Source organism: Diadema antillarum, unplaced genomic scaffold, assembly GCF_040938485.1.
Source record: "Diadema antillarum isolate AM-2024a unplaced genomic scaffold, OU_Dant_1.0 seq00001638_RagTag, whole genome shotgun sequence".
Classification (NCBI taxonomy): Eukaryota; Metazoa; Echinodermata; class Echinoidea; order Diadematoida; family Diadematidae; genus Diadema; species Diadema antillarum.
The window spans coordinates 47965-120053 of record NW_027272344.1 but is presented as its reverse complement, the minus strand read 5'-3'; the positions used below and the strand labels follow the sequence as shown (position 1 = coordinate 120053).

Here is a 72089-nt window from a genome sequence, read left to right as displayed (position 1 = left end):
CAATGTGCACGTAATGATTTTGGCACTTCATCACTCATTTTTTCCCAGTTCGCCTTGAGCACATTAGTCATGTGGCATTGGCGCATTAAGTAGGCCCTACCCTGCACTAAAACGATAAGTCTAAACATTCACTACGGTATACTGGACCTGTATTGTGGTATGATTTGAATGTGAATTATATTCTTATTCTACAATTCAATAATATTTATTGAAAAAAAACAGTTTGAAAAGTATCTTCTGAGTTCATACTGATGTTCTGTACGAAAGCATTGGTTTTAAATTTTATGTTATATACATGTCGGCATTTTTTTTTCGTTTCAGATTTGTCTTATAACTACAAGCCATATAAAAGCTTTCTTATGTACATTTCATTTTTCATTACATGTATTGTGAATTTTGTGCTGATTTGTATAGTGCATTTTATACTTTGTGTCCACGTTGTTTTGATTTATAAGTTATGTGTTTTTTATCCTTGAATGATGGGAATAAATAGAATGAAATGAAATGAAATGAAATGAAATTATTGTGATTAAGCACCAGTGAGAGAGATAGGCCTATACAATATGCATTCAACAATATTGCCTATAAATATAGTATAGTGATCGTCCGTACCCAATAGTTGCAGTTCTGTCGTAGTAGTTGAGCAGTCTTTTCACATTGGCTATATTATACCTAATGTTTTCTTCCATATCTTGTATAGCATATTGTTTATCGAGCCCCATTATTTTTTTTCTTTTTATGATTGTTATTCCTCTCAATAAGCTGTGTGCTGCGAACCCTTAACAATTGGTGATTGTACCCGATACTTAAAATTGAAGTTCTGTGTTACTTAAGTTGGTAGGCTTTTCACAATGTCTTGACACTTGATAAATGCCCCGGATTCCTTGATTGTTTCCAGATTGTATAGCACATTATTTGTTAGGTCCCATTATATTTTCTTTTTATTACTAGCATTCCTCTCAACAAACTGCATGCTGTGAACCTTTATATTGCTAAGGACATGAGGTTGTCGTGTATAGTGCTCAGCATTTGTATGCATGTTACTGATACTATAGAGTCACACCTTGTGGACTATGGTTCACAATAGCATATCCTATTAAAAAAATAAATAAAGATCATCTGTATATTTGTATCCACGCCTTCCCCCCATGGAGGTGGAAAGCATCTCATTCCATGATCCTGCTATACTACATTATCAACTTCCAAACTCACAACCAGCGATCTCTGCTTGATTACCTTTATTTTGCTGAACACAAAATGCACATAATTATTATAGACTGTATGCCATGAACACAAAAATACATATTACGCCTTCATTGATTTATGATACAAGAGCCAAAGAAAATATCAAATAGCAAAATCATTCACGTGCACAATGTATTGAACATCTACATGTCTAGTTGCACTACTGATAATCCCCATTCACTCTGCTACATATTCGAGACTTCACCCCCCTCCCCCTGTCTGAGTAATAAATATTCATAAGATAATCCTCGCCTGCCTACGAAAAAAAAAAGGCGGGATCCGTGCATGCGTATACGTAGCCTCTTGATATACCAGGGCACGTGATCGGAAGCAATGCAACTCGGGTATGACATATATATATATATATATATATATATATATATATATATATATATATTTACTGTTTAAAAGATTGTGAGTTCTAAATCATCTTTGACTTGCACAAATCTGAATGAGTAGTGGATTTCAATTTATCATATTTAATCAGTTCTTCAGGATCAGGGTAAAAAAAAAATCCCATTGCCCATCTGTTTGTATTGAAGGATAAAAAACTGGAAACATAAACCTTTTTTTTAATTTGTCTATTAAATGAAGATGAAATCGTTCAGTGTGTATAGGATTGTCAAAAAATTTAATCTGGACATCAAAAGAGAAGTTTTAGAAAAAGAAAAGACAGATTCTGAATAAAAGGTCTGGATTGGACACTGATGGCTGTCCCAGATTTTTTTCTCTGCTCTTCTTACGGTTATCCTAAAACAAAGTGGTCACAAAATGTTGATTTAGAAAGTCACTTGTAAAGTGAAGAATTCAAGTTTTACATACTAAGTATGGGAGTATATTTCAGCAACAGGTCTATGTATTAGCTAACTGAACATTAGCATAAAATAAAAGATAGGAAACGGCCATGCATGAGAAAAGATAAAGTTATTTATGTTGTAGTCAGGATCTCTTTTGGAGATTTTTGGGCAGTGAAAAATGTGAGCGGCAAACTCTATGTCAAATACCAAGGAGAGTTTATATCAAAGTCACCTAAAGCTTTCAAATTTCTTCAAATATTATTGAAAAATAGTAATTTGGGGGCTGTCCACAATTGTGCATTAGATATCTCGATTGAAATAACTTTGGGACAATTTCACATACAAAGCACATGGCTGAAGAGCAAGTCTCAGATTTATTGAAACCTAAAGCGACATGGGTGCCTCGTACCAAATTTTGATGAGATCTGTAGGGAGAGAGAAAAATACAAATGGGATAAGAACGCTTTTCTGAACACAAGTGTACTTCTTTTATATAGCTTTTAGCTGTAGCGTATTCAAAGAGAGGCAGATAAATTTTTATATGTCCCTGTTGCGTATTCAAAGGGAGGCAGAATTCACTCCATCGCGTGACGTTTCATGCAGCATTTTGCATACTAAAATGGCTGCCGTAAAGCTCGCGCAACTATTGGTAGGCAGGCCACTTGGAACCTAATCCGCAGCGCGGGACTATTCTGACAGTCACTGGATGACGAAGACCACGGTGCATGCGGCAGGAAAATAAGCAACGCTAACGTACATGTATACCAGTATACCAGTATACCAGTATACCAGTATACCAGTATACCAGTATACCAGTATACCAGTATACCAGTATACAAAATCCGCCGCTGTACAGTATCTGCCGTAACTTATCGCGGCAGATTTTAGCCCACGTCGGAACGATAATCGCGGATTGAAACGATAACCGCCGGTGGATACTGTTTTAGAGCAAAAAACGCCGCGGAACGCTATCTGCCGCTACACCGGCCGGCCTTTCTTCCCTTGTGCATGCATAACATGTGTCGCGTACGATACTCTACTCTTATACGTACACTTTGTACAGTACAGTAGACCAAGCGTTGTGGGACCGGACGCGTACATGGAGTCACTTTGAAGGGCAAATCCAACGATTTAGCAGGTTAATTCTCACGCCGTTTTTAGAGTATGTTGTCTAGTAGGCCTATATGAGGAGTCTATATCAAGTCTTTAAGGTAAAGGGTGCATATTCTATGTACAATAAGTAAGTTTTCATGCGGGAACTTAAGTGTCCGGAAACCCAACCCCCATCATACTTACTGTATGTGCGGGATTTCCGAGTGCGACGTGCGTAAATGTTTGGGACGAACATCTTCGGACGTCTTGACCCACAAAGGTACGTGAAAAACGCTGAAAAATGCTGTTAGTTTTCGAATTTTCGACCCATTTTATAAAACAAATGATGCACAGGATTATTTCGTGGCGTTAGTGGAGGCGTATAGCTCACTCTCGGGTATTTACAATGTAGTGCAACATGCACTCGGCTTCGCCTCGTGCATGTTTCACAATTGTAAATACCCTCGTGTGCACTATACGCCTTCACTAACGCACTCTATCCTGTGCATCATTTGTGGGTATTTACAATGTAGTGCAACATGCACTCGGCTTCGCCTCGTGCATGTTTCACAATTGTAAATACCCTCGAGTGCACTATACGCCTTCACTAACGCACTCTATCCTGTGCATCATTTGTATACTAGTACTAGTAGTAGTAGTAGTACCTGTGTATGTGTGTGTGTGTGTGTGCGTGTTGTGCATGTACATTGATTACGTTCGAGCGTAAACATGTCACTGCACTCACGTGGTTCCTGCGATCAATGAACGACATGCAGGAAAATAACTCGCTTGCGATAGCTCTACAACACACATCACATTGCACACATACACTGTATATCACCTTGTACGTCTGATACAATCACGCCGAGTCGCTCGCCGACATAGGACATAATTAATTATCACCTACTTCTAATTAACTAATCAGTTTGAAAACACAAAACTGGACTCTACTGAAGTTCGGTCTACTATTATTGCATGTTTACATAATAATATGTGGATTTGTAATGATCTGACATTTCACGTGAACTACGCATGTACCTGCTCTCACTATCCACGCTGGCTGCCCTGGCTGACAATCACGATGCTCTCGGCTAGCTGCCCGCATATTTCCAGCGGGGTTACGGGTTCTCATGAACTGCGAATCGAATGTAAACTGAATAGCGAACACGTACGTACGCACGCGATCATGTATGTAAATAATGTACGAGTATGCGAGTCCGTTCATCCTGTACAAATAAATTGGCCAAGCCATAGAAGCCATAGAAATTTGAAAAGTCCACGCGCTTGCGCACTTCAAAATTTCAGCTAAACTTATGAATAATTTCATGTCCTGTAACGTTTCCATGTACGGAAAAAATATTCGCGGCCCGGCCAGGGGGGCGTTTCATCAACGAGTTCGTCGGAGTTTTCACCGACGAATTTGCTATCAGCCAATCAGACCAAGGATTTCATTAGCTTTTAACAGTTGTCAGTGTAAATCCTTGCGTCTGATTGGCTGATAGCAAATTCGTCGGTGAAAACCCCCGACGAACTCGTTGATGAAACGCCCCCCAGGATGGCCCCCAGTTATGGCGTCACCTTAAGAGGGCGCACTTTTATGAACAGTCGCTCGAATCGGTCTATACGAGGAAATCACCGGGGAATCCGCAGTGGACCTGACGTTCTTCTCTCTTTCATTAATAGCAACTCTTACTTTTCATCTTCAGGAGAGAACAACGAGGGGTCCTCGAACATAATACGGGTAACTGTTTAGCAGATTGCTTTTGCAGCCTCCGCGAGCGTTCGTAACATATATTTTCACATCACCTTTTTGGTAGAATGTAATATTCAAATGATCGTACACCTATCACATTGTAATATTTAAGCGCATATTGATTGGACCTTAAGCACTGCGTGTTCTGAAGAAACTACCGTTCATTGGCCCATAATATTATATTGGCACATCGAGTCAAACAGATACATTTCTAGTATCACATGAAAAAAAAACTTCTCGAAAAATAAGTGGAAAACTTTTATGTACTTCATGATTGCTCATTGACACATGACAGCATGTAATTTTGTTATCCTTTTAGAAGTATTGACAGCTTTAGTATATAAGCAACCAAAATACATCGCATTGTCTAGCAAGACTCGACGTTAGCGGTGACCCGGTAAAGTCCGGGACCACTAGAAACAGATGTCGGGCCACCACTTTTAAAGGAAAGATTATTTTGGTGGCCAGATCGGGTCACCAAATTCATTGTCGGGCCACCAAAAGAAAAAAAAAAAGAATGTGTCGAGCCTTACTTGAACCGATCAAGCTCTTATTAGCGGTGACCCCCGTGGCCCAAAGATTCTGAAAATTTATATTGGGACACCAAATGCCCAAGAAAGTTATCTTTTGGTGGCCTATCGGGCAACTAAGACTCAAAATGGATTGTTATGTTTCCTTTTATTTCGGGAGAATACTTTTTTCCCCTCTCGGGACACCGAAATTTGAAATCGAAAGATATCATAGGCCCGAAGAGGTCACCAGAGGAGAAAAAAAAAATTATCGTCGAGACTTGGTTAGTACCGGTATCCTTAGCTGGCTACCAGTGTAGATTTCTTCGGTTACGCATTTTGCTATCCAAAGAGGTTGTTGACCCTGTCACAGAATTGCAAGATAAGTAAGATGTCTGTTTACGTGACTGGTGTGTATTCACGTTTGAGGAAATGGGGTCCAATGCACTACAGTGTACTATAGAATGATGGAATAAAATCCTGGCCAAAATCAAATTAATGATTGCTTGAGAGCGAGGAGGCATTCATTCTGCCTATTAAGGAATTTTGCTTATTGCTTATATAAACATATAATTATGATGACATGTCATTAGTACTTTCACGTTGCGATGGTGTCATCGTTTTATTTATCACGAAGGTTCTACCCTATGGCCCGAATTCACGAAGGTGGTACAATTGAAATCATGGTTTAAACCATGGACAATTTGTATGGAGCGCCAAGTGTTGCATGGCCTATTTCGCTATGAAATCAGTCATTAATTTCCTCGATGTTAATTTTGTTAACGAAATTACAAAATTTCGCCGGCTTGATTGATGTCTGCATTCTCTATAATTTTTTTTTAATTTTTTTTTTTAGTGTTGCTTTATTTTCATCGTTCACTTTCATTATTCATGATTATGGCAATATTTCCTCACGTACTTTCTGCCCGGACAAAACGTAGGGAGCTTCTACTTCTTCTTTTTCTGCTTATATGCCCTGTACTGATTCTGCTGAATTTCGTTTGCAGACCTTGCTATTTTGTGTGTATGCTTTCTACTTGAGTTGTTTATGTATTCTATGTTCCTTGACTACACGTAAAAAATGTCGCTTAAATTCTATGTTTATGTGCATTTGCCTACTCGCTGTATCCCCGAACCCGGAATTGTTTGTGCCTCATCTACGTTCAAATATTTCATTCTTTCGTAACCTCGTCAGTTGACATGCCTTAATATATTTTATGTTCTGCGTTATCATTATGGCTAATCGACTCAAAGCAGCATTTGACTCCCTCGATGAACTCTTTGATTTGTTTAGACGCTCCCCTACATAATCAAGTCGGATCAATTCACACTATTCTGCATTTTTTGATAATTCATTGCCACTAATGTTAGTTCTTCTTCCAATGATTTGTTTGATGATTTTAATTTTGAAGATGATTTCACCTTACTTTCTTCTAAATATGTTACAGTTGATCAATTTAAAGATTTTGTGAAAGGTTTTTCAGAAAGTACTTTTTCTATATGGTACATTTGAATATAAGGAGTGTAAGTCAGCATTTTGATGAAATAAAGATATTGTTAGATAATCCATAAACAACATATATCTGTAATAGGTTTAACAAAAACATGGTTATCATCTGATATTAATCTACAGTATGCATTAAATGGTTATGATTTGATTTTTGATATTAGGGAGCTTTAGAGTTTCGCGACGGGAACTTTCAGAAGAAAAAACATGTTCTGAGCATGCGCAGAATCGTGCGTCAAGTCAATCTATTTTTAGCTTGCGTCGCCTGAGTTTTTCACTACGCGTACAGGGCTATTTTTACGTCCGCACAGTTTGCAACGTATAAGCCGGGTTCACACGTACACCAATTAGCGGGATACAAATCTCGAGATTCGCATCGCGATCGTCATCCCGAGTTTTTTGCACGTGTGGACAGAAAAAACCCGAAAATTAGCGGGATAAGCATCGCGATGCTAATCCCAAGAAATCTTGCACTGGTTCATCAATTAGCGGGATAATTGGCCCCGCGCTGGTACGTGTGAACGGTCGGGATTAGAATCTCGAGTTTTTACATCCCATCATGCAATGCGCACATCACAACGGCGAGGCCTCTGTGAAGAGGTCCTTCACCTCTTTGGAGCACAACAACAACAGCGCGCGAACCACAATCATAATTATGATTTTTTTTTTATTGCTGATCCACTTTCTCACATTTTTAATAAATTCATAATCCATGGTGTTTTTCCTGATTGTAAGAAAACTGCTAAGGTTTTCCCTTCATTTAAAAAAGGAGACAGTTTTGAAATAAGTAATTATAGACCCATTTCTTTACTTTCATCCCTATCTAAAGTTTAGGAAAAATTGCTATTCACAAGAAAAATTGAATTTCTTAATTATTGTAATTTTTTACAAATCCCCAATTTGGGTTTCGTCAGAAACACAGCCCCATTCACGCTCTTTTGAAGTTTATTGATAACGCCGCACACACTATAGTTTAGCATTCTCATCTTGTTGGTATCTTCCTGGAATTCTCCTTCGATACAATTAATCATGAAATTTTACTTCATAAATTGTCTCAATATGGCTTACGAGGGAAGGCCTTGGAGTGGTTCAGGAGTTACCTGCTAAACCGAAAACAATACGTACCTTTAAACGAGAACAACTCTAGTCTTGAAGTCATTAAATGTGGCGTGGTATTATTAGGACCTTTACTTTTCTTTATTTATATTAATGAATTTTTTGCAGATCATCTGACATACTCTCTTTTATATTTTTTGCTGATGATTCAAATATTTTCTTCTCCCACCAAAATGCAATTACTCTTGTCCACACTGTTAACTCTGAATATATAAAAAAAAAAAATGACCCAGTGGATAAGAGCCAATAAATTGATTCTTTATTGGTTGCAAAGAAGTGTAAAATCCAACCTTATATTCTATTGGAATTACAGCTAAGCGGCTCCATCGATCCACTACCTCTCGTGTCCTTCTATTTTTTTTGTCTCTTATCTTCACACCACGCATTAAGCTGCTTTCTCCCCCCCTCTCTCTCATACACACACACACACACTCACACACACACACACACACACACATACTATTTTGTTTCTCTCCTCTCTTTTCCGGCATGACAGCGACTTAGTGTAGTGTAGGGATTTGTTCAGGGTTTTTGTTTCGGATAAGTTAGGTTATAGGTCTTTTTGTCTTAGTTTCTTTGTTTCATCTATTTTCAATGCTTATCAGTCTATCGATCATATAATTTCTTGTATTACGTGTGGGGGGAATGCAGCCTACAAGCTCAGCTTTTTAGCATTCCTCCCCATTTCCAACATTTTCCTATACCTACAAGTTTTCTGTAAATTTATCCTTTACTTTGTATGATGAAATTTATGCACTGTATTCAATTTTTGTAATATATTTATATGTTTTTGTTGGAAATGAAAAATAAATGAATGAATGAATGAATGAAATTATCACTTAAAGGGATGGTACAGTATTGGTGGAGATGAGAATTGGGCTTTTAACTTTTTGCGAGATACCAAGAAATCACTTATGATATAGTACAGAGCATACCGTTTTAAGAGGAATTCAGAGTTTATTAAAGATAACAATCGGGTTTGGAATGACTGAAACATCCAAAAACAAAGTAAAACAAAGCGATCGTAATAAAGTGTTGGTCCCACACTTTATTAGAATCGCTCTTTTTTGGATATCTCAGCCATTTCAAAACAAATTTTCATCACATAAACGTTGAATTCCTCATAGAATTACAGGCTCTTTCATATTTCATAAGAGGTTTCTCATTATCTCACCAAAAAATGTTAGAAACCTCAAATTAGGTCTCAACCAGAATTATACAATCCCTTTAATCTTCAGAAATCTAAGTATATGTTTTTAAGTAAGTCTTTAGAAGTTTTACGCACAGATATCATTTTTGATGACGTTCATTTAGAACGTGTATCTCACGTAAAATTTCTCGGTATTACAGTAGACGATAAACTTTTGTGGAAGCTTCATATTATCAATATAAGTAAAAAAAATCGCGTAATATTGGAATCATTAATGGACTTAAATTTCATATCCCATCGTCTTCCTTCTGGACGTGTGCTGCTTCCGTTCTACTCACGTTCTAGTTTACGAGCAAGTTGCACGGGAGTTGCCTGCGAGGTGCTGCCGCTACGGTCCTTGCACTTGTGTTCTGCGTGGACCTCTCCGGGCAATCCCTGCGGCTCACCCCGAAAAAGGTATTGAGCATGCTCAAGGGCCCGTCACACTTTTCCGGGCAAGCTTGCTTGTGACCAAAGGCCCTGTCACACCTTTCCGGGCAAGACTTGCGTGCAACCTGAGAAGAACAATTTTTTGCGACCCGAAGGTCCTCGCAGACCCGCATATGACAATACCTTGCAAGTATCTCGCTCGTAGCTGCAAGGAATTGCGCACGCAAGTCCTATTTGCCCGCATCCAAGTTGAGGCCCTGTCACACCTTTCCGGGCATGGGTGGCGAGTGAGGGCTGACAACTCGGTTAATGGTTAAGGAATCCCTGTGAAAGAATTTGAAGGAATGTCATAGCTTGGCCGCAGCCGACTCTCAACTAACCAGCAGAAAGGCAGTAACTGACCCTCAGTATGCACGCAATTTACTTGTATAGCTCGCTCCACGACCGCAGAACTGATCAGCTAGACGGATATTGGCAGTATCGACACCGTTCATATAGCCAGTAAAACACCCATATTATGCTCGTAAATGCCCGCAGATGACACGCGCGCTTCCGGCACATCGGCATAATGTAGTAGATCCACGGGCAACCTACGTACTTCAAACGGGTCAACTGCCTGTGGCTTGCGGCAGCTACGTGCCTACTACTGGTGGACCTCTGCGGCAATTCCCGCGACTCACCCGGAAAAAAGTTTTGGTCATGCTCAAAACTTGTCTGCTGGCAAACCGGACTTACATGCGCCCCTCCGGACATTTACGGGCAAGATACGTGCTAGGTATACTGTCAGGTGCGGACCAACTGCAGGGAAGTAGCAAAAACATTTCAAGTCAAACCGCAAGGTTTCCCCAACACGGTGTGACAAGGCTTTGAACATGCTCAAAACTTGTTCCGGGTGAGTCACGGGGGGTTGCCCGCAGAGGTACACGCAGAAAACCAGTAGGAGGCCCTTAGCGGCAGCACCGCAACTCCCACCCATTTACTTAGCAGTCCCCGTATGTCGTTCGTAACTGAAAATAGATCGGTTTCGAAGCTCTCAAGCAGATCACACGGAATACACGCAAGTAGCAGGTAAGTAGCGCGCGTCTAGCACGTAAGACGCAAGTGCGAAACTCACCAACATTCTTGTCCGCCTGTAGAAAATTCCCCTGCGTGCTGGAAAATCTTCATTCGCGACAAGCCTTCGTAGCTTGCCCGGAAAGGTGTGACGGGTCCATTAACGGGGAACAATTTTTGCTACCCGGAGGTCCCAGCACATATCCTTCGCAGTGACAGTATCTCGCATATAAATTAATATCCCTTTCCCGCTGCCCCTCTCGGTGAACCACCGTTGAATTCCCCGGCGAATTCACTGGGGAACCTCTCCAGTCTCGGTGAAATTTTCACTGCCGTCGTTTCACACCTACGACAATGCTCTCGGTGAATTTTGTTTTGTAACTTTCCCCAAGATGTGTTTTCTGCTCGCACCGCGGCCGATCCCAGTTGACGGGGGAGGGTATGGGAGGGATTTTGCATTTTCAGAGTTGAAATTCAGCAATCTGGTGCACACTTAGGGTGAAATATTTGGACAGTTTTCTATAAAAAAAGAAGCAAGACAACCTTCTCATCTCGGGAATTGTTGGGGCAAAATGATACCCCCCCCCCCCCAAAAAAAAAAAAAAAAAAAAAAAATCTCCATGGGGGGACCCTCGAAGGTTGGTTAGTGAGAAAATGAAATAAGGTTCGATGCTAGCTTATTACGGCATACGTGATGAGCCCTCAGGGCTATAGTCGTTCAGGACTGACCTTCAAAACAGAAAACATTTCAAGCCTGAAAAATATTTCTTGTGGCAGTCCACAGGATCGTCTGTTAGATCCTGGAATTCTTATTAAAGGGTGTGTACAGTTCTGGTCGAGGTGAAGATTTAGCTTTTAACGTTTTGTGAGATATTCAGAAACCACTCTATGAGATATCAAAGAGCATGAGGTTCTACGGGGTATCAAAAGTTTATTCGGTGAAAATCGGTTTTGAAATGGCTGAGATATCCAAAAACAAGCTGAAACAAAAAGATACTAATAAAGTCGGGGCATGTCGCCTTTTATTATTAGCACTTTTTTGGATATCTCAGCCATTTGAAAACCAATTTTCATCAAATAAACGTTGAATCCTTCTTAAAATTACATGCTCGTTCATATTTCATTAGAGGCTTTTCATTATCTCACTTAGGAATGTTCAAAACATGAATCCCTATCTCAACCAGTACTGTACAGTCCCTTTAAGCATAGAAATGACTTTTTACAAATCTCCAAGTATTATTATTTGCACTCCTTGCAAATGTTATTCGAATGTTACTTTTCTCTTTAGAACAAAATCCCAAGCTTACTTTTGTGCCGACAGTCATTGCTATGTATATACAAGTTACTCACACATAAGAGTGAGTACAGATTGTCACTCAGTCTTAAGAAGACGAGGAACGTTTTTTGTCCCCGCCGAACGAGTTCGAGCAGGGGACTATGAAACGGGCTCCGTACGTGTGTGTGTTTGTGTGTCCGTCCGTCCGTCCGTCTGTGCGTCCGTGTGTGATCAAAATGTTCAATTTGCTACTTCTCTGTCATTTATGAGCCAATTTTGATTCTGTTTGCTTTATATGATAGCACTACATGGGATCTTTGAAACTTCTACACAGAATTTCAGTTGTGACCTTTGACCTTGACCTTTGACCTATATTGTACATTTTGCTTCAAAATGCTACTCCGCCATTTCTAACCCGATTTTGATTCTGTTTGCTTTATATGATAGCACTACATGGGATCTTTGAAACTTCTACACAGAATTTCAGTTGTGACCTTTGACCTTGACCTTTGACCTATATTGTACATTTTGCTTCAAAATGCTACTCCTTCGCCATTTCTAACCCGATTTTGATTCCGTTTGCTTTATGTGATGGCACTAGGTGAGGGCTTCAAAACTTCTACACAGAATTTTGACCTTTGACTTCTTTGACCTTTGACCTTGATCTTTTGACCTATATTGTACATTTTGCTACTAAATGCTACTTCCGGGGACATATATTACGCACCGCGTAATTTCTACTTTTCCTTGTTTTATCAATGATTATAGAAGCATTAGCAACAGACATCGTATATTGGTATCATTCTATTAAAGATATATGCGAAATAAGATTATGTAGTTGTTACTGTCGACAATTTGTGCTCTTCGCATGTACTTGGTGGGTGACATTTGTTGTTCAGAAGATCCTTCATTCCGAAACACACTAATTCCCTATAGGGAGTACCTACATGTTCGTTTATCTGAAAATGAAATGAAATGAAATGAAATGAAATTCATTTACCAAACAAGTATCGTCAACATTGTCAAAACTGTGAATAGTTAAAGTACAGTTTTGGCAAAAAAAAAAAAAAGAACCGGCAATATGAAATAACAAAAAAAAAAACACAAACAAACATGAAATAACAACAACAACACAAACAAACAAACAAACAACAACAACAACCAATACACCAGTACGTATCATTCCGAGAAACAAATCGTTTCATGATTATCATTGTAGGAGGTCTAATGACTTTCGTTTACCCCTCTCGAGAGCTGTATTAACCGAGAACACACTCATATAGACAGCGGCCGTAAGTTTTGGAATTCTTTAGATTGCTAAATGAGAAATAACTTTCTCACTGAAATTTCAAAGTTCAATAGAAAAATCTATCAGTTCAAATTGAAACATTTTCTTGTTGAGTTCTACCTAGATTAGTGTTTATTCTAGCTGATCACCAGCTATTTAGAATGTTATCATTTCAGGATAATAAAAAGCATACCTCTTTTTATTAGCACTTTTTTTTTCAGCTGGGAGAAAGCACTTGCCATTTCGAGCCACTTTCTTCTTCATCATCTTTTCTATTCCTCCTCACCTGCTTGTGTAGGTAGCCTATCTATAATCTTAGTCATGTCTCGTGGTTGAGCATTTTGTGTTTGTTTTTATGGTTCTTTTGTTCTGTTTATCATATCTTGAATTAATTCATATTTCATTATTGTTATCGAGAAAGTCTTTTTTTATGCCTCCGCCACGAAGTGGTGCCGGAGGCATTATGTTTTCGGGTTGTCCGTCCGTCCGTCCTTCCGTCCTTCCGTCCGTCCGTAATGAATTTTGTGGACAGGGTAACTATCAAAATCTTTTGTGGTATCCTAATGAAACTTGGCATGTATGTGTATTAGGGGGTGAAGTTATGCCTATCAACTTTTGGGTGCACATGCTCAAGGGCAAAGGTCAAAAAGTCAAGGTCAAATGCTTAAAATTTCACTTTTTCACCCATATTTATGCAATGCCTGAAGATATTTTCTTGAAATTCAGTGTATACATGTATTACCCAATTAAGATTCTCTGGTGAAAGTTTGGGGTTATGAGGTCAAAAGGTCAAAGGTCAAAGGTCAAGTAAAATATTAAAATTTTACTTTTTTCTCTGTATCTTGGAAATTGTTCAAGGTATCTTTATGGAACAAAGTATATATGCATGGACTGACTGGCAGTGGTTATCTAGGGAATTTGGGGTTCATGGGGTCAAAGGTCCAGGGTCAAAGGTCAAGGGCAATACTTCAAAATTTTACTATTTTCCTTATATTTATGCAATGCCAGCAGGATTATTTTTTTTTTGACTTGATGTATGCATGTATAACCCACTAGAGATTCTCTGGGATTTTTTTTTTTGCCAAGAAGGTCAAAGGTCAAAAGGTCAAAGATCAAGTGAAAGTGCTGAACTTGAACTTTCTTCATATCTCGGAAGTGGCTGAAGTTATCTTTAAACTTAGTACATGTTTATGCATGTTCTACCCGACAGTGCTTCTCTTATGAATCAAAGGCCAGATGAAAATGATAACAATTTATTGTTCAATACAGAAATTGCACTTTTTCCCCATACCTCGAAAATTACTCAAGTGCGTAAACTTATGAAAGGGTCAAAGTCAAAGTTAAAGTTCTTAAATCCCCAAATACATGCTCTCCTATTCATCCAATTGAACATAGGTCAAGGAAGGTGAACATTCGATACATTTGTAGCAAACATTTCATTTTAATATTTTGCCAATTTTGTGAAAATGTAATCACACATTGTCCACATGTACTATAGACCTATTAGGAGAATCATGCATTATTGCGGAGGCATACCAGTCGCCATAGCGACATTTCTAGTCTTTTTTATTTTTGCATTGATTGCTTGAGCTGTCCACAATATACAAGTACAACATGTACTGGTTTTTTTAGTCGACCCTTCATTTTTTTTTTTCGCAGAACGTAGATAATGTAATAGGCTGGTTCGAAACTTTGTATCCCTGCATACTTTTCATATTTTTTATTACCACTAATTTTCATCTTGCATGTAACCAGTATAACTAATATATAATAATATTTTACGCTTCAACAGGCTACGGGAACATCACACCGACAACAACGCTCGGAAGATTGCTCTGTGTGGTCTACGCGAGTTTTGGCATACCACTCATGTTGCTTTTTGTCTCGGACGTAGGTAAGTTATTTTGTTATTCAAAATGTTTTTGCCACCTCATAATTTCTTCTCGATGGTCCGCCGGTATGTAGGATCTAGGTATGTAGGTATACATGCATATATATATATATCATTTATATATATCAATTTTGTTTGTTTTAGCAAAGTAGAAATATAAATGAATTCCAAAACACTCTTTTCATTTACTGGGTGAGTATACCAAAAGTCAACGAAGCTTCAATTGATCTGGTGATTTCATTTAGATCTATTCATGAAATTACACCATTAACATGGATGGCATTTTACGCAAGACTATTATACAAATAATTCATTAGGTTATTAAATGCCATACTTTCCGGCTTTACTTTTTAACCCACTGTCTCTTCCTTCCTCATTCTGCATTTGATAGGAACGATTACCTCTCGTTGGTTGAAGCGCTGTGCCGTGCTCTTTCGAAGATACAGACTGCGTACAATGCCATCACGCAAACGACGAAGGCAATCTGCAGCGACGGAACTTTTCGGTCGAATGCAGTTCGAGCCTGGCTATGGACCCTACACACTGAGTGATGGACAGGCTCGGGACGCTAGCCCACCACCTGTGACAGGAAATCCTTCTGTTTCCAAAAGCATAAAAATCACCCAAAGTTCCAAGGAGGGTGTACAGAGGATGGACAAAGTTGAAGAAGAAGACGTAGGAATGGTAGGCATGGACGGCGCGTCAAGCGACACGTCCAACTCTGATGGCTCAGACGTGGAAGAGATTGTGGGCGAGATCTTGGAGAGAGATCAAGATTTGCTCGACGGCGACGACGACGATTGGCCGGAAGACGACGCGATGAGTCATATCGAGTCTGACGCCGAGCACGGACTCGACGAGATTCAAAACCTCACGGACGGGAAAACAGCACGTCCATCGACATGTCAGCGTGATTTGCTTGTGAATAAGTCGTTATGCTTGGATGCGAAGGACCATAGCGGGCTTGATGGAAGTGGACAGGACCTCTCTAACTGTAGTGAAGGGCAGAGGATGCCCGAAGGTAGGGACCGATATGCCGTACCGGCTCAGCAGAAGGCCCTGAAAAAGCCCAGTACCAGTCTAAGAAAGGAAACGAAAGTGACAGTATTGGATGAAGCTGCTCTAGACGAGGAAAAGAAGAGCTTTACAGCCAACATCCAAAGCTTAGACCAGTTTTCAAGGGATTTAAGCAAGAATGGTAAGGAAAACGATCGAATGTCGAGAAACGGGACGATACCGAATAAATCTGCTCAGCCTATCAACTTTGAAGAAAATGAACATCACCGGCATAAGGCGACAGATCAAAAAGTGTATTTACAGGCGACAATAGATGGCGCTGAGCCCCAGTCAGGCAAGAGAACTCACAGAGAGAATGGAGAAACGTTCCACGTTCAACCACAGAAAGATACCAAGCAGTTGCAGAAAAACTTGAACAAGAGACATACCTCCAGTTCAACAAGCAAGGAAAACGCCGTCGACAAGGAAATTGACAGTTTTTCATTCCCCTGGTGGATGGCGTTTTTCCTTCTCATAACCTACCTTGTTCTCGGTATGCTGATGTTTTCATATTCCATGCATTGGAGTTTTGTCGACTCGTTCTACTACTCATTTGTATCGCTGAGCACCATTGGCTTCGGGGACCTATACTATCAGCCCAGTGCAGTTTCGAGCTCGATATACTACACTTTTACCTACTGCTTTGTAGGTTTCTGCTACACGTCCATGTGCATGAACCTAAGCTCGCGAGAGATTGTGGCTATTGCACGTCGCGCAGCCTGGCGGATAGGTTATTACAGGAGCAGGCAATATAAGCGTAATTTTCGCGCCTTTTGGAAGGCTAGAAGACTCAAGGACCCCAGGCACAGTGGCAGATGGACGCTAAGGCGACGGAAAACAATCCGAGCAAAGCGTTCCACTTCCGTAGTGTCAGAATCGTTTGTCCAATAACACTTTTAAAAGATCACAGGTGTTTAATGCACTGTTGCAGTTAGAACCTGGTAATTTTGGACATCAACAACAGTGCAAGTTGTTGCAGCTTCTCCTATCTTTTGTTTGAAATCATTATTCATTAGTTATTCTCATGTCACATCCAAAACAGAAGCTGCTCTGTTGCTGTTGTAATATCTGAATTCCAGAAATTTTTCTCACGTACAGGGATATTTCTGTTTTGGATACGATATGAAAACCTCTAATTCAGTATTTCAATCATGTGGATGAAATTTAACCAAATCAAATCAACCTCTTGCTTAAAATAGTTAGGTGTTACCTTTATTTTGCAATTGTAAATCTGTTTTGGACGCTAAGTCCTTCAATTTCATAATGTGATTTCATTATGTCATTGTAAGTATACTGTACATGAAATTACGTCATGGAAATGTCGCCGCACTTAATTGGCTCTCACGTAATCATGTAACTGACCATGACCTGGCATACAAAGCTGTTCATCTGTTCCTGAGTGAGAAGACATTTTGTCATACCTTGCTGATCAGGGATCCAGGTGATATAACTTTGTGTTCACCTTAGGTGGAAGCGCACAGACCTCTCCTTTCCTATTCCCTTTCTTCTATATACTATCTCTATATGCACATCATCCCTCCATTCTATTTGTTCCATATGTATCATGTATGAGAGTCGCAAGCAAATCAAACTACGCTTAAGCTGAAGCCCCTCTGTATCATTAATTGTATCGCTGATAATGTTTATGTTACATATTGTAAAGACAAAACTACTATGTTAACAGCTTATGTTGACGTGGATGTACAGTATGTGGTATGGCACCAGCAATGTTTGCACACATGTACGTACATGACAATTGTGTAATGTGCATGTACAATGATAATGCACGAACCAATAAATCAAATCAAATCAAATCAAATCAAATCAAATCAAATCAATCCAAACCAAACCAGTCCAAACCAAATCATGTGCCAAACGTATTATTCAGTTTATCATCTTTGATCGCAGAAGCTAGAGGTTATGAAGTATTATGGCAAACATGTGTTTGATTGCAAACTCTAAATTGTTACTCTAGTGTAGCAGTAGATGTAGGCCTACCTGAAAATTATACGGCCTGGTGCATTTTTCCGATGGAGCCAACTTTACCCAAACCATCGAAGATAATATTATGGTTTGTGTTTTATTTGGTCATGCTAATGAAATACTTAGTGACAATGAGCAAGCCACCAAGGAACCGAGAGCTTTAAGTTACCTCCGAGGAAAGTGCCTTACCAAGGGGCGCGATTGCCGCTGCCCTAAGGATCAATCCAAGGACCTCATCACCGAAAGCCCTATTATTGATTACATTCATAATTATTCTCTCACAAGTAACGACACAAATTATTAGCTGCTTCCTGTGTTTCAGAAGTCAAGATGTGGGAGTGTTTAACAGATCTTACAGAGGTATTCTAGTCCAGTTAAAGAAAGAGTAAAATCTTACGAGTATATAAGATTAAAAAAAAAATGATCAAAATCGGATTAAACTTAGAGAAGTCATGAAATTGCTAAGTTTTGCTAATTTCTGCAGAACAGTTCTCGTACAGTTGATATGAATATGCAAATGAGTGAGCTGATGATGTCATCACCTCACAATTTTGCAGTGATTATGTACAAAAATGACTAAAATGCAAGGTTTCTGTTATAAAAGTGTAAAACATGATGCTTTTTGCTAGAATGAATAAAGGTCAGTTAGATATCATCATGATTTGATACTGGGGTGTAACTGCGTTTGACCAAAACGCTGGAAATTTCAACTTTTTACAGTATGTTCAAACGACATATAGCAAGTTGTGAGAGGGTATGACATGATCACTTCACTATTTACATATTAAATTATTTAATTATTATTATCATTTATATTCATTATTTATTATTCATATTATTATCTATTTTTATATTTATTTATATATTCGTATTAACTGTTCAAGATCTGTTTCCTAACAAAAAAAAGTAAAAATTCAGAAATTTGAACTTCTTTGTTTTTCATCCGATTTTGATCAAAGGTTCACGGTTTTGCCTAAAAAAAGAATTAATCCTTCTTTTCAGACTAACTTTCAACTTCACTGGAATTCCTCTTTACCAGTATTTGAAGGCAACGCGGGCAAGTACCAGAGTATGAAGTTGTTGCACAACTTTTGCGCACACAAAATACAACCTACACGTTTGTGTCTCAGTGGATATAAGCACAGATTTTTAATCGTAAGGATTCTGCTTCGAATCCTTTGACAGCGGTATAGTTCTTGCTGTAGGTAAGAGATATTTTATCCTCACTGCCGAGTCCTTTGGAGGGACTTAAAACCGTTGGTAAGATTGATAGCTTCTCATAAATATTCTGTTACTTTCTTAGTATACACGTCAAAAGATTCTCAACACACAAACACACACACACATACATGTACACAGACACTCGAGCCAGACGCCCCAAATTAATACCAAACCAGAGCAACTTATTTAGTGCCATTCGTCACTCTCTTAATGACAGCTAATTACGTTTCAAAATGCATTTATGCAAGTTTCATGCAGCATGCAAATTATATATAGAAAAAAAAATGTTGGTCTGATTTTTTTTTTCTTGTTTGTAAATTATCAATATTGGTTGCTACCGGGAATTCAAAAGGCAAAGTAAACTTATTGGTTAAGACGTAATTTCAGGTTTCTAACATTTTTTGGTGAGATAATGAGAAACCTCTTATGAAATATGAAAGAGCATGTAATTCCATGAGGAATTCAACGTTTAGTTGATGAAAATTGACTTTGAAATGGCTGAGATATCCAAAACAGAACGATTCTAATAAAGTTCTAAAAGGACCCACCTTTTATTACGATCGCTTTGTTTTACTTTATTTTTGGATGTTTCAGTCATTCCAGACCAGATTTCATCGAATAAACTTTGAATTCCTCTTAGAATAGAGTTATATGCTCTGCACTATTTCATAAGTGTTTTCTTGGTATCTCGCAAAAAGTTATAAGCCCAATTCTCAGTGTCATACTGTCACTATTTTACTTTCGTTTTGGAAAATACAGGAGAAGGTGCAATGATATTTGATTCCTTTCAAGCAAGAATTAATCAAAGAGAACGGTTTATTTCGTACCAAAGAGACAAAAATTGGTTGAAAATGACTTCCTAATAAGAAACTTATGATTATTAGCTTTCTACGCATGGTTTGGCATGACATCTAGATATACATAGTGACCATGTGACCACATTTCTTCCATGTACATTGTAATTCCCCTATGGAAAGTTTTTTTTCTTGAGCTTAATACAAAGGAATTTTTTTTTATTTTTTTTTTAATTATATGAGTGATCAATAAAAGAATTTCGGCGGCAGTTCTAAACAGAAGCCCAAGTAATGGTATACAACTGTACAATGTATAGGCAATGTGTAATGCATTATTATAATGCAATATGATTATAATACTCATATTATTATGCTACAATGCGATATGATAATGACATAATAATGAAACAGTGATTATGTCATAATGAATAATGCAACAGCATCAATAATTGTGATTTGTCGGAGGATTTGTGATCAGTAAGCCTCAATCAAGACTCGCATTATTCACCAGGCATTCTCTTGCGAACTCTCTTGGAGGAGTCTGCGCCTTTGAATGGTTCTCCAACATAATTATATATGGCGCTATACAAATGCTGTGGATCATCGACATCTTCATCAGCCTAATACAATTTTCGGATTACTAAATCAGGGGCTGCCCAACGTTTCTTTAAGGTGTGTGTGTGTGTGTGTGTGTGTGTGTGTGTGTGTGTGTGTGTGTGTGTGGGGGGGGGGGTAGAGTTGGTGTTGTTATTTTCTAATTTTGTTTTTCACAGACCAAAATAATTGGGCTTCAGCCCTAAACCCACCTCCCCCCCCCCCCCCCCCCCACCACCACGGGTTCCGAGGCTGTCCCTGCCTTGCACTTCTAGCGAGGAAATACACACTGTTTGTAATATCAAAGAGAAGATATATCTTGCAAAATGTTTTCCAAAGTTTGGCTCATCTTGGCCAAAGTTCCGTTGAAATTGCACGACTTCCATTTCTGAGTATACCATGCACTTATAGGCTACTTCTTACTTCAACACAATGGCATTTTATTCTTAGTGATTATGTCATGTCTGTCCAATTTCCATAGACGCTGTTTCTGACCCCAATACTTTTATAATAATTATGTTTATCACTGAGGATAGTTCTCCAGTCATCTGAGTGTCTATTTTCGGCTGAAATAATGAATGATACACTGTATGTCACTTTATCGTATATCGTGTGATTTGATAGTATTCGTAAGCATGTTGGAGTTATTCGCAATTGAGGACTAAAACATTATAATCTCAAATAAATCAAAGGGAAATTATCAAATATCATACGTGCATGTCATTCTGTTGCTGCGTGTGACATTGGTTATGAGAGGCATTGCAGTAGGCAATAAATGCGCTTTACAGAGTGGATTTGGCGCAATATAAGTCATTATCATTATTATTAATACTACTACTACTACTACTACTACTACTATTACTACTACTACTACTACTACTACTATTACTATTACTATTACTTTACTATTACTATCATTCATTACTGTTATCATTATGCGTACTAATATTTCGTCATTTTGAATGTTATTATTCCTCTCATGTCAATCGGCGCATTGTTTGGTTTATTTTATTTTCTTCAACATGATTTTTAATAGATCCAAATTCTTGTCAGTAATATCACAAAATAAAGCATTATAATAGGCTCTACAGATTACAATATACATGATTCGAAGAAGGGAAATGAATGTGTACATTAATTACACTAACAAAATATGTATTGCATTACATGTAAGCCCTACCTAATTTGCCAATGATTACTTGAGAAATTATGCAGAAGGAAGACTGCCACTATAAGCGGATGCTTGAGCACGTGGCAGCCCAGAAAACCTGCCAATGGGGACGGGGAGTGGGGGGGGGGGGGGGGGTGTCAGGGCGGGTAGAAATTTTGGTTAGCGAAATGGAGCTACCTCAACTTTTATAAAGCATTATGGCTTTATATTCTGATGCATAGATACTACCGGTGATAGAGGTATGGTAAATTATGATTATGATGATGACAGGATGTTGATGCGAAAAAAAAGGGTGATGAAGATGATAGTGATGGTGTTGATGATGAAGGCAATGTTGATAGATTTAAATGGTGGGCACAGAAACATCGCATGTATTTGCAGTAGTTTTAGATCTAATTCACAGAAGAAAAAAAAATTGACCACAAAAAAAAAAATCGATGTTTAGTCTGACAGTAACATAGTTTCTTATCTAGCCTTAAAAAAAAGAATACATTTTTACATGTCTTACATAATTGTTTTTAATTACATAAAGGTGTAGAATTGTGTATGTAACATGTCATTATTCTTCCAATGGAATCAAAGGTTCATAAATGAGGTGTATAATCATATAGGCCTATCTTTATCTATTCATTAGTGTGTGTGTCTGTGTCTGTATATATGTGTGCGCGCGCGTGCGCATGTGTGTAGTATACGTAAGATGTTGGGGATATCACGAACAAGTAGGCACACAAGAATCTCCCCAAATCCCCATCTCATCCGAGAGTACCGAGTCAGCGAACTATCCGTGTCAATGGCTGACTTTCATTGCGTACTTCTTCGCAATAATGAAATCACACATTTCTTTTCTGTTACCAATGTCTGTACGTTTGATGTATCATCAGAGGACCTTGTGTCTGGAAATGGTACAGTAACAGACGAAACTACAACGATATACAGACTGTATATGTACTGACCTTATGAAGAAAATAGTCCAGGCAGACTGATAAACTTCTCATGATTGTTGACCCATAATAGTCTCAGAGACAATGTGAAAAAAGGCGCTATTAAACAGATACTTATGAAGACCGAGCGATTGACTTCTCATTGTCAGACACTGATTCTCAACAACTCGGCAACATTTCATAGATATCTGCATATCAATAACTACAAATAATTACCACCGCCAAGGGAGGAAGATGTTATCATTGGCGTTGGTTTCTTTCTTTGTGCAAAATAAATTTAAAAGTTGTGAACGAATTTGAATGAGACTTACAGGAAAGGATGAGAATAATATAATTTGATATAATATTATTTGATATGATATAACATGATTTGATATAATATAATATAATGATAATATAATTTGATATGATTTAACATAATTTGATATAATATAATATAATAATAACATAATTTGATAATATAATTTGATGTAATATAATTTGATGTGATTTAACATAGGCTAATTTGATATAATATAATATAATAATAACATAATTTGATAATATAATTTGATATAATGATATAGTTTGATATAGTATACTATTTTGAATTATTTTTAATAAAATGAAAATAAAGTAGAGAAAAATTTGAAAATTTAAAGTAATTTTATGAATATAAATTTGGCGTAAATATTCCAAGAGGAATGATAAACGCCAAATAAATTCAAATAACAACAACAACGAATGACATAAGAAACAGACGATTAAATTTTGGTAGTGATCGGAGAATATTTATTGATTTTATGAAGGATTTTCAATATTTTGGCAGGTATAGGGTCAATGAACTTGGGAGTTCAAGCTGCCTCTTGGCGGAGGTCTGCGCTCTCAGAGTGCTTCTCTAGTTCATGACATCTGCTGCTTGCGAATGACATTCAGTGCTTCGTAGGGCGTATCCTCCTGTCGAGAAATGGCGCCGACCCAGAAACGAAGATGATATTGTCTTAATATTTACACAAAACATTATCTTGTTTCACTATATTTGTAAAAGAAAAGAAAACATGATTTCTGTTACTATCTTCTTGTTTGTTTTGTTTTGTTGTTGTTGTTTTTATATTTCACATGAGCTCTGGCAGCCTTTTGACCGTTTCTATTGCTTGCTACGCTCAATAAACTTCAAAAATTCCAGAAAGCTCGCGAGCTCAGACTAGCAGTACTGTAAAATCCGAAGAGCATATATTGTATAGAAGTGCCCATCACTTGTACCCTTCGCCACACCTTTTCAATACCTCATATTGACTCAAGAGCGCAAGAGTCTTGTAGTTATCGATTTCTACAAGTAAACCCACCGATTCATGGCATCGGCGCACGTTAACTCGTCTATAGGCGACGTACATGCACATTCATGGGCGGGTGAACACTCCATGACTTCATACGCGCGCGGAAATGAGCTCATTTCAAGTTGCGACCAAAGAGTATAACTTTATACGGCTAGGGTTCACTTGTCATTAATAGAGTGGTAAACGCAGTTAATATAAGTCGAAAAACTAGCTTTTTTTTGGACCTCATGAAACCATGAAAGCATCTACGACAGTCGCTATAATATTATGATGCACGAAGTGATGTGAACAACGAGAGAATCTGTAAGTTGGCGTCTCCAACATTGTTACCTGCACGAAACTGCTGCTCGTTGACATCCGACGAATAAAGCGCAGACGATTTAAGGTGGATCTGAGGGTATAGGCTTGCGTCCTCCTGTCCCGCTATGCCCAGAACAATAAAAATGAATTGATGGTAGGAGACTGAGTGGATTTGGACGCCAAACTTTGCACTGTGATGTCATCGAGATCAGGTGAGTTCACTGTGTCACGTAGATGAGCAATGTTAGCAATCTTCCATTTGGATCAAATGTGGTAATTTCGGCTTGATTAAATACTGTGTGTGCAACCATGATAATTTTCAACGAATACTGTATGAGAAACTGTATATTCCTGAAGCATAGAAGCACCACTGGCAAAGGAGTGATAATAGGGAATATAGAATGCCGATTTATTGGTTGCGTATAAGTATGCAAGATAACGCTAGAACTCCATAGACAGAGCTCTTGCCTATTACATTCATATCCCGTCTCATAGCAACTTGCATGGAAATATTTGCTCGATTTGATAGGTTTTGGCTCTGTACCTGCACAATCTGCACAATCGAGCTCTAATGTTTGAACAACGCTTCGGCGTAGAATGATATAAACCTGTACATTGTACGCCTCTCACCTCTTTTTCACTCACTCTCTCCCTCTCTCTCTCCACCTCTATTTCACACACAAACGCACATACAACAAATGTATACATATCCTAGGTCCGACGGATGATAGAGGTCACATTATACGCTGCCTGCAACCACAAAACCAAGACAAGAATCCCAATTAAAGTGCATCATGATATACATCACTCTAAGACATTTACAGCAGACATTGTGCAAAAGAAATGCGCCTCTTGCCGGTTGCTTGCGGTGAATTAATGTACTGTCCATTAAAGGGAATTATGAGCAGAGTAGTCTTGTGTCTAAGTTCGAAAACAATATTGGATCGTGGTAGAGCTTTGTCATGGAAACTACTCATACTGAAAGTAGTGTCAGTTGCTCGCCGTTGTCTTCTTCTTCTTTGTGACTCTCAAGTATTATTCTCTCTTTTATGCTTAGGTACCTCGTGTGTGCGACGAAGATGTGCCTTTATCGATTACATCGGGAGTTCTTAAGTGGTTAAACATGTTGGATTTGAATAGATGCTATTGATTTTGTCGACGGCCGGGGTGTGCGAAAAGAAAGACAAAGGAAGCGATTCGCGCCGCTGAGTCATTACACTGAAAAAAAAAAAATCATTGTCCTCGCCAAGAAACGTAAATGCGTGTTTTTCGCCCCTTGCGCTTGACATTCTTCGAGCACCGTTCCCGTCGACCAACTCGTACCTGGTTGTTACGCCTGACAGCCATCCCCCATTTTTGTCTTTGGGTTTTTTTTCACCAGACATGCCCTTCAGGCTGAAGTAAGAGCGAAATATTGGTCTCTCCCGTTTATTTCGAATGCTGTCATCCATTTCTACCATCCCAAAGAAGCAATAGATTACCGGTAGGCCTATACCTACCGACTTATTACCTAACCAATTAAACGATGAATGACGGCCACTGTTCACGCTGACAAGGACAAAACTGCTGGTTTGGTTTGAGCAGAAAATACATCATTATTACCAAGATGGAGACAAGAGTAGATGCTGGAAATAGAGTTGCTTCGCTGAGTGATGTCCAATCACAAAGAGGAACGCTGGTCGACACGAACGCTAACGTAACGAATAATCAAGCGATATGGAAGACCAAAACACCTGTCACGGCACCGAGTCTGCAGCAACAAACCAGCGTGGCGATCCGTAATGGAGCTGCTCCTTTCAAGCCGGGATCGAGCAGGTGGAGAATTGTGGTTCCGCCCATGGCCACGCAACGCCATGCGCATAGCAACCACACGAGAATGCCGGAAGAGCACAATTCTTCAGATTCAACGTTTCGAGATCCTTGCCAACTTGATGACGTCATTTCCCCTCGAACGTGGTCGGAAATCATCGCACAAGACATTGCTGTGCTATCGGAAGGTAGTCAGTATAGAAACGAAGGCAGCGATTCATGTGTGGAGAATAAACTTGGCACTGCAATGAAAAGTGAAAGTGGAACGAAACGGCGACTGTACGTACAGGATGTCACGTTTCACGTCGAAGATCCCAATGGAAGAGAAAGTCCAATCCTCCAAAGGAATGATATGAACCTGTCAGATGGACTTATCACATCACGTACCTGGAATAACATGATTAAGGAGGACAGATTTGAACCACAAGCATCCGAAGTAAGCATTTCTTCACCATTTATCTCTACGTTTTCACATTTACACTGTATTTTGCATGTAGAAAGATATTTACATTTAACGTCACATGCATTAAATCGTTGTCTCGTTGCAGTTGGTTTTTTACACTCGCGAATATTTTGTACCTTCAAATGCACCTCACCACCATCACCATTTTTTTCTTTAGCGAATAATTACTTTTCGGAGAGCTCATATCAACAAAAGATTGGAAACCTTATTACGCTTGTGGTCGAATTAATGCATGCGATGGCCGCTTTGTCATATAAACAGGGAACCCTCTCCGACTAAGTTTCTTTTGTGCATTTTTTTTTTTTGGGGGGGGGGGTACCAATCATGGACATCCATTATCTATAAAGGTGGAAGGTCGACATTTTCTCACAAACACATCTCTCTCGTTCCCTTTCACACATCAACATTAAACGCTTTCATACTGTACATGCAAACGATGAACACTTTTACAGACACTGTGCTACAGGGAGCAGCAACTACTGTAATGTTGATGTCCTGTATGATAATGTGCGTTGTACAGTAAGTACAGAAAGTACAGCAACTAGACTATTATGATTGGTTTTCAAAGATATATATATATATATATATATATATATATATATATAATCTTTTTTTTTCGACTAACCGGAAGACTATTGTATTATAACCTTTAATTAACTTTCATGAATTAGCGTCTTGCTACAACATGATGATGAACCGTGTTGAATTCAAGATCGCTAATGACCATGTTATACCAAAGATGACTAACAATCGTTTTGTATTAAAGATTCATTCGGCGGTAGGAACATCCGCGGACCTAAACGACCTCTCGCTGGACACGCTGTCTTCTTCCATCCAGTACGCGTGGCCAAACGGCACCCGTGTGGTTGACGGACAAGAAGGCAGTGACTCAAACCAAGATGAGACGCGTCCTGGGAACACATCTCCGGGGACGGAGCGGTTGGAGTCGAGCATCCAGATGCTTCGAAGAGAACTGGTACGAGTGGTAGACACCGCACCCCTTTCAGTCCGCCTAATTCCAATAAAGCTTAAACATGCAGCGTGAAGGCAACTTTTTGATTACGCCAATTAAAATCGACGTAGGCCTATCGTTCCATACAAGTGCATATCGCCTTCTCCAATGTTATCGCAGTATACTGATTTCCCTACATCGCGACGCTTTCAATGATGTTTACATACATGCAGTATTATGTATGTATCATCAAAAACAAAACTGGAAACCAAAGTCATGCTGTATTCACCAACAGTTTATTTCGACACATAAATTTACTAGCGATTCCCTCTTTCTCAAGCGTTATATCAACATTTGTGTGCCGAAATAAACTGTTGGTGAATACACAGCATGGACGTGGTTTCAGTTTCGTTTTGATGATAATTATTATCACGCCAACACGTGGACAACTTACTCAATATATTGTATATATGAGGCGGCAGAGCGTTTTTTTTTTTTTTTTTTTTTTGTGTGTGTGTGTGTGTGTGTGTGTGTGTTTTCGAGGCTGCAGCCCCCTGGTTCGAAAGCAAACAAAATACTTCTACTGTTGCGTGAATTTTTATTTACCGATCAAAATATCTAAACATCAAATACCCGGGTCTAGTGATTGTGCATGACGTGTGCGTAACTTTGGCGTCCAGAGGTACACCCGTATTCAAAATGTTCATGGCCTGTTTGAAGTTACAAAACGCCACTGTATTTCAACTTTTTCTTGTGAATATTTCAATAAAAATCCCCAAAGCAGGGTTACAATAGTCTTTAAAATTATGAATTCATATGACCATTCGTTACACGCAGTCGCTTAGATTTTACTTATGATAGGTGAAAACATACTCATTACAGTGTTGCAAATTCACTTGTTATCACAAACTATCGTGGCTGAGGAGTGGAGACTTCAAAATCACCGAGCGACTTAAACTTTACTTTCATCATGTTCATAGTAGATTTTCTATTTAACTGCTTCTTTCTTACTTCTTTGATGTTGTTGTTGTTGTTGTTGTTGTCCATTTTCCATCTGTGAAGATGGCTGGATAGCCCATATTCAGCTACACTAAGCTGGTCTTCCATGGGGTCCAGTTGGATGTGGGGTGGGACCACTTCACCGGGTTAGACACCCTGCTCTTTGCGATGAATGAATGAAGCGGGATCTTTTACGTGCATGAGCTGTGACTCTCTCATACACGGGACCTCCATTTTATGTCCTATCCGGGACCTCCATTTTATGTCCTATCCGAGGGATGTCTTCACTCACGTCTTAAACGAAGGGACTTCTATACAACAAAGACTTCTCGATTGAAAAAAAAAGAAGAAATTATGACGTCTTTCTTTAAAAAAAAAAAATTGATTTTTGTGATACTTTTCATCTTTTATTCACGGGAAGTCAAAAGTGAATACGTTAATTCTCTCGCACTATGATTTTAGCTTGAAAGTAGAAGGTCTCAGCGTGTTTAGCTTATTTGCAGTTGCCTTATTTTAGAAATGTTTGGTTTAACACATACTGATTGAAAATGATTATAACCTTTCTCTCCTGCAGAAAAGTATGAGACAAATCGACCAAAAGATTTTCCGCCAGCTGCTGAGAAACTACGAGATGATTGGTGAAATGTTAGATCACGTGCACGTTACCATGGTGACGCCATCCTCGACACCCTCTCCGTACCCCGCCTCGCCATGTTCCACACCGAGCTCGCCGGAAAAGTCGAAGACGTACGCGGCGGATTCTGGAGATGCTGATTTGCTGAACATCGTGAGAGAGGCCCTGGCGCAAACTGGTTCGCTGAACATCCAGAAGATCGTAACCCAGTTATCTCCCATACGCCGCAGGAGGAGCAGCGAACCGCCGCCCGTAGAATACGACGATTTGCCTTTGAACTTTGATACAGAGGATGACGACATCGAAGCAGACGGTAGGTGGAAATTAAAGGGATGGTATAGTTTAGGATGGGAAGGGCCTTCATGTTTCAAACGTGTTTTTGGAGATCAATTTCTTAGATAATGAGAAACATCTTATGAAATATGTGAAAGAGCATAATATAATTTCATAAGGGTAATCCAACTTTGTATATTTTTTTGATAAAACATAAAAAAAAAGAAATCAAATTCATGAAATTCTTCCTTCGAGATGTTTTCATTGCAACTGATTGACAAATTGCCCTACATCGACGTAGATAAGCACTGAATTGATCAGTGTTTTGGTAGTAGCCATGACAAAAGAAATCATGGGCGTACATGCTCGAGCAGGACTCGAACCTGAGACCTCCTGATCACCGAACAGACGTCAGTCCGGACAGGCGTCATGTCTCTATGTCATGATATGTTTAAAATGTGAATTTCGCATTTCTGTTTGTACCAGAGAACTGTTTTAAATGTAGCAAATGTTTATGGAATTTTAATAGTCAAAAGCTTACGGTTTAGCAGGGATCACAGTATCTCCATTATAGTCTGTGAAAAATGAAGGTTGGGCATGTCTATTTGTATCAGAGAACTGTTTTAAATGTAGTCAATGTTTATGAAATGTAGTAAAAAAAAAACAAACTATTGGTTTAGCGGGAATCACAGTATCTTCATTATCATCATGGTCTGTGGAAAATGCAGACTGCGCATGTCCGGCAGAGAATTGTTTTGAATGTAGTCAAAGTTTATGATTGGGAAGATCCTTTCGTTTCGTTGACACACATTTAGACGTGTCAAGTACAATACTTTTCTTCCAATTTTTACTCATCCTTTTTTTTTTCAAATTTTCCTCTTCTCCTCCCGCAGATCTTCTGAGTTTTTCCTGTCCGGTATTCAAACAACCCGTGGCACCATCGAAGAGAAAGAGCCTGCCGAATCTACCGGGTGGGACGTGACAGCGGTCGACCAAATCCTTTGCTGATGAACTTGATATACTAAGATTACACATGCAGTTATTTTCCTTGGTAGTTTCGCAATTTGATTATCCCGAGTCAGCGCTTTCTCCTATAAAGAGGAAATTAATAGTGTAATTATATCCTAGAAAGGATAATCAAAAAGGGCATTGACAATGTTGCAAAAATCGCAATTTGTGTTAAAGACAAATTGATTATCCGTCTGAGTGTCATCAAGCTGTCAAATCTAAAGTGCCACATGGGCACGGCAGTCGCAAAAATAAAAGCCTTTTTCTTTTCTTGTAAAACGACACGAGTCATACAGCCCATGAGTTCGACATTGAAAGCAAGTCCATGAGTCATACAGCCCCCGAGTCATACAGCTCACCAGCCCATGAGTTCGACACTAAGACCCCGTTTACAGTGCGAGGCTCGGCCGCGGCCGAGCCCACCTTCATTTCAGTGTAAACGCGCAAAAGGCCAAATGCGAGGCCAAAATTGGCCGCGCATTTGGCCACGCTCTGGAGGTGGTCTCGGCCGAGCCCGGCCTTTTCTCAGTGTAAACGCAAACTGGGCCAAATGCGCGGCCAATTTTAGTCTGGCTTCCAAACCCTCTGCCTGTACTATTTCGCTATTCAGAATAATAACCCCCTCAACGTCGAAAACTAGTATAATTTAAGGTGGTTTTATCCTGCAAAGGATTTTTTCCTTCGGCAAAGGCCTTTGCCCGAACGGCGACTTCGTCGCCACGGATTTCAGTTGGCAAAGGGTCTGAAGACCAGACAATACCAAATTGCGTTTGTTTATAAGCAGAGCGCCACTATGTAGGTTTGAATCAAAAGCGCGGCCGAGCCCGGCAGTGTATAAACGGACAAAATTGCGGGGCTCGGCCGCGGCTCGGCCCAGCCCCGCACTGTAAACGGGGTCTAAGCCAACAAGGCTCACGAGACCGACACATTACGCGCCGTATTGTATCTGTCGAACTCGTGGGCTGTTTTTACCTAGTGTCGAACCCATGGGCTGTATGACTCGTGAGCTGTATGACTCATGGACTTGTTTTCAATGTCGAACTCATGGGCTGTATGACTCGTGTCGTTCTAGTGGGATGACCCCGTTGACCCGCCCTTGAGAGGATGCATGGGATGATTTATAATTAATTCATAACATGCTTATTAGCAGTCCTATTTTCCTAAAAAAAAAAGCGCTCCAGTCGCTTTTCACATGCATAATTTCTCCTTTATCGTCTTCGGAAGCCGTGGTCTGATGTTTATCTTTTGTCATGGCGTGACTCGAGTTGTTACTATAATCCCCATGCGTGTGAAGGGCATGTCATGCTCAATATACCGGTAGACATGAATCCCTGCGTGTATATAGCTATACCAGATAGCACACGCACATCATTCTGTAACCTAAGCTCTCAACTTCATCTCCGCGTCCGTAAATGATCATCCTGCCAAGCGAATCTATGCAATCAAATTAAAATCTCACTGCCATGCCCGGATGAAGCTCAACTATACAGCGTAAATAGCATTTTTCTTCTCTAGACAAATAGATCTGTTCTTCGTGACTACTCGAAGTTTCCTTTTAAGCATGATCATTTGGACAATCAAAACTTATCCCCGTGACTTTGAGAACTGGTGATAGCTCATAATTTGATCGCGCAATCTCTCAATCGCTGTAACCATGCAAATGGGTGGAAAGCTAGTCTCCAAAATCAAAAGGTTCCTCTTTCCAGAGAACTACAAAAGCTTCTTTTCAAATGAAAGGTTATATTCTATGTATCGAATGTATGTGCCAGTAGCTTTTACGCTCAAAATCTGATTGCCAAAAGACTTTATTCGCCTCTGCTTTTATTACACACACGTTTTAAAGTAGGCCTACGTTTTCCTTCATAATGGTCGTAAAGAAAGTTGAGGGGTCTTAATATTTCTATGTAATAACTTATTATTGCCAGGCTTTAATAAAACCTATAATGGCATGTGACATTTGTGTGTGTGTGTGTGTGTTATTTTCCTAGTCTTCACACGTGTGTGTTCCTTGCTGAGTTGTCTCTACAGGGGTCGTTCAGCTGTGCAAATTCGCCTTGTTGAAATAATTACAATAATTACCACATAATAATGCGAATTTTGTGCACACTAAAATTATAGTTCGGCACAATGAAGGGCAATGGTTCGAAATGTAGTTCTTTTTTAAGTATACATGCTGTATTGATTGCTTGTGGGGCATGTGTCAGATTGTGAAGTTGATAGATTGTGTAGGCCTACCACGATAATAATATTGAGTTGAGTTGAGTTGAGTTGAGTTGAGTTGAGTTTTATTAACTACATACATGTGAATATGATAACATGATAACATGAAATTCCATAGGGTAAGATACAATAACGTGGAAATTTTGTATGAGAATACAATGATTTTGTACGAGGTTCTTACAGCTATGCAAGCATATATTTTACATACACACATGTACTTATATCTATCTTACATAAGAATACATGTGGTATAATAGATTTAGTTTCGTTGTGATACATTTATCACTGAAAAGGCTAAGAGAATGAATAAGTATGTAATGTAGACATATATGCATAGACAAAGGTTCTGAAAAAAATAGAAAAACAGAAGATATTGTTGTTAAAGGGGGAACCAAAAGTTAGCAAAAGTGCTAGTCGAGAATGGTTCTCCCAATGTAGCTACATGTATATTAAGCTGCTTATTGCAAGGTCTACTCTTTTAAAGTAACTGTACTATAAAAGTACATTAAACTAAACACTGAATATTCTTTTCATCACTAAACTGTATCTAACAAGTGATTTTTTAGGTTTCTTCGAAATGAAGATCTTGTTCTTTCCTCTTGAATATTTTTTGGCAGACTATTCCAAAACTTTGACCCGACAAAAGATATAGAAAATGTACCATGTGTCGTTTTACATTTCGGGAGTCTAAGCATGGAATGATCTTTGCCTCTAGTCCTGTATGCATGATTCATTGGCTCATAATATTGCGTTACAGAATGTGGTAAATGTCCCTTGTGTAGATCATATACAAAGGTTGACACTGCAAGCTTATTCAGGTCAAAAACATCTAACACTCCTAGACTGGTGAATAATGACCTAGAACTTGTTCTTAAGGGGGAAAATGTAATTGCTCTCACGGCCATTGTTTGTGCTAAAAATATACAATTTAAGTGGCTTCTGTAGGCACTTCCCCATACTTCAATTCCATAAAGAATATGAGATTGTATAAAGAATTTATATAAAAGCATAAGAACATGCCTTGGAACAAAGTATCTTAGCGCCAATTTTGCGCCTAATGCATTTGTTGATACATTGAATCTGATCCTTCCACATCAAGTACTCATCAATTTGGATTCCTACAAAAGATGCTACATGTACTCTTTCTATAACCGTTTCAGAGACTGTTAACACACCTTTAATTGCAATTGGTTGTCTTGGTCCTTTAATAATCATATAATTTGTTTTCTTCAGGTTAATAGTTAATTTACTCACAATACACCATTTCTGTACCTCGTTCAATTTTCCATTTACGTCATTCATATCAATTTCTTTTGTACCTTTGGGAAATGTATGAAAAATGTTTGAATCGTCAGCGAATAGTCTGCACTGAAAATAATTAGATGAGCTAGGTAAATCATTGATGTATAATAGGAACAGTGTGGGTCCCAGCACTGATCCTTGTGGTACTCCACATGTAATCTTTCTACTACTGGATATTTCATTCTTGTAGCACAAGACCTGCGATCGGTTTGAGAGGTAATTTTGGAACCACTGCAACACAATGCCTCTTATGCCATAATATTCTAATTTCGCTGAAAGGATGCGATGATTGATTGTGTCAAACGCCTTTCTGAAATCTATAAATATACCAAGGGTTATTACACCTTTGTCATTTGAGTGTATTAATGTATTAACCACGGCCCCGAGCTCATGGGCTGTTATTATCATTATTGATTAATGATAATTTTGTACTGTATTTCTTACGAAATCCATACTGGTGTCTGTACAAAACTTTAGTGGACTCCAAAAAGTCCATTAGACGACCATTGACTAATTTCTCGAAAATTTTTGCAATTACTGGCAGAACTGAAATAGGTCTGTAATTATCAGGGTCATCTTTCGAACCTTTCTTGAACAAAGGCGTCACTTTGGCAATCTTAAGGGCTTCTGGAAATTGGCCCATTTCCAATGACAAATTAAAGATATAAGTCAATGGGGAAACAATATATGGTGCTGCGTCCTTGATCAATCTTATCGACAAATTATTGTAACCATGAGACTTTGTAGCATCAAGAGCATATACAATATCCATAATTTCTTCTTCTTTTATAGGTTTCCAAGCCAAAGACTTTGTATTTCTGGCACCCAAACAATCTTGAAAACAACTACTAGGAGGCCCATTTGGTATTCGTTCTGCCAAATTTGACCCAACAGTGACAAAGTAGTTATTGAGTTCTTGGGCTATTTCATTGTCAGAAGATGCAACTTTATCAATTCCACCTTGATTAATAGATAAATCTTCTATCCAAATGCTTATTCTTACCCTTTCTACAAATTAACTCATTAATGGTATCCCAGGTCTTTGCCATGTTACTTTTATTACGATTAAAAGAATTGCAATAATACAATCTCTTTACATTTTTAATAACTGTTACCAAAGTGTTTCGATACCTTTTATCCTTTTTTCCGTATTCGTCACTAAAATTTGATGACCTGTAGTTTTTGTACAAGTTGTGCTTCTTCTTGATGGATTTAAGAATCGCTGATGATATCCAAGGTTTCTTTGGGCTGTTCTTTTTCTGGGATACATCATATTCTATTGTAAGTGCATGCTTATCACATATTTTCTCAAACATATCATGAAAAACTTTATAAGCTGTGTTTACATTTTCGTATCTAGATACATGTGCCCATTCAATTTTCCCTAGATCCTCGTGAAATGACTGGGCATTAAAAGACTTGTAGGATCGGGCAAATCTCCGCACAAAAGCATTCGTATTTTTATTCCCGTTTTCAAAAATGACAAAAATTGGAAAATGATCTGACACATCTGTCTCAATGACACCTGAATGAATTGTATGACTATACACATTAGTATAAATATGATCAATAACAGACGACGTAGAATCTGTCACCCTTGTGGGTAACGAGATAATCTGTTGCACTCCTGTACTCTCTACCATACTCAGATAATCATATACCTTTTGATTATTCGTTTGAGATATATATATATATTGAGATCACCAAGAAGTACAATGCCTGTTTTCCCAACATTAAGCTCCCCTAAAACATTAAGCAAGCTATTTCGAAATTGTTCAACATCAGTATTTGGTTTTCTATAAATTATTCCTATCACAGTTTTATCAAAACAATTCTGATGTATCTTCAACCAAAGACTTTCCGTGTGTTCAACATAATACTTGAGTGTAACATTGTTCAGCATCTTATGAATATAAGCTCCTACTCCTCCACCCCTCTCCTTTCCCTGGCGGCAATTGACCTCCAAAACATAATCCTGTAATGGCAATGTGTTAACATTACATGTACTAACGTTCCAAACTTCAGAAAGTGCAATGATATCAAATTTGAATTTAAGGCTGTGATCATACAATAATTGCGGTCCACTTATATTTTTATTGAAAGACCTAACATTGACATGAGTGATACCAAGAGAGTTCTCATTCATTTTATTTATTTTATTATCAAAATCACTGGGACATAATTTGTATTCATGAACTTCCAAAGTATTGACTTCATTTGCCATCATTACTTATTGGGTTGGAGTTTATTTTAAATTGGGATTAACAAGGTCACAGGCTATACTATAAAGTGAAGTTTGAAGTCACTATAGGAAACATCATCAAAAACCCAGATCAAACAGATCATCCGGGTTCTTGATGATCTTTGTCTCTCCGCCATTGATGCGATGTAACGTTCTTTCGTTGTGTGTGATAAACTGATAATACATAAACTTGGAGCTGATCAATATGAATTTGGGGTGATTCTAGATTTTAATGGAAAGGTACTATTCAGTGAAATTCATTACACGACGTGTGACGCTCCTAAATGCACTCTTGTGTAAAATTTAAAAACACAAAAACTTAAGTAGCGGGCCGGAATTTAGAAATGAAATGTTCATGCCTTACCCAAACGGAAATTCGACCGCATTAAATAATAATTATCATAAACTTTCATTACGTACTCCTTAAAAACTTGAATGATTTCAAATCTATTGAGCCGGAAAACCTACAAATATTTCTGATCAAATAGTGATATACCAAAACAGTAATAATGGTAATGATTTAACGGCAATGATTACAGTGATTTTTTTTTCTATTTTCAAAATATTTTCTCAATACGCACACAATAATCTACTTTGCTCACAGCAATCATACTCTAATCTGATACAGTTTACTCACTGAGCACACGCCTAAAAGGATTGTAAAAGATGCACTGTCTAATGGGCTTTGTCATATTTAGGTTACTCGCCTACAACTTGCAGCCCCCCATGGGTACATAAATGGGGTGAACGTCACGAGTTCGACACCCACGAGTCATAACAGCCCATGAGCTCGAAACCAGGCAAACAAGGCCCATGAGTCCGACGCTAGGCAAACAATTCAAGGCCTACGAGTTCAACACTAAGCTAAAAAGGCCCACAGACCTACACAAGCCCCGTGATGTAACTCGTAACTCGTGTCGAACTCGTGGGCCTTTTTGCTCAGTATCAATCTCGTGGGTCTTGTTTGCCTATAGTGTCGAACTCATGGACCTTTTTACCCAGTGTCGGACTCGTGGGCCTTGTTTGTCTACTGTCGGACTCATTGGCCTGAGTTGTGTACTGTCGGACTCATGGGCCTGAGTTGTGTACTGTCGGACTCATGGGCCTTATTTTCCTGTTTGGTGTCGAGCTCATCGGCTGTATGACTCGATTGTGTGCTGCATGACTCCTGGATCTCAAATGTCGAACTCGTGGGCCATATAACTTGTGGGCCGTCTAACTCGTAGGTGTTGCTCTCGTGGCATGACCCCACATAAACGACCCCATTTCCTTATGATGCGAGTGTCGGCATTCCATCTCTTTCACAGAAGTGATTGTCAATAATGCCTAGAGAAAAAAACACGGGAGCATGACAACTTTGATTAGTCAGTTCATTAATCTTGTTTTGCTCACAATTTACAATAACAATACAATTACAATAATTCCATTTGTATAGCGCTCTTACAAACTCTAACTTGTTTCATAGCGCAGCTGCTATACATAGTACTCTACTGCGTTGCATTACAAAAAAAAGAAGTCTTATTTCAGCTTAAAGGGATCGTATAGTTTTGGTTGAGACCTAATTTCAGTTTTCTAACATTTTGGTGAGATAATGAGAAACCTCTTGTGAAATATGAAAGAGCATGTGATTCCATGAGGAATTCAACGTTTATTTGATGAAAATTGGTTTTGAAATGGCTGAGATATCCAAAACAGAGCAATTCTAATAAAGTGTGGGACCCACACTTTATTACGATCGCTTTGTTTTACTTTGTTTTTGGATGTTTCAGTCATTCCAAACCCGATTTTCATCAAATAAACTTTGAATTCCTCTTAAAATGGTATGCTCTGTACTATTTCATAAGTGTATCTTGGTATCTTGCAAAAACTTAAAAGCCCAATTCTCATCTCCACCAATACTGTACTATCCCTGTAACTTCTCTTCAAATAACCAATATAGGCCTACCAATAAAGCAACAAAGCAAAGACAACTTATCAAACTTGATACACCAAAAAACAGAACGAAACAAAACTCAGAGACCGTAATAAAGAGACAAAGGAAACACAAAGTTTTACAATGCATTATTATACAAATGATGTACAGGATAGAGTGCGTTAGTGTAGGCGTAGTGCACTCGAGGGTATTTACAATTGTGAAACATGCACGAGGCGAAGCCGAGTGCATGTTGCACTACATTGTAAATACCCGAGAGTGAGCTACGCCTACACTAACGCCACGAAATAATCCTGTGCATCATTTGTTTTATAAAATGGGTCGAAAATTCGAAAACTAACATCATTTTTCAGCGTTTTTCACGTACCTTTGTGGGTCAAGACGTCCGAAGATGTTCGTCCCTAACTTTTACGCACGTCGCACTTGCGGAAGTCCCGCACATACAGTATAAGTATAATGGGGGGTAACTGCGACCAGCCCCAACACGCAGTGTTGGGGCTGCGCATTGTAGCAGACATGATCATGACAGGCGAAGTATAGCGCCTAAAAATCAATATGAAATCGCAAAAATTCTGCAATATGAAGACTTACAGGTGAAGATGTAATGTTGAAGACTGACTGCGTTCAACTTTTGGTTCTGGCAATAGTCCCTTTCTGCTCGGTTTGATGAGTTAAATGCGACTCGGTCGAGAGGAACTCGGGAGAACTACATCTTATACAGTCAATGGATTTGAGATTTGTGCGCATGCGCTGGCCGTCAAGTCGTGTAGCTTTGTGGCAAGGCCTTATCATACTGTTGGCAAACCCTCTCGCTGTATATTGCGTTGCTTTCTGGGTGGGTGCGCGCGCGCAGGCCTTGTCAGAAGGCTAAACGCATTGCGACTCCGCCAGCACATGAATATTTACGTGCGCAGTGTACTGCATACTGATTTCGAAAATGGTGAATGGGATGGGGAGCTAGGACTACGGACCCGTATATGGCCGTGAAAAAAACGTTTTTTCAAGATCATTGGACCAGTGTGAACAAGAACAAGGTGAACGAAGGGTATTAATTAGATAAGAATCTTATGTATACTATAAAAGTACGTTTTTTCCTCGTGATATTCGAAACTTACGGAGGTGCGAAAATCTGTGACAGACTGTGTATGTTTTTCAAGCTTACCGATATAGCACTCTATTGACTCAGGACGCTCCCACAGTGTGTAACTGTATACGGAGCGTCCCGGGGTTAAATGGGGGGTTGGGTTTCCGGACACCCGCATGAAAACTTACTTATTTTGCATAGAATATGCACCCTTTACCTTAAAGACTTGATATAGACTCCTCATATAGGCCTACTAGACAACATACTCTGAAAACGGCGTGAGAATTAACCTGCTAAATCGTTGGATTTGCTCTTCAAAGTGACTCCATGTACGCGTCCGGTCCCATAACGCTTGGTCTACTGTACTGTACAAAGTGTACGTATAGTACAGTATACGTACGTACGTACGCCACATATGTTATGCACAAGGGAAGGCAGCCCGAACTAGAAGTTGTTTACAGGATTGACAGCGCGTACGCGTATGCATGCAATTCATCAAAGGAGCCGCCGCGCGCACAGACGATCGGCAATCTACCATAGGATTACAGGCAGTGCAGTTGTACTGAAGTAAAGGAAGGAGGTGTGTCTCATTTCAGCGCTTCCTATTGGCTACATTCTTGAACCCATTTTATAATGAATAATGTAAGAATAACAATTATAGTACCCACGAACTCGCCTAGCCTGCAGTCATCAGGGCCGGCGGGGCGTTTTGAAAAGTGTGTGTGTGTGTGTGTGGGGGGGGGGGGGGGGCACTTCCGGGTTTCATGAGCTGACAAGCAAAAAAAAAAAGGCCTTCAGCGCAACTTCTTGTGCCACTTCCAGGTTTCTTCAGCTGATACAAGCCCCCCCCCCCCCCCCCAAAAAAAAAAAAAAAAAAAAAAAATCAGCTCATCTTTCTCATTCCACTTCCGGGTTTCTTCAGCTGACAGACTAGCAAAAAGTGGGGGGGGGGGGGAGGGGGCCCTAAATGGTGACACCTTATGTACTCCTCTGTATGGTGCAAAAAAAAAAAAGGGGGGGGGGGGGCGAGCCCCCCATCCACCGAGTCTTCATCATCAATTGACATTGATCTCGCGGTCCTCGATTGACGTGCGCGTGACTTGAATATTAACCCGCTCTGCTACAGTAGTTTTTGCGCCCTCTCCGGCCGGTCGATGTATCAACAGTTCAACACACAATCAGCTGGCTGGATAGTATGAAAGATATATTGAATCTGCAACTTACGATAAATTATCATCAAGTTGGTCAGGTAAGGTCCTATACTTTTCCTATTAGAAACCAAACCCACCCGTCCTTCAATATTTGAACCGTTTTTGGCTCTAAAAACAGTACGGGTTTCTATAAACATAATGAACGTAACCCTTTTGTGCTCAGTCTGACGTCTGTGGCATGCGTAGTGTATCCTTTTGGTCCCACACCTTTATAACGGCGTTTGCAGTAAACTTTAATTTTGGTTTCAACAACCACCGTGCACCACTCTCACCAGTGATGGCTTAAATACATCTTGTGTTCAGCGTAGCCAAAGAGGAGTATCTGTTCTGGCATTCTGAGGTATGAACGGCATCGCAATTAAGAAGACATCTCTTACTACAGTCTTAGTCTTGGCAACGACTCATTGTTGTTGAACATCAGCTGCACATGATGATACCTAACCTAGAGTCCTAGATCTAGGTTGTCTAGGCCGTAGGGGAGGGTTAACCCACAGAACTCTTACCCCGCCCGGCGCGGCGGCGGGGCGCTGTAACACTACGTATTGGGGTCGCTGCTGCGGTTAGCACTGGTTAGGGGAGGGTGTGACTTGTCTTGTCTTGTCTTGCTTTGTCTCGACAGTACTGCACCAACCGCCGCTGCTGGGCTATAAACGTGCAGTCCCTCATGCATACAGTTGCAGCACTTTAAAATCTCATTTTGGACAAGCGAGATTTAAAGGTATCAATATTGGTTGTAGATTTTATTTCAGCTGGCAGTGTGTTCCAAATTGGAATTGTCCTTGGATAAAGTGAATGATGATCGAATAACAATCTTTGTTGGTCTGAATAGTGTTGTAATTCAAGGGTTGACTCAATGAAGGGGGTGCAAAGTTTCAAACAAGCATTTCTGGGACCGAGATGTTAGGGTGCAATTAGAGTCTACAGCTAGACTCCTATGTAAATTTAAATGCACATGTTGATTTTGCAAGTTTGTTTTGTGCAATTCTGCTGTCATATTGAAAAAGAGTTTCATTGGTATTGGCTTATAGTACAAATAGTGGCAACTGCTGAGCTGGCAGACCACACTGCCTTCATGGGCGAATATGGACATGGACGTAATTGCCGTTGCCGGTAGCTGCCTTTGTTAAACAAAAATATGATCAAATATTTGAATTAACAATGATAAATACATATAGGCACATATTCTAGTACTAATCGGTTCTTTTCTACTATTGTCTACAGACAAGTAAGTAGTAGGAATGCTAGAATGGTGTGTTAAGACCTATTTGGAATGTACGGTGTACATGTGAAACCCAAGGAAATTTATGAAATGATAGTGACTAATGACAGCTGTGCCAGCAGCAGCTAGTGATTCCCCAAACATCAGCGAAGTTCTATTTTATAAAAAACTATGTCTCTCGAATTTTGAAGGGTACATTGTAACCAAATTGGTGAAAGCTTCCAATGGAACAGATCAATTATTTCATTAGGAAACAAACGAAACTGTTCCCTGTTGTCTATGATTTCAGATCAGGTTAAATCTGCAAGGAATATATTGCTGCTATGGATGATGCAAACCAAGAGAATGATGTGATTGAAAAACAGGACCAAGATGAGGTGACTGACAGTGTTGTGCATCTGTCCAAGAACCAGCTCAAGAAACAGCTTCGACTCCAACGATGGGCAGAAACAAAGAAGGAGAGGAGGTACATGTATTATGATTTTCCCACTTACAGTGATAACAAGAAAAGCTTAGAGTTGTAAATATCAATTTATGGGATAAATAAAGATTGTTGGATAACTAGCTTACCAATGAACCATATTATCAAGTTCAGAGGACAACCATACTTCAACTATGTTTGCACATGTATGAGACATTGTGTATTTTGTGGACAACCTGTTTGCAGAACTAAGATGTATTCTCAGGCTTAGAGTAATAATTTCTGTTGTATTACATGCAATGTGTATTGTGCAATTACATCCTTTCAAAATACCATGACCAATAATCTCTCAATGATTCTGATTAGAATCACTGGAAAAGAACTTTGCTCTCTTTCTGTTTTCCTTTTCCCTATTTTCTGTACACATAGTCCATGAGAATTTAGCTTAAAATAGAGTGTGTGGAGAATCTAGAAGCAAGTGATGATGATTTGCTTTGCAGGCCAAAAAAGGTTGTAGTATCTTGTATATGCCCATGATGCCATATTGTTACATTTTTAAATTGTAGTATTCCCAGTGAGATTCTGAAATCCTGAGAGACTTTGCACAGCCCCCATTTGTTCCTATAAGTAGGGCTTGACATTAGCAGTGACCCATGGCCTGGGGCCACTAAAAATTGATGGTGGGCCACCAAATGTCCATTCTGGTGGCCCAATCTGGCAACTAAGATTAAACATGGATTGTTACATTTCCTTCTATCTCTGTCCACCAAAATTGCAAATTGAAGGATCTTAGTGGCCCAAACTGTTCGCCAGAGAAAAAAGGTACTGAAAGTAGTGTCGAACCCTACTAGAGGTAACATTTTAAAAAGTCCAGAATTAAAATGTAACATGCAAATTACTGCTTCTCATTATGGCTTCACTTTTCATCAAAGTCTAAACCACTCTTTGAAAAGCCATCACTCTCTTACTCACTCTGTCGCTCTTTCTCTCTTTGCAAGGAAAAAAGGAAAGGGAAAAGATCAAGGCAAAGAAAAGAAAGCTGATGGAGGAGCGGCAGAAAGAGGGACTGGAATATACTGGGATCAAGAAGAAGAAGATGAGTGACCCAGAAGCCAGCGACATCAGGGTTGCCATTGACTGTGCCTATGATGACCTGATGTCCGAGTCAGTAAGACAAAACTTGGTGACTTTGATAATGAACAATAGACCAGTTCGTAATTCCACTTTGCGCATGAGCAGAAAAAGGTCATTTGTACCAACAGCCATTTCGGTTTGTAAATTTACTGAGATAAGTATCTGTGATGCAATGATTATTCATGTGATCCTTATCTAAATGGTGCTTGCTAGCACATCCACCTGACAGCAAGAATGGTATTTCGTCAAATAGAAGGAAATAGGCTGTTATTGCATTCAATACAAAACAATTAAATGGATGCCTGCTAAATTGTCAACTGATGGAGTATTCTGATCACCTGATCTAAACGCAATTTCGTTCTTTGTTTGAACATGAACTCCATAAATTGTTACGTCAGGCAAGCTTATGCATTACGCCGCCTTGAAAACGAGTGAAGTGCCTAACCAATTGAGAAAAAAGAAAGGTCATTTGTACTAATGTGTACATGAGTTAATTACGAACTGGCTTATTCATGGCAGCTTCCTTTTCTCCTAGCCTTCCACCAGACCCCCCCCCCCCCCCCACCCAATACACACCCTCATGCACCATGTTGCACAAAGGGACACTGATTCGAGAAGATCAGTCTAGACAATGATGGGCATTATCATCAAGCTGTGTGACATTCATAATGCACACATGCATCATCCATCATTGCATACATACACACACACACACACACACACACACACGTACATACAATCATTGAACATTTGGTGTGAAGAATGTGTGCATTTCGTTATCTGTAGCACATTGAAAGCATCAAGCTACTGTAATTATATGATGTGAAAATGCTGAGTGGGTTTATGGATAGAAATAACATCCAGATTCATTTTTTGTCATGCTGACATAATGCTATCATACAAATCAAAATGATGTGAAGCTTTGTGTGTGGTATCACATCACCATTGAGTCTTGTTCTCGCTGTCTTTCCCCTTATACTCTCTTCGTATTCTTCCCTACCCCTTCACTGCCTTTCAGGATATCAAGAAACTCATCAAACAGATTCAGCGATGCTATGCTGAGAACAGAAAATCTGCCAAGCCACTTCAGTTCTACCTATCCAGCTTGAATAACAAGACCAGAGACTACATGAGCACTTTGGTCCAGGGCTACAAAAACTGGGATGTGAGTGATGAGCATACTGTAGCAGAGAAGTGACATCACAATGTACAACTGTAGTGCAGCTAATACCATTATACGTGGTATATCTCTTGCAGCATTTTTATTTTTTGGGGGTGAATTTCGCAAGTTCGTGGATGCTTGCCAAATTAGCGAGTTTGAAATTTTGTCTCCTGTATAACATATGCACTGTATACCTTCTTCAAAGTGAAAAATCACCAACTTTGCTCCCAAAAAGGGAAAATTATCAATTGTCAATCATCACTGTGATTCTCAATTGCAAATTCAATTACCGTAAAAGTGGATATTTTCGCGCGACTAACTTTTCGTGCTCGGCCGGTTAAGAAGAGTTTCATGTGTTTTTAATTTCGTGGAATCAAGACATCAACTACTGGAACATATGGCAAGCAAAAATATTCGCATACCTATATTATCGCACTAATTTCTGGTTGCGCAAAATGCGCGACAATTTCAACACTGAAATTTTCCACTTTTACAGTACTTTTGTGATTGTTTTACTTGTCCTAAGTCACAAAATATAACTGTGAAATATTCGGGTATACAGTATGCATCATGCCTGTGTTTAGTATGAATGCAGGATTATCTCAGTCAGGATAATGTTTTGTATGGGCTGACTGATGTAATATACAGAACTGTACATTGTGCTTTGGAGTAAAGTTACTAAACACTATTGCAATTACTAACAATTAACTGTAAACAGAAATGGTCTGCTGCAGAAAAAAAAAAACACTGGCAAAAAATGTATGAAGTTTCTATGTAGTTCTCAAAGCAGAACCGAGTGACATTTTTCTCTTTTGATCTTTTGCTGAATTATTTATTGTTTGTTACTATGGGTTTGGTTTGCCCAGGTCCACCTGAAGTCTGACGGTCCAGAGGGAGCGTTCGGGGCGGATAGCATCGTCTACCTGGCTGCCGAGTCGCCGAACGTCCTGCAGCAGCTCCACCCCGACAAGGTTTACATCATCGGTGGTCTCGTTGATCATAACCATCACAAGGTATGAACAACTTCCATCACTCTTTTTCTCTTCTGGTGAGCATGAACATAATTTGACAGTTTCACTGGGGAAATGTAATGAATTGCACATATTTTCATGCACAATTCTGTGTGTGTGTGTGTGTGTGTGTGTGTATGTATATGATTATGAATATACCATAACTTGCCTGTGTAGTAAGTAATTGTATCAACGTATATGTACAAGTGTAATTGATTTATTTTTTTTTCCATTGTTGTTATCCAATTTTTAGTCGTACAATTATTTTGAGATTTTGTATTTCAGTTGAAGTATGATTTTGTAATTATTTTTGTTATTGCCCACTTGAAATGTACAAAATTCTGCAGTTCAGCCATCTTGCTGCAAACGAATTTTGAATAAACCATTACTGCTATATTACTGCTACCATCATGGCAGTCCATCCATGATGCTTGTTTGATATTTAGACAAAAAGGGGAAGACAACAACAACAACACAATCCCTCATATATGCATGATGACAGGTTTCATCCTGCTTGTTGATGATTTTTTATCAAAAGTGGAAAGTGTGATATCAAGATACCTTTGACGTAGTCAGTGTAATTTAACTGTTCCCGATCTTTGCCAGTCTCTTCTTCATTTGGAATTTATATCAGTGATGAGATTTACGATGTATTTTTAAAAAATGCAAACTTGTAAGATGCAGTCCACCAAGGGTTTGACCTTTGATTAGCCACTTGTCTTTGTCATTCCCTCACATCTACTGCATTTTTGAACAGTTTTACAATTTTTCTACTTTGAACAAACCTTGTACTATTTGTGTTTTGAGATTGTTTTGTGTTCTATGTATATTTCCGTGATACGATCTGTTTGTACATATTATATGCCTATGTTTGTGCATTTGAGATATGAAATAAATTGAATTGATTGAATTGAATTGAATTGAATTGAATTGAATTGAGTTGAATTGAATTGAATTGAATTGAATTGAATTGAATTGAATGTGTATTGCCATTACTGAAGGGTGAACCATGTGATTACAAAGGTGACACCAGACAGAGTGATGTTGTATCTTTTCATTTCTGGCTGGCAGGGCGTGTGCTTCGAGAAGGTCCGAGAGAGGGGCTGGAACCATGCCCAGCTCCCAATTGGTGATTACGTCAAGCTCAAATCAAGAAAGGTGCTGGCAGTCAACCATGGTAAGCCTCTGATACTTCACCCTAGATTGCCCTCTTGTCAATATGAACAGTTGTTAGCGTATTTGGCATGAAACCTGACGGGCTGTGTACTGAAAGATTTGTAATTACAATGCTCTACAGACAAGAGGTCAATCCTGCAAGAATATTCAGTCAAGCATAATTGAATTGAGTGGTAAAAACAAATTTGTGTGTGTGTGTGTGTGTGTGTGTTTGATAACATTATGCACAGTGTTTCCCATTTGCAGTGGACTTGTTCATTGTTAAAAACTGACAGTTGCCTGTAGTAGCTTCCCATTTTGAGTACCGGTAAATTTTGTGGAATGTGTCATCCTATTGAATTTTAGATTTTTTTTTTTCAGGAATTCCGTGTTTGCACCTAAGACATTTTTAGATGTAGGTCACTGATACTCTTGTGTCATTTAGAAATTGCAAACTAGGCTTACTGTCCAGTCATAAAAACACAATAGTGCTTAAAAAAAAAAAAACCTATAAAACGAACATTGAACCATAACTATAACTAGAGAATTTTATCATCATTTGATATGGCTAAAACATCTCCCCCCCCCCCCCCATCATCACATTTGTTGCTCCTTGATCCTCCAGTCTACGAAATCATTCTGGCCTACGTCCAAGTTGGAAACTGGGCGGATGCCTTCAACCAAGTCCTGCCGAACAGGAAAGTGACAGAATTCATCCCAGCCAACGGCACAAACGAGGAGGAGAGTGAATCATTAACGACACACAGCGAGAGGAACACTGAGAGGAATGAACAACGGGTTCCTAGTGATGTCCAACAGAGTGACTCAGACTGTGATGAAGAGAGAAAACAGGACAATGAGGGCACTGTCTCAGAGAGTGAACAAGAACAGGTTGATTCCAAGGATACATAGTCAACTCTTAATTGTGAGCAGCACGGCCTCACAAGGACCTTGGATGGTGCAATTTGTGTGTTTTTTTTTTAATCTTCTCTGTGAGCAGGTGAGCAGGGTATTCTTTTACTCCCAAGTGTAAAGATCCCCTTCTATGGTGTCAACTGGTTTCTCATGTTATGTGTGTGAAAAGAATAAGTTTCACTGTTCCAAGACTTAATAGAAGCACAGGTAAATAAAGTATGAAGACATTTGAAGTGGATGGCAGGGTCATTTCACTGACTCCATCATCCTTTCACTGGGCTGTCTTAGAAGTGTGTTGAATGTACACTGCACTCTCTCACCATTTGCTGAGAGTCCATGCAAAACATGACACTGTAAGTTTACTTTTCATTTCCTGTATGCTAACGTTCACTGTGGTCTTAACTAGATACAGAACAACTGTATGGCAGCCTAACTTTATCGTGTGCAAAAGACAGAATGAACAAAGCAACATCAGGAAATGTTTTGATGCAGAACTGCCTGTGAACATTTCAGTGTTCACATACTTTTTATGCGAACCAGTCTTCATTATACCTGCCCTTCCCACTCCTTGTAATTTGATTGTCCGATGGACTAAAAGCGTGAGATTCAGAATTTAAATGCAGTGAAGATGAGACGCTGTGATGCAGCATCCAAACAACCACTAAGTTGTGTATAGTTGTTACACCCGTGGACGTGCGGGTGTTCAGACCGATACCATTCGTACAACTGATACAAATGATGAGGAGAAACACAAGAGTTGTATAGTTGAGATGATGGTGGCAAATGGTGTAATGATAACATGGCCACTACCACCCCACTCCATCTCTCCTCTTATCTCTTGATTGGCCTACCCCATTTCTTAAATGGGGTGGGTTGCTTTCCCTTTTTCAAAGGTACAAATATTCTCAATTCCTGGTAACTGAACAAGGTGTCTCAAAAGAGCAACAAACTATTCGAACAACAAGAAATGGGACGATGATTTCCCCACCTCTTTTTTCTCCTATCTGGACGGGGAGTTCTATGTACCTGTGGAAGGGTAGAGGTGTCCCATTTGCTGCAGAGACTTGAAGTCATGCAAGAGGTCTGTAACGAGTTTGATTCTGCTCTTGGAAATGAAATCTTTGATCCATGTTTGTGAAATGATATATACCTGGGCTTCTGTATCCCAAAGAGCCTGCACTGTCACTCCTTTCATATGGCAATGGAGCATACATTTTTTCCCGACCAGCTTTGCAATCTTTATCTGAGGTCTTGGTGGGAATTCCGTGGTGGTAATCATTGGGTCAAACTTCCTGGGACTTACTGTTGATTCTTGTGGGGTCACGACTCGTCCCGTAGTGGTGCCCGTCTGGCATTTCCCAGGCATCCTTTTGCAATGTGGCCAAGTCTTCCACATTTGAAACAGTGATGGCATCGACTTCCTTCCCCTTTCTTCCTGCATTCCTGGCAACCCCATTCCTCTAGTAAACAGCATTGACGGCCTTGCCTTGGATTTCCTCGGTCGACACCATCTCCCCTGAGGGGGCGGTGACCTTGGCCTTAATCAGTGCTTTGATCTCCTTATGAAGCTGCTTCATATCCATTGGAGCCGGGGGAGCGTGCTCTTCATGGCGACTCTCAGGTACTGCGTTCAATTGGGTTTGGAGCTTGGCCCTTTTGTGGTTATCTTGTCTTTCCATCTCATTATGCCCGGCGACATTGACTTTCTCCAGTAAGACTTTATCACCGATTTGACGATCACTAAGGAGAGGTTTGAGGTCATGTCTGATGCTCTCACTGGAGATGCCCGTATGGACAGAATGCAGAAACATTCCTTTTACAAGGTCGTGGTTGTATTGGAAAGCTGATCCTGCCTCTTGAGAAGAGAAGAGGATCTTCTGTCACAGAGCTAGTAGCCGAAGGATTAAATTGTATGGCGTCTCCTTTGGTCGTGGTACTGCCTTACTGAGGTCACGGTACAGTTCTGTTACCTCCTTCTCCTGGTAATGGGAGCGTAGGAGGTGCCGTAGGGTTGGTAGGTCCAAATCTGTCTTTGATTCGAGGTACGCGCAGAGGGTGAGGCCCAGAACCATGGAACGAATGACTGTGTCAATTATCTCCTCGTCCTTGTAGCCCTTTGCTTTAGCCCGCTGCAACTGGTGAATAAAGACTGGTAAAGCTGAGCCGGTCTTTTTGGCCCACCTCACCGATCTGCCCTGATACTTTGAATTCTCGTCTCCACTGGTTCTCACTGGATGGAATGGCTGTGTTCTCCACCTTCGGTGACTCTGGCTTCATTTCTTGGGCATATCCTCCCTTGGTGTACTCTTTGTCCCAAGAGCAGCAGACACTTGCCTCCAGACAGCCTCCCCTTGGTCAGCTGATTCTTCCAACTCATCACTATAGAGGTGCCTATTAACCAGCCTCAATACCCCTAATCTACCCTTCGACCTGGCCTTACTCACCTCCTCCTCCTTGAACTGCAGGGCCACCAGCACTTCGCTGAGCTCCTCCTCACTGCACCCCTGTAGGCGTTGGGTGACGTCCTGGATGAGGGACTCCATCCTTGTTGTTGGTGGTCCTCCTGACTGCTGGGCTGGGTGATGATTCGGCGTCAGACTGGGTTAGGTCAGGGCCTCCTGGTCCGTTTCACTGGATGGTGAAGTCCTAGCTCTCTTTCGATTGATACATGAAGACAGACGACACCATCCGGGCAGTGCCTCCAGAAAATGTTACACCCGTGGACGTGGGGGTGTTCAGACCGATACCATTGATACAACTGATACAAATGTACACAAGAGTTGTATAGTTGAGATGATGGTGGCAAACGATGTAATGATGACGTGGCCACTACCACCCCACTCCATCTCTCCTCTTATCTCTTGGCCTATCCCAATTCTTAAATGGGGTGGGTTGCTTTCCCTTTTTCAGAAGTACAAATATTCTCAATTCCTGGTAACTGAACAAGGTGTCTCATAAGAGCATCAAACTGTACTGCCTCATGTCAATTATAGTTCCTTCTTGACAAAATTTAAAATTCTGATAGGGTGGATTTTTTTTTCAGCAAATATGTGGTAGTGGTCAAATCAAAAGCAAGACACATAAATTAAGAATAATAAATAATTATTAAGAATCAGCTACTCTAAAAGTGGAAATTTTTGCTCAAAACCAGAAGCTAGTGTGAAAATAGAAGCACTCAAATATTTTTGCATGCCTTTATGTTCCAATGTTAAAGGTCCTGTTTACCTTTGGAAACAGTGATTAAAAAAAATTCGAGATATGACATTTAATGCATATGTGTAGGTCTGTTGTACCACAAAACATCCTATCATATAAAATTTTCGCGATAAAGCCTAAAATATAAGGAGATATCTGTATTTTTCTCAATAAACCGTAACTGTAGACGGTTTAGTCTGGAAGCATTTTTATTATAACTATTGTTCACATTTTGTATATTTAACAATACTTAACATCTATTTTAGCGATTCAGATTTTCACAGTGGTTGTTTCTATCCCTAACGCACATTTTAGAACTATTATAAAACACTAATGCTGGGTTTTTGTTTCATCTACAAATGGTAAATTATGCCTTTAAAGGACATTCCAGACGATTTTCATAATTTCACATGTAGTACATAAATCGATAACTCCATGTATAGATTTGTGGAATTTATTGTGGTTCTTGACAAGAGAAACAATACTTTGAAAAACCTTAAGCAAATTACACTGAACAAGGTTGATGACATAGGAGGTTCACATATTTCCGAAATGTAGCAGTGTAATTCCAATGCAATACCGCTTGTTTGCAAGTTCACCTGTGTATAATCTATGCTTGCTTTCTTCTTTTGTTGTGCTTCCTTGAGCCCCAACTCATACATTCTTTTGGTGACTCTGCCATGTCATCATCCTTGTTCATTGCAATTTGTTCTAAATTTTGAAAATATTCTTATTGTTCATCCCAATTATCACAAATTCTGAAACTTTGTCCTTACTATAACTAATTTATAGTTGTTCAAATGTAAAAATTTGAAAACCATCCGGAGGTCTCCTTTAATCAATGCCTGATTCCATGGAATTAAAAACGCACTACATGTAAGGTTGTCTTCCTCGGCTGAATGAGAAAAATTACTCGCTCGAAAATATCCACTTTTACAGTATTCAATTTCACAGGAACTCCTACAGTTATATACTCATGGACAGGTGATTCAGGGTCTAGCTAGGAAGAAAATAAAACATGCGTCTTGTTAGTATTTAATCTATGATGTCATGAGTGGCAAACGTGATATGTGATTGAAAGTGTTGCAAACCAAAATTTGTCAGAGTAGAACAGTGACAGTAGCCTCCCTCCTTTCCAACTCTGTCCTGAAATATGTAGGTACAAAAGAATTATTTTTGTCTCTCGTGGATAGTGGAAGCGAGACATACTTGTAGGCATCACTTTTTCCATCGTCGTCATCGTCAATAATTAATGTATGGTGTACTCTCTATAACTTTCGACAGCTTTGAGCTATGACCACCAAACTCACGCCACAGTTACATAACCTAAAGCTGCAGGTCAAGTTTGAATATGGATGAAGTCTGACAAGGTCAAAGGTCAAATAGTCAATGAACTTTACTGGATAAGCACTGTACACATAGTATTGCTGTCTACTCTCAATAACTTTCCACAGTTTTGCGCTCTGACTACCAAAGTCACACCACAGGTACATAATCTAAAGGACAAACTTGTACAAGTAACTTGCATTGAAAAACACTTATCACAAATTGTGATATGCTTGGTGATATTCTTGGCGATTGCCGCCTTGTTCTTGAGAGGGTTATCGAGACAAGCAAACTTTTTGTTTGTGACATTTTCAACAGAGATCAGATAGCCGGAACATCTTTATTCTCTATGCCAAAGAAAGGAGAAAAAAGAACTGGCTTCCGGGAGGGGGATAAATAACCCATAAAGTTTATATTCTACAAATATGATCAACCCCCTGTCTGTCAGCAGATGCCCCTTGAATACACAGACTCTGACCTCCTTCCAAGCTATGAGATCAACACTGGTCTTAGATAAGTATTTGTGATAGCCATGTGTTCAAAATCCAATTTCCTTATCATCAGCACCGTGTTCACGTTGAGATTAGGTTTGTGCTGACCTCACTGTGTTGCGGGCAAAACAGTACAACTGTCATCGACGTGCTCCATCATTTTTTTTTTTTCCATTTCTGCCCATTTTGAAGTCATGATTAGTGTATGGTCCAATACATGGCTGTGATTCGATATTGCAGTACATGTAGTGTATACATAGAGTAGAAATTGTATTATAAAGGTTGAAATTGCATTTTTTTTTCTTACAGTGAATGCAATCTAAAATTCTATATTTTTTATTTCATTTTGTTCAATAACTTGTCTGATTCCCATTGAATGGATTGTCATGGAAGTCTTGAAAAAGAAACATGCAGAATTTCATCTTTTTTTTTGGAAAAAAAACAACCATGTTTTTGTGAAGTGTCACCAAAGTGTCTAACACTTATTTGAGACTTGTGTGTGAGGCATTAATTCACAGGAGCATTTTTTTTTAAATAAATTCTTATTTGCTTGAATGTCTAAGAACTATATCATATCTTGCTTGTTGCCAAATCTCAGATGTGATAAATCATACTGTACATACAAATTTTATTAAAAAACAAACCCAAAGTATATCACTCGTCCATGTCAGACTATCTCATAGTTTGTGCTCTTTCTTGAAAATGTTTTTTTTTTTTTTTTTTGGGGGGGGGGGGTGTGTGTGTGTGTGTGTGTGTGCAAAAGATAAATACCGGTATGTTGTGTGTGTATGTGGATGTACGCATGTATATGTATATATATGTATATATACAGTATAAATATGTGCATATGTGTATGTATATATATATATATATATATATATATATATAAAATTTATATGTGTGTTTGTGTACTTCATCATTTCACATGAGGAAGGATGTGAAATAGGGACAGGGAATTTTGTTTTGTTTCAGAGTCCATTGACTGGATCTGTAAATAAAATACATTACATTGTGGTGTTCTAAGCTTGCCCAATTTCCGAGCTATACACACAAAACATAGATAGACATAGGCAATTGTATTAAGGATTTGATTGATATATATTTCAAACGTAATGTCATCACATGCATCATATATGTACAGATATTAGTTTTCACAAAGTACACGATAGTACACAATTGCATAGCTCAAACAGAGGAGATTTCACAGCTTATAGCCATTGTATTTCAAGAATGAATACTAGTAGTTGAATAGTCCACAGATTTATGATCTTTAAAAACCTACACTGCCGTACGATTATCCCTGCAAAAGCAAATCTAAACTGTAAGAAGTGGTGCATTTGACTGCAAATAAATCAGTTATCATCAAACGTGTGAGACATGAAACACGAATGGCAACTGTACTTGTTAAATCTAGTTACAGTTTCCAGAGGACTTTTCTGAGGTTTGACGATGGAGGAAATTTGTCCATTTTGCGTGTTTTTTAAACATGGCTTGTGATTTTGCTTTCTTTTCTAGTATCCCATCAAGTGTTAGTGGCTCCTTTAATTGTCTCAGTGGGTATAGTTTCGAGAAGTCAAATTTTGACTACAGTAGCAAACATCCACTGTTCTTCAGCTGCCTTTACTCGTAGCAAGTGTTACGTTTATACAGTCGACTTCTTTTTTCACCCGAGCTGAACGGTAAACAGACAGGCATGCAAAATAGAAAGTGAAAAACGACAACAAGCGACGGTTGTGCACTTTCTGAACAGTGCCCCCCCCCCCCGAAATTTCATTTTCTGTGCATTCCATGGGTCCCGTTTGTTGCTTGTTTGTGAAATCCTTTCCGCTCGTAGTACTGTGAAGCACTGGTCATTTACATTGAATTCCTATTCTATTTACATTTTATACACTGTATATAACTCGGACGGACTTTGCAAGGAAATTATACAGTTCAACTGTGGACAGTGTATAGGAACATTCATGCATAGTATTAAAAATGAAATATCAGAAATAGTATAAATTAGAAGTTATAGCACAATCAGCACATTCACTGTTAGCATTAGCAGCACTGCAACATGAGTTTGATTGTATGATAAACCTACAGCATTGCAATGAAAAAAAAAAAAAACTTTCATAATGCATAGGACTACACAGTATAAAACTCGAATATTTGACACAGAAGAACACTTAATCGTAACAGGAGTTGCATAGATATCAAATACTACTTCCTAACTACATCAAGTATTGCATCATATACAAGGCGATACAGCATTCACCTTTCATTTTTCCCCACATCACTCGTGTATTAAAATCGCTTGCCTTCCATAGCAGTTCCTAAACGAATTAAAAAAAAAAAGAGTGATAGAGATAATAACCCCACTTGTATTTCTTTAAAAAGACGATATTGATAACTTTTATTGACGGAGTTTAGATTTCGTCAGCCATCTCGTCATTTTCTAGAATTATTGAAAATAAAGAAGAAAAACATCAACCACCGACCTGCTATTCATGTAATGCGCTCTAAATGAAGCGCCCAATTTATAGCCATTTCACTCCAAACTGACCCGGAGTGTACAAGCATCACCGTCACTATGTAGTCAATACCCAGTATCAAACGAACATGTCGTCGAGCCTTGATTTAATGTTCACAATCAAACAGGAGAAATATTTTGCGTTCGTCATGTTTAAAATAAGCCATGAACAGAATACTACATGTTCTGTGGATCTTTAAACTGTTATTTGCTGTTCTGCTGCTGATGTAAATATATTTGTTTGTGTTTGTGTGTGTTAAAGCAGTGTTGATGAATGGGGTCATTTTCAGGGTTTGAAAGTAACTCACTTTAATCTTTAAGAGCATCGTGTCGTAATCTGTCTATTCATGCTCTGTAGACTACAATATGCATTTTAAGGTGTACAAACAGAACATTCTAGTTTGCGCTCTGCCAGATACAAGTCTTTTTTTTTTGTTGCGCAATGACAAGACACATGAAAACATGACCATGACCTTTAGTTTATCTAGTTCCCGTCAGTATTGCAGAGAGCTATGCATCAATCATGTCTTGTCATAATGTAAACAGTCTTTGGACTTCGATCGTTTCAGCACCAAGGCGCCGATATTTCACACAGACAAACAAAAGGAAACAAATCTTAGCATTGCATATATGATAATTTTCTGACGCTTTGACGGTAATTCGCATAGCTAGAGGTGTCTGTCTGATAAAAGGACAATGAGCAGGAACACTCACAAGGTGCCAGGTATGAGTATAGATTGTCATAAAACAATGTCAAGGAGCGTTAATGTCGTTTGAACTATGTATTCATGTAGCACATCATTCAATCTTGGTCGCTGTCCAAAATATTGCTTGTATTGCGAACGTAGGATTGGCAGTCTGGCAATTGTGAAATCTAGAACAAACACGAAGTCTCCCTTTGGCTTTACCATGTTCACTTTTTGCTATTGTTCTTTTTTTTTTGTAATCGGAAAAGTACCTCCCAGTCAGCCTTCCAAACATGAGAATGTAATTATCCAAGATAACACTGGATGAAGTCGGACCATGATTGTTCTAAATGAACGGTAACAATGTGTTTCCTTTATTTCATAGTAGAATGCGACCAGACTCCAAGCAGCCCATAACAAGCTGCTAATTGTAGAGGAATGAAACCATGAAAATGTCTTTAGAACATAATGCCGCTGAAAAAAACAAAAGCCCCAAGCAGAGAATGCGTTGGTCAGAAATCGCGTTAGTTCTGACCAACGACTGCTTCATCCGGTTTCCACGAGTCGACTTGTTGGGCTTGTTTCTCTTCGCTCTTGGGCGAGAGCGGCGGTAATCGCGCGGGATGTTGGCCGTTGTTTGTCGGTGGACGCGGCGAATTGTGCTCGATCCTAAAGACATCTGGCTTGTGACTCACTGGTCTAAGGGCGGGGTGATCTGTTGCCATTGGAAACGATAAAACAAAAACAGACGTATCAGAGAGAGAGAGACGGGATAATATTACCGTCTGGTTTAAACGTGACTACTTAGAAATCGAAAATTATTGACGACGATTTTATTATTTAATAATGTCAGTATTTAAAGAGATTTTTGAGAATAAGACAAGAAATTTGCGTCTCGTTAGAGTGGCGAGGGTGTCAGTTTAAAGGGAAAGTTTCCTCAAACATCAAACAGTTTGAAAAAAAGAACTTCACAATTTGTGATATTTCGCTGACACCTTAGGATTAAGAAACTGTTGAAGAGTCCATATCTTGAGAAGACAGCACACGGAATTCATCAAAACTTTGACATGAATTACAAGCGTTTTTAGGGCAGCTTACCATTAAAAAAACGTATAGTGGTGTGATGCTGTAACATGGAGCCCATTCATAGCTCGACTGCCAGGTCTACCTCCATGAGCTTTGATCTGATAATAGCCATATCATGATAGGCGTGCGAGGTAAGGTTCCTTACCATGATAGGCAGTATAAACAAGGTCAGCCATACAAAGCTAGCAGGTGATAAAAGGTCGTGATATGAATTTGCATTAATTATTTTTCCCCTTCATTTTTCAACAGTTACAGTCATCAGTGCCCCTTTTTATATTAACAATTATTATTCCTTCTTTATCATTCTATTAACGTGATAAAGTAATCAAGGGATTTTGGCGAAAACACGCTGTTTAAACTTGAAATTGAGTAATGTGAGATTAAGTCAAGAGTCAAGAATAGATCAAGATATGAAAGAAAATCGACATACCTTCATCATCAAAGATAGTTTTCTCTTGAGTTTCACCGTTCTTCAGCGGTGTGCCGAGGCGCGCCGCTGCGTTGGACACCGCGTGAAACCTACCCAGGAACGGAGGTGGGGACGGACGGTCTGTTTCGGCGTACCCGCTGGTCACATTCATGTTGGGCGGCGGGTTGCTCGACGGGCGAGGAGGTGGGACTTTCACCTCCGCGACCTGATGCTGGAAATACGACTCTTCGCTACTGATTGCCGAGCGAATCATGTCGAGCACGAGGTTCTTTTCTGCAAGATTTCGAGAGGGAAACAAGAATTAGTGTATCTCGTCATCATGTCCAGCATCACAAACTTTTCATAATTTCTCTTACATAAAAACGGACATATCAATTGGCTCTATAAATGCAGTGAATGTATTGCATCCCGACTAACTGACTATTGAATTGCAAAGTCGGTCGTCTATGCTTTGATTAATTGATTGATTGATTGATTGATTGATTGATTGATTGATTGATTGATTTTATTGTCGCCAATGGATATTCTTTGTAAATCTTGGCGGATATTATAGCAAATATACATAAAATACACAATTTTGCTTCAAGTATATACCTAAAGACAGTCATAGTCAGAAAATGCAAGTGAAACTTAAAAATAAAGAAATTAACATAGTATAACAGCAATAGCCATGCAACGGAGATATCTGTTATTTGTTTGATACGAACAAATATATATATATATATATATATATATGTATAAATAAAAAAACAGACGTAAATTAATTAACCGACCTCTTTCTCCGGCTGAGACCAGCCAGGCTTGGACCGCACTGATTGAGTCTGTCTGAAGAATCTGACATAGCATTTCCAGCACCTGGAATAATTAGAGAAAATCACACAAAGTGGACACGAAACGGTAAACAGTTAACTGTCATCAGTCTAAATAGCAAAGTGCTCAAGGGGCATGATTATTTGGATGAATATGAGGGACATTCTCTTAATATAAAGACCCCAATTGGCGAAAAAACCCAAACTAAAACCACGAACAGACATCAAAGGCTAGTTTAAAAAAAAGACGAAACAAAGCATAGATACTGATTATGTATAAATCTATGTATGCATTGATTATGTATGTTCAATTTTTTAGATTCAATGTCGCGTGTTAGCCGGTCATGAGACTCAAATGAATTTATCATTCCTTCGATGCTTGATAAGATATGAAATTACTTAGTCATACCGCCTTTGGACATTATGGAACATTCTAATCACCTTGGATTTGCGTCTGATTTCATTATATCTTGATTATGCGGGGGGGGGGGGGGCATAATCATTCAATAATAATGGGAAGGGGCCCAAAATAACCGAAAGGGGCGAGTGAAGACCAGGGAAGACAGCCCACGATAACGGAAAGCGTTCAGATAAATTAGGAAGAGCAGCCCATCAACATTAGGAAAAGTGGTCCGCCATAGGGAAAGCATTCCAACATGAAGGAAAACTTCCCGTATAAGGAAGCGCGACTCTCCCTTTGCACGAACCTCTCTTGAGTTTTTGTGTTTGTTATTTCTTTGTGCCTTTCCCAGAAACAAATGCATCGATCTTATTATTGTATCGCACAACAAAAGTATCGATCTTAAGCACTTGTAAACATGCAACGAACAAGGCCGAGCCGTGATTCTTTCAGAGACAATAAATGTCCTTGCAGGAGAATAAGGACATTTAATTGACGCAGAAAAAGGAAAGAGTAAGAGAAACAATACCATCGGATTTAGTGGTTGGTGGTTCGCTTTTATCGTTCAAGGACCACTTTCAAGACTTTCCGAAATGACAAACAAATGCTTGCGCGTACACACACACACACACACACACACACATGTATAGTTTCTTAAGCGAAAAAGTTATCAAGTATACATCGAGGATTATTATTGTCTCTTATACACCAACCGAATACAATCAACAAGACCTCGTTCGCACCAATCATTATTATACGTTACTCGATGATTGTTTTGAGTAGAAAAGGTTACTACATTTATATGCAGGAAGTATAAAAGTCGCTCCGAGTCTTTGCCCGTCTCTCCGCGATGCGTGCATTGGACTATTCAACAGCAATTGTACGAATGATGAATAATAGATTGACCCACAATTTGAACTCACTTCAACGTTCATTCAACCGGTTTTCATTTCCCCGAACAGTTACTCTGTATTTTGATATACAGATCAGCGTATCTCCCCGTCATCTGTACATCAATATAACCACCCAATACAGTCATGTATTCATGTGATAGTGTTATCTATCTTTTAAAATGATATAAAAGATCATCTAAAATTCAGTACAATGAAACGAGGGAATATGTAACTTGCAAAAGCTAACATTATCTTCTCATGTTTCTGATAGTCCTGAGAGGTAAATCTGTTTTTTCGTATGCATTCATTATTTTCCTGGTATAGGCCCTAGTAGGGGCGGAGAAAGCTAGACATGTCTAAATTTGTGCAAGTTAAAACTTCAAAAGAAAAATACTTGAGAGAAGATTCACGTTAAAGAAGAGGAAACTCACAAGGGACTCGTTGCTTCCTTCTGCTGCGATATGGTACATGAGTTCGTGATCGTGCTGCTTCTGTCGCGAGACCCCACGCGACATCGCTCGCGAAGGTGGCGGAATTAGCCGACCGGTTTCGGCCGAGTATACCGAAGTGCGTTTCGGCTGTTCGGCTTGCACCTCCTTGATCTCTCGGGGCAAGCCGAGTCCCGCCTGCTCCGTGATCGCACGAAGCTCGTCTCGCCACCGGTCGGTTACGGGAACTGCACGAGAAGAAAGAGATCACGTTACCAGTCAATATCATGCTACTATTACCCACATGTATAATCTTTGAATGTTATGTGAATATGATGTATCAAAATCACTTTATTCAATTCGTATATCATTTATATGCAATTCATGACTTTGAATGTTTTCATCAGAGTAAAAGTTCCAATACGATACCGATCATCAGTGCTATTCATGCGATGTTTTAGCCTTAACTATTCTATCGATTAGGCAACATACATTGAAGAAAATGTACTATACTGACTAAAAGTTGTTACGTCAGACATAATTTGAATGCAAATCAAAATATTTTAACATTGTGATTACCTATGCAATTTTTTTCGTCTATAATAACAGTCACTTTTGCGATGTAGGCCATACACGATAATGTAAGACATCAGGGAAGTTCTTTACTCAGAAATGATGTTATGTTGGCATGCATCACGTACAGAATTACGTATAACAGCAAAAGGGATGTTCTTAGGGTTAAGCTCAATTACCGCGAAGAAAAAAAGAAAAGAGAACTGCCTTCAAGTCGCTGACATAGCGTGAGTGGGTATAGGCTCAATGAAAGCATGCCATGGTCGCTTTATACAGAACAAAGCATGAAGAGTATGACCCAAAGCGATTATTCACGATGCAGCGCTCAGTGTACCGCTGTCTTGTATCTTTATTGTTTTTCCTTTTGTGGCAATTCGTGCAATCTGCACTATAGACGGTGTATACTGCAATGAATGCGCTAACATTTAGCCATGATGAAATTCAACGCCGTACGAACTTTGATGTTGGGGTTGAACTGCACTTTCTGTCTAGACGCGTTTTGGCTCAATATCGACTGATTTGATTGAGATTTGATGTAATGCATAAATTATTACTGATATTAGGGTGAAGCCATCGAGCGAGTAACGATGGCCCACCATTTCATCTTTTTCACCTGCCTACAGATTGTTAAATGCACGGAAGTATTAATAAAGTAATGCAACCGGTGGAAATTGATTTGATTCTACACCAAAAACGTATCAAAGAATGCATCATTAAAAAGGCTGTTATTGGACCGAGGAGAACCGAACTTATTAGTTGTACATTGTTTGATACGGGGAGTAGGCCTAAACGACACTAAATTTAAAGTGATGTTGATACATCCTCACCAAATTGAGGAGGTGGGGTGGGGTTGGCGAATGGCTATGACGTGGGTTCATATTGATACAAGCAACGAAAAGAGCAAACAACGTGTCTCGTTGAAATTGATCTGTAAAAGCCAACGCTACTATGCCTTTATACATTTCCATGTGCAACGTTATAATGTCGGGAGAATCAATACTCCTATGAAAGGGAAAAAGACTGAAATACGCAGTTGTTCTGTTGTGATGCATGCCGACAATGCAAACCGTATTGATCAAATAGGCGAGCGTATTCAAATGTACTTCAGCACACGGTAGACAAACTGGGCACACAGAAAGAATTAGAAGAATTATAGCAGCGTTCAAATATTGAAATAATTAGGAAGAAACATAGCACACATTCACAGCACAAAAGCCTTGTATGGGTTTCGGAAACACATGCTGAGATCAAACATGTTAAAACAGTTTAGCGTGTCAGGCAAGAATTGACAGATGAGTTGCATCCGATGCAAAGTTTGTAGGTTAGTATCACGACAAGTGATGGCAGTCACACAACAACAAGTGTTTTTTTTTTAAACATAAGAGCCAAAGGCGTGAGATAAGCATAGGAAAGTAACAAATGAATTTGATGAAGATGTTGGCGAGGCTGTGATTGAAGTCAAGCACTGTGAAATATGTCAAATGAATATTACAATTGTATTATTATCATAGATAACAAATAATGGAAACTTAACTGCTACCATTCACAGAAGTGGTGGTGATTGCGACTTTTTTTGTAATATCGTGAGTGTATGGATTTGCCGAATAATGTGATTGATGTCCTTCAGCAGTGAGTATTTAGATGGAAACAATCATGGAAGCATATATTCCTCTCAATCAAAGGGGACTAAGGTACCCATAAAGTCGAAATATCAGTATTAACAAAGGGTGCTCAAGCTCATAGGGTATTTTTATCACGCTCTGCTCTGACAGGTTGTCATAACCTGCGAGCTGAAGAAGTGCACTGAAGATACAAATCAGCCATGCATTGAGACTCAGGCCGACGAAATGATATGCATGAGGACACGTCATACTGTTAGCAGCAAGCCAAAGTGTTCAGACTTCAAAGCAAACCAGATCCACCAGGCAGTGGAGTGGGTGCATTTTAGGGTTGAAATCACGTACTGAGTCCAAATATCGGTGCGTGAGTCTTTTCTCTGAAGCCCTGTAGGGAACATGCTTTAGACCAGTGAGGGTGTTGATGGGGGTACCGAGATGAGTTTAGGGTTGGGTTTTGGACGTGGACCCGGTATTCTTGCTGGTTGACGTGAGGGATGCGGAACGTGTACATGCCCCGGGCCTCGGCCGTCGCCGGACGCTTCCGAAGCCGCGGGTTGACGAAGTAGCCTTCGTCGTGCACGGCGCAGATCGGCACGTCCAGTAGGCCTGATGTGTGTATCGACGGCAAGAAAAAAAAAAAAAAACCAACCAAAATCGATGGATCATTTTGTGATTGGCCAATTCTTGTGGCTTGCCACATGGGCGCCATTCGTCCTCGACAACCCAGGGGGGAATGTTTGAGGTATACACACGCTTCTTTTGACCTTGCAGTCGAACCCGGAGACAGAAAATATTGATATATAGGATGGCACTCTTGACTCATTAGGCCAACACGTCATGACAACCGGCAGTGTGGCTTATTCAGTCTTTAATCAAGCTTGCCTTTTCTATCTTCACGAAATTTAAAAACTGACTTTTTTCTTACAGTACACTACACTGTGTGAGGAAATATGTTTTTTCGCACGTTTAGAGTAAACGTCTGAATTTAGAGTGTTTTTGTTATGTTAATATTAAGCGAGGAGAGAAAATTTAATTTTCTCATGAGTCAACGTTTCATTTTTTAACCAACGTGTGAAACTTCGCCAGCTACCACTGGCGCCAGACAATTAGAGGTTTTATGCATAAGTGTCGTTGGGGTTTTAATTTTACAAGGACTAAAACGATGCGTGTATAAACCGTTTAGCTAACATTCCATCTTGCTAAAATGATTTGCTCAAGAACTTGTGGGTCCGTCTTCTGTACGGTGTAATAATCCTTGACAGGCTGACGAAAGATACTATGTGTACAAAAAAATGAATGTTTTGTGATCGTTTGGATTGTATTCAGCTGAGGGGAGAGGTAGATGCACAAAATGTAGGAATCAATGAGTTAGTAGGCGACAGTAAGATATTTACAAAGACATGCATATATGATATACATTTTACACTCATACTAATATATCATTTCACTAATGCTGTCGTCACTGAAACACAATTCATTGCTCGCTGAATCTGTGGAAGAAAAAATGACAAGGGATGAACCGATTTCCGTGTTAGTTTGTATGACATTTGGCGTGATGCATGCATGACGATAGAGCGTTAGTGTAGGCTATGTACACCATTGTAACCATGGCAACACCGAGATGGCAAGAGAAAGGAGAAGTTGTGGCTCAGTGCCAATAGCCGTGTTTAGCATGGGTTTAGTGCGACTTCCAGAATATGCAGCAACCGGAGATGCGGGGGGGGGGGGGGTGGGGGCATTTCACGACTTACTCAGACCAAAAGTTGGGTCAGCTCTCTCTTTGTAGGAGAGCGGAAATCGAGGATACATGGTGTTAGCATCAAGAAAATTCAGCTTGTGATTCCCGAGGGAAGGGTTGATGTGTTTGGGGTGGTAGTTGATGGCGTGAACGGGGAGTCTGCCCCCATTCGGCGATGCCTGCGGCCACGACCTCCTCAGTAGATCCATGTCATCCCTCGCTCCCATCGTGGTCGGACGACGGAGACTCAGCCGGGAGTTTGCGATGTAGCCGTCATCGTGCACGGAGCAAATCGGATAATCTAGTAACCCTGGAGTTACGTGTGTGCGGTAAATGTGTTAGTTGGGTCATTCGTTTCAGGAGAGATAAATCATAGATCGAATCTATCATACAAACTAAATTCTTCAAATACATCCCCGGAATACATCATCAAAAAGTGATAGAGTTCTCTGATATTGTCACACAATGTTGATGTGGACATTCATCGTTCTCAATTCTTATCATTTATCACAATATTCACATAAACGGAGACAGGTGTTGGGCATCACTGCAACTGGTCTTCGTTGAGAAAGTGAAGTTCATGGTGTATCGTTTTGAGTTCATCATTATCTATGAAATTATCTTGGATACGTCTCAAACCAGCTTGTGATACATGTAACTAGAGGTTGTGATCAAAGTCTATCAAGAACACGAGGCACGTTGAAATGTCCAGCTAAACAGTGAAAATCTTTTTCTTCGAATTTGCAGGGACTTTGTCCTACTCTTTGTTAGAAATCCACTTGTATTGACTGGAATGAAAATTATTATAATTCAGAGATTTGAACTTCCTTCTGAAGGAATGGAACAAAATAATGTAAATTACATGCATACAGAAGAAGGAACGAACATGTGCATTATATTGTCAATCAAATCAAACATGAAAAAAAAAGCACACCATGAGATAAAAACATAGCACATTCATTCTAACATATTCCTTCGCTATCATGTTTTCCCGGAATTTCATTTAACAGTAATACTCTCGTCATTTTATTCAGTGATCTTTCAGTATGTGGGTCAGAAAGAAAGATAAGAACAGAAAAACACTTTTTGATGCTATTACTGTGAAAAAACAATTATTTTCAAGGTTTCCGACATAAAAATACACAAAATGAACGAATTAGCATACCCGGTACAAAGTGGCCTTCTTTGAAATATTTGAATACTTGCATTAGAAATATGTCTGCTGAGAAATATGTGGAAAGAAGGGGAGGGGGGGGGTCGGGCAGGTTGAAGACGGTTTTTAAAAGTGAGCTGAAAATAAACATAAACAGCCTTTTCACTCGCGCTGGTATTCTTTTGAGAAGCCAGTTTCTTAACCCTATGAATTAACCATGCAATTCGTAAACAGTTCAACAGATACAAATAAGATTCCCTGTATATAGGTATTTGAGAAAATGTCAATTTGTCAAAGACTCTTTCTTTTTCTCGTAGGATACCTTACCTTTGATATGTCTGACGCGCTTAGAGTGTGGATTGTGACGCGCAAAGAACGAGCTCTGGCTGAGCTGGCCGAATCGCGCACTGGCCTGAGTGTGTGGTCGGCGTCCGGCGAAGTCCTTCTGGGTCATGGGGAGCTTGGCGGTGCGGGTGTTGTTGTCGGTGACGAGGCCCATGGTGTTGCGGACGACCAGGGTGTCGCCCTTGGAGGGCCGAAACACAGGTATACTCATTTGGGACGAATCTGTCCATGGGAAAATTGAGAAAAGATATAGGTTGATTATACATCGGTGTATAACGTGAGTATATTATACATAGAGGAAACTTATTGAACACGACGCTCATTCAAACCAATCGATTTGTACCATGCTTGTTTGATAGCACAAAATCATACTTTTTATCCCACAATATATTTCCGGTGCACGTAAAATATTAAACGATGCACCCTGTTCCGCGGGGACAAGATATAGGCCTACGTATCAATGCGAAGAGGTGGAATGATAAAAGATAATGCACGGAAGATGATTAAGTGCAGCAAGAACATCAATAACAGCACGCATATCTCTATGCCACAAGCTTTTGATACACAATATTCCACCCCAATCTCACTATGACTGTATCCTTGACGACATATACACTGGCGTTTATTATTCATAATCTTAACGGCGATGTACAAGGTACTTGTATGCTGTTCCCAGCCAATATCAATTACAGCTGTAGTCAACCCACTCTTTTTGTGTGTGACAAAAAGTGTTCTTAAGTCTAACATAATTGCGGACGTATATGGTGCCAAAATTCTGCCTTAATTTTCTTCTTTAAAAAAAAAATTCCATTTAAGACTCCCATTACATGCGACGAGGTTGACAGGTACAATATAGATATTGATTTTCCTCTGGCGATCAAGTGTGTTTAATATGATCATTGTGAGTACAAACTAGCTGGCATGAAGGAGAGAAAATGGATTCCTTTCCACTTTCCTGGTCTGTTGGACATAACGGAGCAGCGCGCGAACGTACACCGATGGAATGCGAGCATAAGGATATCATAGGAAGATAGCCTCTGGGATACATAAAAAAACTAGTAACCAGCACACATCGTAGTATCCGTGAAGCAATATCCGAGAGAGCGAGGTAAAGATCACCATAGCAACGCTGAACACCTGCTATGATTGTGTGAGGCAAAGTTCAGCGGTTTTGTGTTTCATACTGAATTTTGAATGAACGAAATAATAATTCAGGCCGGGAAATGGCGATTCCAAATGAGGGGATAATTCAATCTCTAAACGGTGTAACAACGGTCGAATTAGAAATTGAGTTTCCTTGACCTGTGCCAGTGTACAATGATAGGCCCTACTGTAAATATATTGTATGCTGTAAGTCAAAGTGTGACGTATACCCGTAGATATGCCAACTAAATTAGTAACGATTATCTATTCTTCTCATCATTACATTTCGCTGATTTTATCTTAGAGATCTTTCGCTTTGAGTAAGGTGCAATATCTGGACTTGTAAAAAGGTAGTTTTGTAAACAAAGTGGAATGAAGAGGGGGGGGGGGGGTTGTTAAATTTGTGTGGGTGAACACTTTCTCCCCATCTCACACAGGACGATTTAATCACCCTTGTGAAACTACTATGTTTATCTGCTGATCAATACCTTCCTCAATATCATTCCGTTTTACAGCAATGAGCATTAAAGACTGACTTTGATAATTGACTCCTACATACAGTAGGCATATACTGTATATACAAATAATATAGCCATCTTCTCAATATACATGTACTTGCATGAAACAAAGTTTCCGCTAAATTCTGATGAAGCAGCTCGTATAAGTGTATAATTATGCCACACTGCACGTCGATTCCTTTTTTTTCTGAAAATCTCCAAAATATACAACGTACCTTAAAAAAGAAAGATCAATAACAATGCTTGCGTAATGATGTTCCCAAAATTTACATTATAGCTGGGCATATGGCCGTAGGCATATTTTATTTCTTACCACCAAACCCAAAACAAACAAACAAATAGCAAACGCACATACTTTCCAGATGATTGCAATAAAGTACACTACACTACTAGACGAATGCATAGTACATGGAATGAAAATGTGTCTCACTTGGCAGTGCAGTGCTAGATTAACCATATTGTTGGTGTTCAACTTGGAAATCTCTTTCATAATCCTACTTGAACTATTGTATATTGAACAATACTATGCCGCATCACTGACTATTTGCTATGGTCACCATGATGATACAAACAAATTATATTTATTTTCCACTGTCATTATCCGAATTTTGAATTTCTATTGCTTGATCTATACAGATTCACAAACATCCTACAGTTTTCATGTTTTTAGAAACAAGGGGGGGGGGGCGTTCGTTGTCCGCCCGGTTTCCTGACGACCTACATTGTACATTGTACGTGCCCCGGAATTCATATGTCACATAATACTCGTGGTATAACATGTCCACAATGTCTATATATTGTAGTCCCTTCAATGTACATAATACATCTCGTATATGTTAAGATACAAACAGATTAGTAAACTGTTACCGGCGCTTTTATCGAAAATACATAAAAAACTAATTATTCATTATTAAAAATACTAATTCTGGCAAGCAGTCAGATTGTATTGTTCTGCGACACACATTTCCCGAGTGTTTCTACATGAAACGAATATAATTCATACTCAGATTGTGTAAAATTACAGCACGTTGTATACTCAAGCAATTTTAATACTTCAACAAAGCTATAATGACGCAAATTTACCATTTCTGGGAGAAGTCATATATCCTGTTTTCGGCAGTATCTTTGCAAGTTGTGATGAAAGACAATATATATTCCTTTCTGCATGCTCATTCAGAACTGGTATCAGCAGCACCAATCTATAACATGATACAGAGAAATGATGATAACTACAATGAATAGTTAAAGTACTATATTAACATTCTTTCTCACCTTCAGTCTATCGAAGTCACAAAATGTCTCGAAGGACGACAGAAAGGTATCCCGGGAGTAGATATCTCCAGTTGCTGGTTGTTAGGGCATGCGAGAGCGAAACGTCGCTCGGTGGTCTGTCTGTAATTTACGGCAAACATGCAAGTGTGCTGCGGGCGAGTGATCGCGAGACTTCGCAACATACGGCACGTAAGTGCATAACACAATCAATTTACTGGTGCCCCAGCCCCGTTGCTAGGGGACGCCTTTCTCCGCGCCAGCACTATGGGGTCAACCCCCAATAGATCAATGAGCGGGTTTTGTGCCTAACAACCGGCCCGGTGACCGCGCACAAAAGGTCTCGTCTCCGGTGAATAGGGGGCTACGTGTCACGCTTGCAGGACACAAACATGAGAGAGTTAATAGCGTATTTTGCGAAAGGCTTTCAGAATCCCATGTGTATTGAAAGGCTTGACTGGTTGTCGAAATGTCCAGCCACTGTATGCGGAGAACCAACAATCAACAAAGCGTGATACATTAACGCATTTGAAATCATTATGACAGTAAGGAAACTGCAGGGGGTGGAGTGCGGATGATAAAAGAATTTAACCGGAGCGCCCGATCGCGTTTTCGAAATGTAAACAAAGTCAGAAAAAAAAAAAAAAGAAATATGAGGATTATTTCGATCAACGTCGTACATTCTCTTGTATTTGTTTACATAATGGTTATTGTTGTATGCATGCATGTATGTGTATATATTTTCATGTATGCATAATTCATGAGTATTCAGAGGTACTCTTGTATGCTCTGCCGTATGCTCGCCCATCCTACATGTTCGTGTTATCCACACGCAGACAACCTACTTTGTTCATATCTACGTCTCTTCCCATCCATCCATCAACTTGATTAATTATGTCCCACAAAACATCGCATAACGACAATGGAATCTCCTCATCCTACAGCACGTCCAACCAAACTAAAATTTCTACACGAAGCAAATACCGGTAGGCCTACTCATACAAAAAAAAGCAATGCACTTTGGAAGGCAACTCGTGCATTCTACATTATCCTTTCTCTCACACGTATACCTTCATGACTAAAATGTCACGAAAAGATCAAGATCATATTATGATACCGTCTCCCCTTTATTTACAGCCACATCCAATTTCGACATCCTTCTAACCTTCAGCAAATGCGATATCATGATCGCGATCACGGCATGAGTAATTGCCAAAATCCATTACATTACGCATATTTACAAGCAGCGTGCGGTGACGTGATCTCGGCAGGGAACACATGAAACGCAAAACCCACAGAGAGATAGATCGTATATCGAAGATCTGTAAACGCTGAAGACCCGTGCCATTGATCTGTCCAGAGTACAGATGGACAGAACAAAGGCAAAGATAATATTTTTTTTTTTTCGGGGGGGGGGGGGGTCGGAAGGGAAGATAAGGTTGGGAACTTCGTTGCATATTAAAAGCTGCAAGGGATATGGGAGAAGGGGAGAGGGGTCAAGTTCAATGGTACTTTTTTCTTTTTTAGAACCCACCCCCCCCCCCCAAAAAAAGAAATGAAATAAAGAAAAAAAAAAGAGGCGGGACTGCAGATCCCTACCCCACTGTTTCAACTGAAGTACTAGCCACTCGCCAATATGTTTTCTACTACACTATTTCTTCAAGTTGATCGAAGTTTGTACAGAAAAACAATCCCCTTTTTCTACAACACGCAACGATTTAATAGGAAATTGACACTTCTTTCCTCACAGCATAACATATACACTGTAGATGTATATACTAAGTTTTCTTTCATAAATACATTTTATGTAGAAGAATGTTTTGTTTTGTTTGTTTGTTTGTTTGTTTACTTTTTATTTATTTTTTTTTGGGGGGGGATGTATCATTATGTAATTAATTCTATTATGTACAGTATATATAATACAGTGTACCAGCAAGCTCAACTCTTTGTGACATATCTCGGGCTCTACAGATAGCAAGCCCTATGCAAAGATGGATACCTAACATAAATATATCAAATTGTCTGATAGTGATGATGATTATGATAACAACAATAACGATAATATATGTAATGATAATAATAATAATAATAATGATAATGATAATAACAATTATAATAACAACAACAATGATGTTAATATCAATGATGATAACAGTGGTAGTAATAACATTTATATAATTCTTAATACAGACATTTCTCTGCACATTGATACAGAAAAGAACATGAATGAGAGTTACAACTTCAGAAGATATAAAATTTTCGGGATCATACAACTGATCATATCTTTTGATTGAGACCTAACTTCAGGTTTCTAACATTTTTTGGTGGGATAATGAGAAATCTCTTATGAAATGTGAAAGAGCATGTAATTCCACCCAGAGGAATTCAATGTTTATTTCATGAAAATTGGTTTTGAAATGGCTGAGATATCCAAAATGGAGTGATCCTATCAGAAGGTGGGACCAAACAATTTTTTTACAATCGCTCTGTTTTACCTTGTTTTTGAATGTCCCAGCCATTCCAAAGCTGATTTTCACCAAATAAACTTTGAATGGATCTTAGAATGGTATGCTCAGTACCATTTCATAGGTGGTTTCTTGGTATCTCACAAAAAGTTAAAAGCTCAATCCTCATCTCCACCAATACTATACAATCCCTTTAATTCTTCATGTGACATATCTCGAGCTCTATAGATATCAAGCCCTAGAGAAAGATGGATTCCTAACATTAACATATTAAATTGTCAGATAGAGATTATAGTAATAATAAGAAACCACCTATGAAATGGTACAGAGGAGGGCCCTCTGGTAGAGCAGTGGCAACACTGAAGAGGCTACCCTGGGTAAATAAGACCTTAATAATAATGATGATGATGATGATAATAATAATGATAATAATAAAAATAAATTATCATAATTATCATCATAACTACTACCACTACTACTACTACAATTGATAGTAACAATATTAATAATGATAATAATAATGGTAATAAATAACATTCATTTAACATTAATACAGGCATATTTCTATGCACACTGATACAGAACAGATCATGAATAAGAGTTACAAATTTAGATGTATAAGTTCTGGGACCATACAGCTGATGCTCTTTTCCATGCATTTCTTCCTTCAAAGGGGCTAAGAATTCATTCTAACTACAGTACCCTATAAGCCACTGCTCCACAATTGTAGGCTATACTGTTTAAACCCTTAGTGAGCATAACTGTACTGTACTAAAAATTCTTGAACACGATTCTTGTTTAATACATACACAAAAGACACAACACATACATCCATGCATTGGAAGTCAACTTTATTGCTGGAAATCATATAAATATAACTAAAATAAACTCATAGAACCATACATAACAAACATACATAAATATTCAGGTACAGTTGTACCACTTTTTTTTTCTTTGTTAACATATTGATCAGTTGTTTTGTTCTGAAAGAGGCAAGAGCATTATCACTCTTCATTGGCATAGCATTTTTTTTTAATAAGTATACAAACGCTGATATTAGTGTTCAGAATATTTGAAGATGTAGCACATCTACTACAAAAAGTGAAATACTTGGCAGCAGTTCTGATGTATTTAGTAAGATGCAGTTTCCCAGTGGAGCATTTGGTGTTGTGTGTCTGTTTCAAACATTCAACCACATTTGAATGTTCTTTCACATGCTGAGTTGATTATGTATGGAATATTACAAACTCCTGTAGATTATGAACTACTCATAAAAGAAGATGAAGATGAAGGGACATATTCAAGCATAAGGTTTTCTAACAGCCACTTTGAATACCCAGATCACAGTAGGTGGGACAAAAGATACTTGGTTAACTCCGAGA

The 72089-nt window shown here is 39.2% G+C and overlaps 1 protein-coding gene and 1 pseudogene across 1 annotated transcript; one reads left to right on the top strand and one right to left on the bottom strand.

Annotated features, from left to right (window-relative positions):
* The first annotated feature begins 42144 nt into the window (after nucleotides 1–42144).
* LOC139711304 (tRNA methyltransferase 10 homolog A-like) lies at nucleotides 42145–51199 on the top strand. The gene is made up of 6 exons (XM_071623208.1): nucleotides 42145–42297; nucleotides 43259–43420; nucleotides 44405–44551; nucleotides 45415–45561; nucleotides 46630–46735; nucleotides 47339–51199. Exons 1-6 carry the CDS (start codon nucleotides 42271–42273, stop codon nucleotides 47623–47625), a joined length of 876 nt encoding a protein of 291 aa, XP_071479309.1. The 5' UTR covers nucleotides 42145–42270; the 3' UTR covers nucleotides 47626–51199.
* A 4432-nt stretch (nucleotides 51200–55631) lies between these two features.
* LOC139711293 (uncharacterized) lies at nucleotides 55632–68356 on the bottom strand (annotated as a pseudogene).
* Nucleotides 68357–72089: the final 3733 nt, after the last annotated feature.

Bases quoted from the DNA above. Each gene is read 5' to 3' on its own strand.
- LOC139711304 (XM_071623208.1), top strand. From the start codon at position 42,271: ATGGGCAGAAACAAAGAAGGAGAGGAG. The intron at 42,298-43,258 runs GTACATGTATTA...CAAGGAAAAAAG, and splicing joins GAAACAAAGAAGGAGAGGAG to GAAAGGGAAAAGATCAAGGC. The intron at 43,421-44,404 runs GTAAGACAAAAC...ACTGCCTTTCAG, and splicing joins ATGACCTGATGTCCGAGTCA to GATATCAAGAAACTCATCAA.